We start from the raw sequence: 72,089 nt of genomic DNA, 5'->3' as shown, positions 1-72,089 counted from the left end.
CAAGGAGTATCTATAAAAAACTTATGTAGGTTACATTGGAAATGTGAAGAAGGGACTTCTACCATCTCTTGCACAGGCAGTACAGTGGTCTAGATAGCAGTCTGGGATCCCACTCAGGACTCTAGCAGCAAAAGCAGTTATGAGGCCACTGTAGTATTTGCTTCCCATTCAGGATGGGATGTGGGAATGGAGTCAGATATGGATACTGATTATTTCTGTGGGGGTTTCAGGGATCCACATAGGTTTATAAGTAAGAAGATTTGGTAGAAGAGACATAACTACAAGTCATAGACTTGTATTCTAAAAGGTTCCACTCAAATAGATAATCTCATACAAAGATTTTCTGAACTGAAAAGGCTGCCAACTCAGAAAAGTTGGTAGAATGATAACAGGATTTTATACATCTTGAAGTTTAGTAGATTTTTTTAACTTCTTTTTAAGACCTTTGAGACAATCATAGATTATCCAAGTTTGAAGGAAAGTTGAAGGTGATTTAGTCCAAATTGCTGTATTTAAAGTGAATAAACAAAGCCAGGAGAAGTCATATGATTGAACCAAAGTCATAGATCTATTTACGCTCTTTCGAATGTCTCCCTTTAGTGACTGAGATGTTTCTGTTATGAAATCTGATTATAATTTATCAAATATTTTATTTTATGGCTGTCAAGGCATAATATAAATTAGCCTGTTAATTAATGTAATATACAGTGTGATTAAATAAAATTCAAAGATGACAATAAAGTATCAAGCATGACTTCTGGTCTAAGACTATATCTCCTATATCTATTCCTTCTCTTCAATATGCATTCTCTAATCTTGCTTATAGTTCTATCTAATACATAACTGGACCCACCTTTAACACTTTTAAGATTTTCAGCTTACAAGTTTTATGCATTGTTTGGTTATTCATGGATTTTTCATGCTACTGATTCTATAAAAAAAAAAAAAAAACCTCTCATGTTATGTTATATATATCCTGATTACCATGTGTTTTGTCTTTGAGCTTCATGTTTTGAAGGCCTTTCTCAGAGTTTTGCTTGATAATTTAACTGTAATAGAACATAAGCACAAGTGGTCTAATGTCTGGGAACAGGCCAGACTGACAGAGTAATGAGTAAGCCATTTACTTTCCAAAAATAAGGGCACAATTTTGGGAAATAATTATGCAAGCTCTGAGTCTTTGGAATGTGCGCCTCATAAACACACTACATTTCAAATACACCATTTGTTCCACACACTTTAAAATAAATGCAGGTGCCATCTAAAGGTAGCTATACAAAGTAGCATTACCTTTAGAATGGATTAATTGGAATATAATATGCAGAAAATAATGATATAGCAAACCCACTGTAATTTGCATAAGTTAGACCCCATCTACTGTGACCACTTCTCTAAGTAAAAGTATGGAAAAATTTCTAGGATAATTAAAAGAAGTAGGATAATTTTTCATCTTAAAACATAAAAAACAACTCATTGAAGGACTTAGTAGCTCTTTCCACAGATTTGAAAGAACATCACAGAAAATGGAGATTAGACTTACCTATCAGAGTACAAAATCTAGAAGTAGAACTAATGGGTACAAGTTATAGTCAATGCAACATTGAATTTTCTTACACATTGTTTAATGATATAGAGAGGTTTGATATAAGGTGATAAACTCTTTGTGACTGAAAGTGTACAGTGGGGATTGACTTTTTTTGCTACAACTGTTTTCATTAAAAGGATTTCTATGATAGGAGGATTATTTGTAGACAGATCCCTTATAACTCTAGAGTAGTCAGTTTAATATAAGGTAATACTGTGTACAATTTTTATGTGTACAGACTACTATATTTAAATTAACTTTTAAACCCCATTGTATTTCATTAATAAACCAAATGATTTATATCTTCAGGCATGTTGAAAGTTCCAGATATCATGTTTAGAGAGAGGCCTATATTTTTACAAATTTTGTTAACTGTCCAAAGAGTAGAAATTAGCTGGTATTTAAATTTTTAATGTTTGCATTGTGGTAAAACACACACAACATAAAATTTACCATCTTAACCATTTTTAAGTGTATGGTTTAGTGTTCTGCATATGCATACTTTGGAACAAGCTTTACACATTTCAGTATTGAGTAAGAGATCTAGGGGAGATCTAAGTTATATGAAATATCAAAAAAAACAAAAAAGCCCAGGATTTTATTTATATATGGAATATATTTTATATTAGAACACATGAAAAAACTACATGTTAAATAAAGTTTTAAAGCAGCTTCAAGAGTTGCTCCAAAATATAAGAAATACACAGAGAAACTGAAGATTTTAAAGTAAATACACTAACATTTGCCCTATCTTCAGGATAAGTACAAACTAAGAGGAAAGTATATTTACAAATAAATATAGGCAAGTCCAAAAGCAGAAGGCACACAAATATAAATGATCTAACTCACTTCATTTCAAAGCACATGCTAAAATACAATTATTTTTATTTTACCATATTTATCAAAAGAACATATATGCTAATACATATTGTTTATCACCAGAAAACAAATTGCTTAATCATTAAATCTACTGGTAGTAACATAGCAGTTGACTTACATTAAGTGCTTATTATATGACAGAAACAATTTTTTATACACATTTTCACATCATAACAATTCTAGGAAGGTAATATCAACCCCTTTGTTTGGATGAGGAAACCCATTACTACAGATGTTACACATTAACTCATTCAACTGCAAAAAATTAGCAGCTGAATTCAAATCAAATGTGTTTACTACAGGGCAAGCTGATAAACACTGAATATGCTATTTCCTATATCCCAGTTAGGGCCATGCATTTTGGTTTTCCTAGGACAGTCCACTTTACACCTGCTGTACAGTGTAATCATAAATAGAGCCAAAATTATATGGCCATCCTATTTATACTCCACATTGCCAAAATAGAACTACTTCTACCTCAAAGTCCAAAAGAGTATGTAGATGTGTGTGTGCACAGCTCCATGTGTGTATTGTGTCTGTGTGTAGTTTGCTAACCACAGTAAGGGATCATAACATGGCAATTCATTTATAGATCTGATGCTGTATTCCTCATTTTCAGGAAATCTAGTTAATAAAACATGAAATAGAAAGTATATAATTAATATTAAATAAATCTTTCAAAATGAAAAAAAAGGAAGTATATAATTATGTGGTCAGTCTGGAGTTTAAGTACAATGAACTTGAATAATTACAACAAAAATTTAGTCATTTGTCTATAAATGAGACCCCTAATGGAATTTATAAATACTCTCACAAAAGGTAGATTAAATTAATGTCCATACACCAATCAAGTGTATTTCATACTCACTAATATTAGGCCTCCTGAATATTCCTCAATCAGGAAATAATAATTTTTATTCTTAAAATTTTGATACCCCCAATGTCAGATGACTTCCTATAAAATATTTTTTTAATTTCATAAATAGAATGATAAAAACATAAGTTGAAAATGACTTAATACACTATATAGAATAAACTTTATAAAATGCCTCAATCTAAGTATTTGTTCAAAAATGTTAAATAAGAATATACAAAACTTACTTCATACATGTGCTTAACATGTATTGCTGCAGTATACATCATTTTAATGATATCTATTACATATATAATTACAATAAGCATATGTATTTTTTTATTTAAGAATATTATGGGGGTATAAACATTTTGGTCTCATGTAATGCCTTTGCCTTGCCCAAGCTAGGGCTAGAAGCATGCCCTTCCCCCACAAAGTGAGCTTTGTCTCCATTAGTTGTGAGTTTACCCACCCCCACCACCTCCACCTGACTGGCACCCAATTAATTTGTATTTTATATCAGCCTTTCACATATTCCTCGTATAACACATAATGACACAAACTAACATTTATTGAGCATTTAAGTGCAGGGCACTCTTCTAAGCACATTTAGTTTATGATATCTTATAATCCTAATAATGACCCTACAGTTGTGAGGTACAGTTAGAGTCATTATCTCAGATGATGAGGAAACTGTATCATTCTCTAAGATTATACTACTATTAAGAAGTAGGGCCAGAAATCAAATCTGAGCAATTTTTCCACACTAAACTGCCTTCATGATCACACATGCAAAACTGACATTCATACACATAACTTCTATTTTTAAAACTAATAGTAACTTCTAATTTCCTGATACTATTCCAGAGAAAAATAATTTTTCTGATCTTTCTCTCTGGCTTGCTGCCTGTTCCATATTATCCTCTGGTCTGTATAGTGTGTTAATACTCCTCAGTATAATCACTATCAATTCAGGACTGACAGAGTAATTGAAGAGGATTTTTAGTTTAGATAGTTTGTTTTTCTGTGCAATTTACTTAAAGTTTATGTAAATTTCATCATCAATATTTATTTGGTCTTGTCTTTTGGTTTTCTAATATTTTATAGTCACATATCCTTGCAAATATTAGGTTTAAGGCAGTTTGGGACATTTAAACCTGTGTTATACAAATATTTTTCATGCACCTATTTGGGAAAAGATGTGTCTCTTTTCTATGTGAGAAGACTATAGATGGGACATGGTTTATAGACTTCCTTGCTAGAATGCTGTCATATTTTGAGAACCATCCTTAAAATTATCTTGCTCCATTACCCAGAAATAAATTATTTACCATGACTTACTGCAACATGCTATTAAGCATTGCTGATGGTAACTATTAGCCGGGCTTTTATAATTTACACACAATTTTAGACACTGTGTGTGTGTGTGTGTGTGTGTGTGTGTGTGTGCGTGCGTGCGTGCACATTAAAAGCAGTTACAATATCTATTTAATTATTTATAACAATGAGAATCCTTTTGGGACATTAAATATTTCCTGAAATCATATGATTGCTTAGATCTTAGGTTTTATGCGTGAAGAGAAGAAATTGGAAATAAGTAAAATTCTGCCAATTTTCTAACCAAGTAACTAAATGGACATATTTTCCAGTTCAAGCATTTAAGATAATAGAATTTTATTCTGTACTTAATAAAAATGCTATTTGTGTTAACTTCCATTAAATTTAAAAATATCTATATAATGTTAATGATTGTCTAGCTAACATTTCATGGAGCATTAAGAATCCCAGATTTATAACTTAACTGTTGTCTCACTCCCCTGCAAACTTGCCTTTTTTTCCCTAAATGGGTTTTCCATGGTTACTTATGACTACACAATTATATCAGACCTACTAAGGAATGCAGCATTTACCCAAAGTGTATATGAACTTTAACAGCCAGAGATGGTTGTGACCATATATTTGAAGCCATATCTGATTTCCTACTAATTTGCATTACTAACTCACTGACATAAAAAATGAACATTAAAATTTTGTTTCTCTTCCCAAATTTTTTAGTAACACTTGAGTATCAGTAAATCAGATAAAATTAGAGAAAATTAATTTGGACTACGGTACCTGATATGAAATGTATCTAAAGTTTGTCAAGGAGGAGAGTTCTTTCTTGACATAGAAATAGAAATAATAATTACTATTTTCCCTGACCATCATTTACATCACATCCATTCAAAATATATTCTAATCTTGAAACTTATTTTATATTTTTAAGAGACAAGGGTCTTGCTATGTTGCCCAGGGTGCTCTAGAACTCTAGGCTCACGCAGTCCTCCAGTCTAAGCCACCCAAGTAGCTGGGACTACAGGCGCATGCCAGCTGAATCTTATTTTAAAACGAATAATTAAAACATTATCCAACATGACAGAAGAATCCCAGAATCATCCTATTCTCTTGCTATTATACACAAATAACAAAAATTATCCTTTATAAAGGGATACTGACTTTTGGTTTTAGCTTCAATGTGTAAAGAGTTTAGAAATTGTCACTCCCATTCTTAAAGCCAAAAACCTCTGGACAAAATGAAAATCTATGACTTTTCTTGGACGTATGAGAGAATTGAGGTTGCACAATAAACTATCACCCTGAAAACTGGAGAGACAGACATAACTAGAGAAATACTGGGTAGATCTGATTACCTGAGGGCAGAAGCCTCTGGAAGTGTAAGTTGGTAGGAACATTTACACAATAATTGTGAAGAAATGATATACGTTGTGTGTCGACTGGCAGGGGAAGGAGAAGAATAATCATTGTGAAATACACTCAAAAGCTTCTCTATATCAAAGGCCTACATCAGGGGAAAAGACTTTGCTAGACGTTTGTCCCAGTTGGGGAAAGAAAATTTCTCCCACTCCAGCCGTCTCCAGGTTTCCTATATTACTTAAGGGAAAAAATGGTTAACAGAGATCAGGAATTTAAGAAATTAGATTGAAATAGATTAAAAGTAGATTCCCTGCAATGAAAGAATGGAGAAGGGTTGAGGAAGAACACACGTGAAACCCACAGACTTGAGAAATAGGCTCTCTAAAAGACATACTTAATCAGAAGACTGAAGAATGCTTCCTCTTCACCTCACTCAACCACCAAACCAAAAGGTATCCAAGTATTGTAACAGTGAATTATAGTTAATAAAGTTGGAAGACAGACTTTGAGGAGGATCACTTATGGAAGCCCCAAATCATGAGGAGACAATAACAAATATGATAGATGATTTTAAAGTCTTTGAAGCCTCTAGTCACAGTAAAAATTTAAAATAGTCCATTTCCTAATCAAAATAAGTCCTCATGCTAAAAGCCTACTTACTCCAGTTCATATTACTCAATAGATATCCATCTTTCCACAAAATATTATAAAGTATGCCAAAGACAAGAAAAAAAAAAAGCATAGTCTGAAGAGACAAACAATCATCAGAAGCTTACTTGATGTGATACAGATGTCAGACAGGGAATATACTACATAACTATGATTACTATGCTAAGAGCTCCAATGAAAAAAGCACATGTAAGAACACTTGGCTAATATATGCAGAATATCTCTAAAAAGAATAAGAAGAAATGCTAGAAATAACAAAAATAAACTAACAAAAATAAAGAATGCCTTCTATAGGTTAATCAATAAACTTAAAATGGCTAGGGAAACAATCAGTGATCTCAAAGATAGAGCAATAGAGAATCCTCAATCTGAAATACAAAGAGAAAAAAGAATAAAAGTAAAGTAAACTATAAAGAATGGTGGGACAATATAAAACTGTAACATATATGTGCACTTGGAATACCAGTAGAAGAAGAAAAAAAAAGAATAGAAGAAAGCAAATATTAGAATTAATAATGACAAAACATTTTCAAAAGGTAATTATGGCCACCAAGCCATATATTCAGGAAGCTCAAAGAAAAGCAAGCAGAATAAATAGCAATAAATCTCTCTCTATATATATAATCTGTATATAAATCTATATATAATATATATGTATCTATTGTATAGACATATAAAATATATATAGATATATATATTTTTGGCTGTCATGAATATACTGCAATAGTACTGCAATGACCATAGGAGTGAGTCCAGACATTTTTACAAAGTGGTGATTTCTTTTCTTTTGGGCGCACACAGAGAAGAGAGATTGCTGGATCAGGAATTCTATTTTTAATTTCAATAGCGTCCTCCATATTGTTTTCCATAATGGTTGCACCAGTTGATTTTGAAGGAAGCTGAAAGAGAAACTTTTATCTACATAAGAAAAGTAAATGTGTTAGAGAAGGAATAGCAGTAAGATATTTTGTTATTTTTTATATTCACAGATATACATATTTATGGTATATAACATGATCTTTTGAAATATATATACATTGTGAAACGGCTAAAGCAAGCTAATTAGCAGATATATCACCTTATATAGTTGTCATTTTTTGAACTTATTCCTCCCATATACATGAAACTTTGTAACCATTAACCAACATCTCCCCAAACCCCTCCAATGCGACCACCCCAAACCCTGGTAACCACCATTCTACTCTCTACTTATATCAGATCAACTTTTTTAGATTCCATATATGAGTGAGATCATGTAGTGTTTGTTTAATTAATCTAAAAGTTAAGTGTTTCTGAAAAACAACAATATGAAAAATGTATTAGGCGATTATAGCATGTGGGTACTTGAAATGAATGACAAATATTTTAAAAAGAGAGGGAATGGATTTGGAACATTTAGGTATAAACCTAACAAAGTATGTATATGTGGAAGACTATAAAACACTCATGAAAGACATCAAAGAGTACTTAAATCAATTGATATATATAGTCCACATTTCTGGATTGAAACATAATATTGTTAAGATATTAATTCTTTAGAAGTTGATCTATAGATTCAACATACCAAATCAAACTCTTAGCAAGCAATTTTGTAGATATTAACAAACTGATTAAAAAATTTATATGGAAAGACCAAAGGATTAGAATAGTCAACACAAACTGAAGAAGACTACAGTTTGAAGACTCACACTACTTAATTTCAAGCCTTAGTATAAATCTACAATTATAATTATAATAACTATGGTATCAATGAGATAACAGACACATAGAATACTGGGATTGAATAGAGATCCCAGAAATGGACCTAAACAAATACAGCAAAAACTGATATTTAACAAAGCCACTAAGATAATACAATTGACAAGGAAAAGTATTCTCAACAGTTGATGCTAAAACAATTGGACATCCATATGCAAAAAATAAACAACAAACAAACTTCTGCTTTGTTGAAAGAATAAAACAAGCAAGTTATAGATTGGGAGAAATATTTTCAAAACATGTATCTGATAAAGGATATTTACAGACATACAAGTAAGTCATAAAACTCAACAATAAGAACAACAAAGAACCTACTAAAAAATGAGCAAAATTTTGAACAAATATTGCACCAAAAATATACAAATGGAAAATAAATCTTAAAACACACTCTACTTCATTTGTCATTGGAAGAATGCAAATTTTAAAAATGAGATTCTACTGCACACATGTTATAATGCATAAAATCTAGAAACTAACAATACAAATTGCTGGTGAAGATGCAGAGCAACAGGAAATCTCATTCATTAGTGGTGAAAATGCCAAATGGGATAGCCACTTTGAAATACAGTTTGGCAGCTTCTCATAAAGCTAAATAAAGCCTTACCATATGACACAGAAATAACATTCCTAAGTACTTCCCACTCGTTTGAGAACTTATGTCCACACTAACATGTGCATGCAAAGATTTGTAGCAGTTCTATTCATAATCACTAAAATCTGGAAGCAATCAAAATGTCCTTTGATAAGTGAAGCAAACTGAAGAACATCCACAGAATGAAACACTATTCAGTGATAAAAAGGAATAAACTATCAAGACATGCAAAAACATGGTTGAATCTTAAGTATATTTTGCTAGGACAAAGAAGTCAAAACAATGCTACATATGATAGCATTCCATTTATATAAAATTTTGTAAAGGCAAAATCACAAAGATAATAAACACATCAGTGCTACTAGGTATTTGGGAGGGCAGTGGAAGGGTTGACTAAATAATTCACAGGCTTTTTTATTTATTTTAGCATATTATGGGTGCACAAATGTTTAGGTTACATATATTGTCTTTGCCCCACTAGAGTCAGAGCTTCAAGCATGCCCATCCCCCAGATGGTGTGCACTGCACCCATTACGTGTATATATATACTCACCTCCTTCTCCCCTCTTCCATCTGCCCGACACCCAATGAATGTTACTACTACTGTATGTTTAGTCCTTACTGTTTTATTCTATAATGCTAGATATATTCTACTATGTATTTGTCAAAACTCACAGAATTCACCACACAAAGAGTGAACCTTAATGTATGCAAATTAAACAAAAATAATTTGGAAAGTCCAGGAATTTCAGGATGGAATGGGACCCATGACAAAATCATTTAACTGTATTACAAGTGTATGAAACAACATCATTGAAGAATGAAGTATAAGGAAATATAGTGACTTAAGTAACTCTGAGAATGAGTGGGGATTTTATGACTAAAGGCAAAAGGAATTGCACATAATAAACACCGAATTCTAGTTGATAAAGTTGTTTTCTACAAGAGTAGAGGTTAACATTCTAAAACCACAACACATGTATAGTGATACAGAATAATTAATTCAATGATAAGCAGCAGAGACCAGGTTTCTAACTTTTAAAGTGGGAGATTACAGATAAGCAAGAGGAGAAGGTTAGAATGATCTTATTTTCTAATACCATTCTCCAATCAAAGAAACCAGGAATCCTTGGAGGAATGGTGATTCTAGAACTGAGGAAGGAAATGTACAACATGATCCTGGAGCATCCAGTAGTGCCAGAAGTTAAGGAAGTGCTCTAAAACAAAACAAATCAAAACAAAGCAATGCTGGGAGTATACAAAATGAGATACAAGGGACAACTAAAAGTCCAGTGGTCAAGTCTGGAACAATTTGAGCAACAAACAAATATAATATTGATTTATAATCCAAAGTATAAAGTAAATGTTCATCAGCCTATACTAATATAAACATATTATTAAATAAATAATCAGCAGAGGTAGGCAAATATCCCATGTGGAAAAAAAAATGCCAAATGATGTATTTAGATTCTTTGCTTTCAAAACAGTGGAGTCTAACTCTCCACTCCTTATTTGTGTGCTACACATAGTGAAATATTTCCAAAGAGTATGGAAAGGGGGAAAACAGTTACTATGACAGTGGAAAAATATGACAAATTCTACCACAGCCAAGTGATCAAGGTTAATATCAACAGTGATAATTTATGCTGACAGTGTGTGCCCTAGATGTGATGTATTGAGAATGGCACTTTACCTCTATGGTCTTCCTCATAAAAAACAATAATTCCAGTCCAATCATGAGACAAATATCAGACAAATCCCAACTGAGGGACATTATTCTACAAAATACCTGACCAATATTCTTCAAAACTGTCAAAGTCATCAAAAACAAGGAAAGCCTAAGAAACTGTCAGAGTCAATAAGAGGCTAAAGAAATATGATTACTCAATGAATTATCATAGAACAGAAAAAAGACATAATTAAACAGTGAGGAAATCTGAAAACAGTATGGGCTTTAGTTCATAAAAATGTACCAATATTGCTTCATTTATTGTGATGGACCATACTGTTGTAAGATTTCAATAACAAGTGAAATGGTGAGAGATATAGGGAAACTCTGTACTAACTTCTCCATTGTTCCCTAAATCTAAATCTATTCTAAAATAAAAAATTCACTGTAATTAAAAAAAAACAAAAACACACCCAATATGGCTGACTCTGAAGAAGCTGGTTCAAGCAACAAGCATTTAAAAATTCACATATAAATTAGTAGAAAAATTATTTTAGACAATCAGAACTATTATCTGAATTACAGTATGATATATATGGAACAGACCTCATTATTTAATCCTATATCCCTTTTCATATAGGTTTATGAGGAAACTAATACCATGAGAAGCGAATGGGTTTAGCTGAGGTGATACTTCTATATTATTTCCGGAATTTGCAAAGAAATTGAATTTTTGAAGATGAGATAGCCATTCTTCCCTTTTTCTGAAACTGGCTAGTCTAAGAATTGTAAAAATTTGGACATGAGGTTTTTATTTTTCTTTTTAAAATTTTCTTACTGAAATAAATGCTTTAATAACTTTATTAAACCTAAAATAATAGTAATAAATTATTACTAATTTCTTAAAAACTGGATACTATTTCTATTCTTTTGTTAACATGTATTTTTCATGTGTCAAATTGTATATTTGCATAAGGAAGATTATTGGAGTAAATAATTACTTTCTTATATGTTTAGGACTGTTAAAGTTTTGGATTAACACTTATTCACTGTTACTCACAAGATTTAGTATCAATAAATAAAGGAAGTGCTTTTATAAAAATTTTAAAACCAACAAATATCAACAGGAGTCATACAGCTTTATGGAGCTTCTAAAATATTCTGGATTAACAGAATTTTATTAAATTTCTCCAAATCACATTTACAGTCCAAGAATACTTTGAATCTAATAGAAGGTAAAGGCAAAGAGAAAGTGTATTATCTTTTCCCTTTCCCTCAGCTAAAGCCTAAAATCTTCATAACTGCTGCTTCATTTGGTTGAATGATTTAACAGTGCAGATACTCTTTCCTAGATACATAATTGGGATTGTCACAGGGAAAAGATAATAATCTTTTGTTAAACAGTTCATTACTGTGATACTTGCATATGTATGAGCATAGAGTAACATTTTTTTTTTAGATGTTACTACATTCTTCTAAGTCTAAGATAAACAATTGACACTGAGAGCTGGAAGAATCCTTCAAGAGACTTAAGAGCAGTTGCTCTGCTTTTCTATGTTCTCTTAGTATTTGCACATATCACCAAAAGACTCCAATTACAGCAGTTTGCTACCATTTAATATGGAGTTCTCGCACTTGGCAGAGTTGTGCATGAAGTCATCTGTGAAATGATTGATCTTCTCTTACTATAGTCACTTCTTATATATAGTTACCTTCACCTCACACACTAAGCATTCACTAATATAATAAACTAGTCAGAAACAAATTTGGCTTCCTTCCTACTCACAGTATGGGACACTTGAGATTAAATACAGAAAAGAACCACATGGAGTTGCAGGTTCTTTGCGTTTCCATGTTATTTCTGTGGTGATAAGTGGGCATGTAATGAAATATAATTTATCTTTCATATAAGACAAATGCATATATATATCAGTCTAATATTAACCCATAATTACACACTATATATTGTAGATAAAATGATTGCCACATGTAAAAAGAACAAGAAAGAATGTATTTTAGAGGAGTTTTCAGTTTTATAATGTTATTTAAAGCAGAGCCAAAAAGAGCAGGATATATATATGTCATCCACAGATCATGTAAATGGCTTTTATAGGCAAATGATTCTGGGTGATGTCATGGACTGCACGGTATTTCACCTGTATTCAGTTACTTAACTCTGTCACTGTTCTTACAATTTCTAGATGAAGAAAGCCATTGCATATTCCAAGCAGGTCTGCTCACCGATATGATATTAATAAATAGTGGCACCACATCAAGTCTGGAGGAGAACTGGCCACAAGGAAGTTATTTATGTAACTTATTATTCTGGGCTGCAAACCAAGAAGCAATGGCTCTTTAACAGCCAGAGCCAAGAATTAGCAGAGCAAGGAATGTCTTATTCCTGACAAATCAATATAGTGAAGTGTTTCGCTTCATTCCACTGGAGTAATTAAAACATTTGTATCCAGGGGAATCCATAGGACATGATGCATAACAAATTTTAGTCACCACCCACAAACATCTCTAAACAGTACTATAGCTAAACATTTCCAAAAATCACAGCCAAAAGGGACAAGTGGAACATAAAGCAGCGTTTTTCATTAATTCATGCAGAGGAACTCTATAGTGATAGCATATGTTTTGGTGGTATATTTTCTAATTGAAGTGAAGTAATCCATAAAGTGTCCATGGGAGCAAGATACCTAAGGTTTATCATATGCTCACAGAGAATTGTTTTAGATGTTATGGATTATAAGACCCACAATTTTGTCTAATAGGTTAAATAAGTCTTTACTTGCTGTTTAACTCTGTTGTAATTATTAAAAGTGATACTGTACATAACTTAAAAATAAAATAACACAGAAGATATTTTAATTGAAAGATGTTTTGCACCACCCTCCAGTCTCTCCCTTTAGATTAAATCATATTTAATGGTTTATGCTTCACGTTTTCCAGTTATTATTTTGATCTCTCAATCACATGTGTATACAGTTTAGTAAGTTACTGATTTATGAATTTTTTATTGGATTCCTACTGGGGTAAATAAGAATTTAGCTTAATTATACTTTCCCTTTCTTTCTTACCCTCCTTTTCTCTCATAAACCATATATGCCCAAATACATGGGACTGTTCTCTAAAATCTTACTTCAGAAATGTCACCTTATATATATATGAGGCTTAAAAAGGTTGGCTTATTATAGGCTATTTTCCCATTAAGTTGTTTCAAACAAAGTAAAATATTTTGAGGAAATTACAATATGACCTGTTGTCTGAGACACTTAACGTAGTCTCATGGTAGCATTAAAAACAAGAGGCAAAGAGATACAGCAAAGATTTAGTCACTATCCCTGTATATCACATCAAAGTCTTAGATGTCTTTATAAATGTCTTTAAAAACTAATTTTTAAAAGCAATAGAAACATTGTTATATTTTTATTATGAAGAAAATCCTTCTTTATAATAACAGATTTTAAAAAAGCATTATGTTTATAATGATGCTAGAACTTGATATCCAGTATTGATAAATGGTACTTGGAAATTGGGCTAACTTTTCTAGTGACAGGATTATATTTGAATTTAAAAGTTGCTACATTTCAAATAGTATGGATGGAACTGAGGATAATGGGCTTTGAATACCCACCCAAGATATTCTGAAGTGGTTCTAAAGACGACAAAGACAATAATGCAGAATATGCAAGAGAAAAATTTGAAAAAAATTATTTTATAACATTTGAGGATAAAGAAAAGTAAATTTGTACTTGTTTTTACACAAATAATTTTAAATATGCAACTAAATTAAAAAATTAGACATTATGAGAGAGATAATTTGACATAGTCATCTAAATTTTTTAATTTATTTGTGGTAAATCTAGTCCAGAATTTTTTTAAGAATTTCTCATTCACAAAAATGGAGGATTACCTTGTACTTCAGTTCTGTGTGTGTGTGTGTGTATATACATACCTACATATACATATATATTATAAATTATTACTCCTTTATTTGTTACCTGTGTACTTTATTTATAGATTTATAATATATTCAGTTGATATACATTTAATTTACAAACAATAATAATTAACTTACATAATTATTCTCAAACATTTGGTGACTTTTCCTAAAGAAGGATTAAACTCCCAATCTCGTTAAAATCGCATATGTGAGAACAATATGTCATTTCTGGGATAAGTTTTAAGAGCCAGTTTATAAGTCATGCTCTCTCCTTTCCCTTCCACAACAACCAGCACTGATGCGTGTAGAGGCTACTTCATCCACTTGGGCACCAGACTGCAGGAAACACGGGGCACAGCTGACCCACAGAGGACAAGTGACAGGAGTCAATTCAAACCTTTATTGGTATAAGCTGCTCAAGTTTTACCATCCTTTTTTTTTCATCATAATGAAGTTCATCCAGATGAACTGCATATGCTAACCTTCACTTCATGAGGTAAAGATTTTATCTGAGGACCTTTTAGAGAGATATGATGGCTCCAGCTATTCTCTATCTCTCTTCGCTGCATTTCATCTTCCAGTTTGTATCACCAGTGTTTCATTTTTACATTGTCAAGACTGACAACATTTTATTTTGGGTTACCATATGCAGTAGGCTGAATAATGGCCCCCACAGATGTTAGGTCCTAACTCCTGGAACCTGTACATGTTACAGATGGAAGGTGGTGGTCTGAGTTCTTTGCAGATGTGATTACATTGAGGATCTTGAGATGGGGAGATTATCCTGAATTATCCACTGGGCCCTAAATGTAATTATACATGTCATTATTAGAAAGAAGCAGAGGGGATGGGATAGACATACTAAAGAAGGCGAGGTGAGAACAAAGCAGAGAGAGATTTGAAGATTCTGGCCTTGAAAACTGGAGTGATGAAGCCACAAACCAAGGAATGCCAACAGCCATGAGAAGCTGGGAGTAGTAAGAAATGCATTCTCTTCTAGAGCCTCCAGAGGGCGTGCAGGTCTGCTGAGACTGAATTCATCCCAATAAAAATGATTTCAGACACTTGGCCTCCAGTATTGTGAAAGAATAAAATTTCTGTTGTTTTAAGCCATCAAGTTTGTGCAATTTGTTACAACAGCCACAGGTAACTAATACACCATGTTTAATTCATCAGTGCTTCAGCTATATATTGTTTCCAAAGTTGCAAATTAACCATGAGAATAGTGGTTATAAAAAACAAACAAAAAAACAAAATAAACTCAATTTTATAACTTTTTTTTCTGGTTAGTAATGCAATTAGTCAGCACTTTTTAGTATATGTTATTTTTTAGATCTAATAAAATGGCATGTTCTATCTAAATGTATTTTATATACTCCACTGAAGCTTCTTATAATAACTACAGGCAAAGTCTCTTGCCCTTTTCTAAAGTCTCATAGCATCTTAAATACTTAATATGTTTTAACACTGAATATGTTATATTGCTATCAGAAGATGCACTGTAGTGATAAAGGAGGTATAAGTTTTGGGGTCTGAAAGAATTGGGTTACAATCATGGCTTTTCTATTCAGCAGCTGAGTGATCTCAGAAATGTTTCTCAAGCCTCAAACTCCTCAAGAATAATATCTAATTCACAATGTGATTTAGGTGTTAAATCTGCACAGGGCACATGGCATAGAGCTAAATAATATTATTTAATATTATTACTATCTTTTTAGATCTGTGGGTCCACTAATTCGTCAGTCTTCGAGGACAGGAACCTCAGATTGCTTATTTTTTCTACCTTCAGAATAATCAAGTAGATCACACTTACTAGGTAGTAGACAAGTACTTACGAATGGGACAAATGAATGGGTGAATGAATGAATAACTTACTGGACAAGGTGGGCTCTGAAATTTTGCTCATCCTACATTCTTGAAAATGAAAATTAAGAAAAAACTTCAAGTTCCATTAACTATGCACAGTCATTTCTTGCCTTCAGGGTTCCAACTCTGACATTTTCTTTATTCACTTTGTAGAAAAATGGCTTTCAAAATAAAAGACACAATGAGAAGGGGGATGAGAAATATTGGGATAGAAAGGGAGAAAGAGAGAGCGCAGGAGAGGAAAAGGAGGAAAGGAAGAAATAGAAAAAGGAGGATGAGGAGGTGGAGGAGAAGAAAGAGAAGAGCTCTTGAGAGATAAGAGAAACTCATCTCTTCCCTTGGGTTTCTCCCAAATTAGAGTCTCTCCTTTCTCAGCACATTGCACTTCTGTGGAAGAGACCACAGCTTTCGCCCTGCTGGTCTCTAATATTTATGCAAAGCAACTAATCTCCAGTTGCTGGGAAAGATTAATCTCCATCGTCTGATGAAGGTTAAGACCTATTATATGATCACCTCTGCCTGTAGTTCTGTTAATTCTATTTCCTCTCACCAAGTTCCAGATATCCAATCTGAATCCTGCTTACTTTGCTTGGAAACCTCAGCTTGATAACAAATGAGATGTCCTATAAATATCTGAGTACCAAACAACTTCTATTCTTGTCTACCATTACAGTCTTTGTCCTTCCTTAGTGAAGGTTTCTTTAATAAATTTATAAACCTCTTTGAGTATCCAGGTTATCATTTTTAAATAACAATCAACATGGGTATTACATTAGGTTATTATGAAAATTCCATGATGATTCCAAACATAGCACCAGGCACAAACATAGAATCTTTGACAAGTGTTAGATCTTTCAAGTTTAAACTTACATATTTTTATTTAGAAGCTGTATAGTATATCCACTAAAAGTGAAGCTCTATATAGATGACATAAACAAATGAAAATAAATTCTAAGCAAAAACAACAATCCTAAGCAAAAACAAGTCAGGCATTACATTACCTGACATCAAATTATGCCACAAGGCAATAGTAACCAAAACAGCATGGCACTAATATAAAAGTAGATACGATGGAATAAAAGACCAATGGAATAAAATAGAAAACCCTGAAATAAAGCCAAATACCTACAACCAACTGTTCTTCAACAAATCAGACAAAGCACACACTGGCAAAAGCCCTATTCAATAAATGGTGCTGGGAAAATCGAATAACCACATGCAGAAGAATGAAACTGGATACCTATCTCTCATCATATGTCAAAATTAACTCAAGATGGACTAAACACTTAAATGTAAGTCTTGAAACCTTAAAAATATTAGAAGAAAAACTAGGAAAAACTATCTTTGACATTGGTCTATGTAAAGAATTAATGGCTAAGACCTCAAAAACAAATACAACAAAAACAAAAATAAATAAATGGGGCTTACTTAAACTAAAAACTTCTGTACAGCAAAGGATATAATCAACAGAATAAATAGATAATCTATGGAATGGGAGAAAATATTCAAAAGTTATCCATCTGACAAAGGATTAATATCCATAATCTCTAAGGAACTCAAACAAATTAGCAAGAAAAAAATAATCCCATTAAAAAGTAGGCAAAAGCCATAAACAGACTTTTTTTCAAAAAAAGACAAATGGCCAACAAGCATATGAAAAAAATGCTCACCATCACTAATATTAAGGGAAATGCAAATTAAAACCCCTATGAGATACCACCTTACCCTTGTCAAAATGGCCTTTTTTACTAAGTCAAAAACCAATATATGCTGATGTGAATGTGTTGAAAAGGGAATTCATATATACTGTTGAAGAGAATGCAAATTAGTACAAACACTATGGAAAGCAGTATGGTGATTTCTGAGACTTAAAAGTAGATCTACCATTTGATTCAGCAAACCCACTACTGGGGATCTACCCAAAGAAAAAATCATTATATGTAAAAAAACATGCATGCACTTGTATGCTTATTACAGCACAGTTCACAATTGCATAGATGTGGAACCAACCTAATTCCCTACCTGAACTGATGAGTGAATAAAGAAAATGTGGTATGTATACATACAAACACACACACACACACACACACACACACACACACCATGCAGTAGTATTCAGCGATAAAATAGAATGAAATGACATCTTTTTCAGTAACTTGGTTGGAACTGGAGGCCTTCCTTTATTCTAAGTCACTCAGGAACAAAACACCAAATACCACATGACTTTACTTATAAGCAGGAACTAAGCAATGAGTATGCATAGTACTACAGAACAACTTAATTGACATTAGAGACTCAGGAGGGGTGCATGGACTGGGGATATGGGATGAAAATTACCTATTGGGTACCATGTACACTAATCAGGTGACATGTATATTAAAAGCCTAGGTTTCTCTGCTACGCAATTCAGCCGTGTGACAAAAAGCCACTTGTATCCCCTAAATCTATTCAAATTTTTAAAAAAGAAAAAAAATACAGGTTTCATTTGGAATCCTGGTTTTACATTTTATTAACTATATAATATGCCATAAGTTACATCAGGGAGATACAAGTGTCAATATGAAGTAAAAAGTTTGATATACAAATATAGAGTTCAGAAGACATTTAAACTGAAAGATGAAAAGGGATTGGCATCCATCAGCATATAGGTAGTATTATAAAGCATGAGACTGAATGAGATTACCTGCAAAGAGTGTTTAGTTATAGAGAAGTGCTTTAAGGATAGATGCCTGAAGTACTTCTGTGTTTGAGGTCAAGCATAAGAAAAGTAGTCAGCCAAAAAGAATCTAATGTATTAATAGCAACAAGAGAAATAAAAAGAACAATGAAAGAATGTTATAGAACCTGTGTCTGTCAGAATTCAGTTGCAGATAAGAGAAATTAATCTATCAGCTTTAAGCAGAACTGGATTAAAAATAGGAAATTAGATGCTTACAAATTTGATGGTTGGACTGGTTCTATAAAATTTACACTCAGAACAAGGTACCTGAAGTTTCCTATCAAGGGAAGAGTTTCACATGTTATAATCAGAAATCTGGTGAAACATACAGGCATCGTCTCAACCACTAGCTGCAGGATCATACTTCTTCAGCTAAAATATAGAAATAAGGACTTGCCATCAGATCAATTGGCTTTATAATCATGCTGCACAAGCAAAAATAATGCTTCATGCTCTATACTCTACCCCCTCCCCCAATTTCAAATTCTGGAGCCACTATGGGATTTCATTGGCATCACTTAAATCCCTGCATCTATAAACTGATATGTGTATATATACACACATATGTGTATATATACATACATTTACACACACACATACAAATATATATATAATTTTCATATCTGGGAAATATGTTTTAACTTTCTAGCTACTGTAGTACAGGAAGATAAAATACAGAATGTTCAGAACATATATTAAATGAGTCAGTTTACCATATCTACCAAAAGAGATTCAAGGGGAGGGAGTTATTTCAAGAACAAAGGAGTAGCTAGATGTTTGCAATGGTGCAGATAAGGCATGTAAGATGAAAACAGAGAAATGGTAATTGACTTTGGCACCATGAGACATCTTTGCTGATCTCAACAGTAGCAGTGGAGAGGTAAAAAGTTTAAGGAGATACAGTAAGTTGAAGAGTGAATAAGAAGTGAGGAAATGAAGACAAGAAAGAGAAATAACTCATTCTTGGAGTGTTTTGTGAAAAGAAGTAGAGAAATGGAACAATGGTTTGATTTGGATGGAGAGGTCAAGAGAAAATTCTTATTTTGCTGGTGTTAAATAAGGTATGTCAATAAACTGATAATAATTCAGTAGGAATAGAGAATAATGTTTCAAGAGAAATAAAGGATAGCTACAAGATAAAACCCTTAAGACAATTACAACCAAAATTAGGGCTTTCTCAGAAAAAGTGGAGGGAGAGCAAAATATAGGGAGTCTAGAAAAATGCTTGCAAAAGAACAAAACTGAAGAAATAATGGATTGTGAGCCTAATTTTGTTTCAGGTTAGGATAAAAAAGAAATTTATAAAAGGTTACTCATTTGAATTGGATCATGTTTTAGTGAAGAGCTTCTTGGGGAAAATAAAATGACACTTATCCCTCTCAAAGGAAACAAAAAAAATAGCCAAAATTTTCAATGACTCATGAAGAAGCAAATGAAAAGAATGAATACTTGAAATAAGTTCAAAGTGATTATTTTTCTGCCCATCTAAGTAATGAACTAAGTCAATATTAACATGATCTAGAGAGAGTGATGTCAGCAAGAAAGGTAACTAGAAGCCCCTGATGCTGGTCCCTTCCAGCCAAAACAATGAATAAATAACTATATTAACTATAATTTGATGAAAATAAGGAGAGCAGTGAAGTATCTGAAAGGAGTAGCAGAAACCTTGTTGAGCACAAAACTTAGGACAGCCACATACAGAACAGAAAGAAACACCTGGCCTCCACCATCCATCCTCCAGCCAGGATCAGCTAGGAACCAGGAGAAACCTCTTCCTGCAGGGAAAAAGTAAGCAAGAGGATCCCAGCAGCCCTCAACACCTTGGACACTTACAGTCTTCACACTGGTATTCTCTCTGGTCCTCACAGCCCAGCATGAAAGCTGCCTGGAGTACACACATCTGTGCTCCCTTCTGAACTGCCCCCTGTGGTTTGTGTGGCTACTGCACTATGCCATCATGGAAATGGAACCTGCTAGAGGGCGTCTTTCTTCAGGGGTGAGTGGCTTAGCTGTATCTGAACCACCCTTGCCCAATGGCCCAGCATCCCTGAGGCAAGCTGCAAGCTGCTCTTACAACTTACCTGATGGGGCCCAAAGGCAGTGGCACTGCCCCATCTACTGCTCCCAGTCACAGCTGCACTCTACCTCCTCAGATCCAAGCTAAAGCTGCATATTCCCTACTGGGAAATAGTGCCTTGGCAGAACCATTCCATGTACCCCATCTAGTTGCTGCGGCACCCTGTCCCACTGCGCAGAGCTGAAGTGGTACCTTTCCTCCTGGCAAAACAGTACCTTGCCCTCACAGAGCAGTCACACACATGCCCCCACCTCAGTGCTTGAGTTGAAACAGCAACTTGCCTTCTGGAAAAAAATGATTTGGTTGCTCAGAGCAGCCAGGAACCCATGTACATAAGCTGCAGTGAAGCTCAGCTCCTAGGGAATTAGTGTCAAGGCCACTCAAAGAAGTCATGCCCTCCCAAGCCTGAGTTGAAGCAGTGTACTGTCTCCTGGGGAATTGGTACCTTGGCCAAGCTGAGTGGCTGTGCATCCCAAGACTACGTTGACATGGTACCTCATATTCCAGGAAAACAGAGCAGTGGTAGAGTTGAGCCACCTCACCCTATAAGCCAAACAAGTCTAGTGCCTTGCTTCCCTGGAACTGGACTAGTCTCCTAGAGCATAAGTTTCTGAGATACCTCCCATATCTCAGTGAGTGAAGTCATTACTGTGCTGTTCCCTGCTACCCAAGGCTGAAATGATAGCTTTGCTCTACCATTCTGGGATCCTTGCTGCTACTGCACCTGACCTCACAGAGTCTGGGATACTGCCATGTCCCACCATCCCAGGGTCCACTACACGGTGCCTCAACCGGGTAGACCTGAGTTGCCACTAAAGCTGCTTATAGACCATGTCAGAATCAACACCAGAGGGATCCCTTCAGCTAAGTCTACATTGTAGGGAAAAGGAGAATAGGAGGACCCCCAAAGCCCTTGCCACTGAGCACCCTAACAATCTACACCACCACTGTGGCCCCAAGCTTCTACAGCCTAGGTCATGGAAGCACCCACAGTTATTGCTGGAGTTGATTGCCACTGAAGAAGCTGCATGATGGAGGCAACACCACTGCATCTACTCAGAACAAGAGTCACCACACCCTTACTAACTGACACGCTAAGATTCATCTGCAAGTGAAAGTCTTTCTCTATGAAATCCACTCTGTAAAGTTTAATATACCAATTAATGAGTGTGTACACTGTTCTAATTTTCACTATTTCAATACTGCAATGAAAATCCCTGTACATGCCTTTTCACATGTGTGAATTTTCTAGGATATACCCATATATAGCCGTTTCAACTCAGATGTACAATAAACATGAAACAGTTGTATTTTCCTGTAGTTACTCTCTCCAGCAATATTTTGCTGAATTTCCCTTTCCAATTCCTTAATAATATCTTGTTTAAGTTCCATAAATTCATGTTAGCTAATAAACTCTTTATTTTAAGGCACTAATTGCAAACCCCATTTACTCATTTAAATTTTGTCTCAGCCCAGGCTAAAGCTGGGACACTGACTGCTAGGAGAAGAGAACCTAGGTGGCAATGCCTGCCTCTGAGACATCTCACCCTGTGTTCTTCCTTTCTAGGGATTTGAGACGAGCAGGGAGAAGTCAAGTCAAAGTGTTTTGTTGATGTTTGTTTTTGTTTTTAATTTAATCACCTATTTTTGGTTTGTTTGTTCTCTCCTTTGCTTGTTGCTATTCTCTGGCTAACACTGAGTGTCCTTCAATTCCTCTCTGTGGCAGCTCTACAAACCCTGAATCTTTTAAAAAGGCTCGATGGTGTCTTTTAGGGAATCATTTTACAATTTCTTGACTTGTGAAATCTAGATCAAACTCATATTCCACTCATCTTTATCTACAGCCACAGTCAAGAAACATCACCCAGGGAGTTCTCATACTCCTGGGGGCAGAAAACATTTACAGGGAATACTGCAAGATGTTCAGACACAACTTCCTATGTTCTCCCTTTTATCCACAAATATCCTGTACCTCACCACACAGAACATGGGAGGGTAGTGGGCTCCACTCTCATCTTCTACGTCTGCCCTATCTCTCTACATTTGTGAATTTCTCTAAATTCACCTAGCCACAATGCTGATAAGCCAGTTTTGTCTCCTGAACCATCACCCAACTGAAGAATTAAAGTGGCTGTCTTTCTTTCTTAAAGTAGTTTCCAGTGTAACGAGTGGCTATTAAGACCTTTTCTTTTCCCAGTTCTCTTTCCAAAACCGCCACTCATGAGGTGACTCTAAAAACCTCTATTCTCTCTATGACTCATTTTCTGGAGAACTAGGGAAGAATAATGGAGAATGGAGTGGTTGTGGGATGATGACTGTGTTGAGTAAACTAGGCTCACCCATGTCTTAGGAAGCACTAATCTCCCTATTATTGATGACTGCCTTTAGAATGTGGGGTATCTAACACTCTTTCGTACTGATGACTAGACCCTGATTACCACTTTTGGGGCCAGAGTAAGAATCTGATTCAGCATTCTATTACACAGAGAAGTAAATGCTGGACTGGAGGCTTTGCACATTTTCAAAGTTATACAATAATAATGACAAATTGCTCTCTCTTATATGGTAGCACCAATTTGTGATTTCATCACCAGTATCTAGCAGTTTTATATTTCCCTACATTTTCACTGAAACCCTGTATTAACAGACTTCTTAAAATTCTCCAGTCTTAAGGGAGTAAAATAATATCTCCTTGCCTTGATCTGCACAACCTTGATTACTACTGACATAAAGCACATTAGCATATGTTTATTGGCATTAATGACTCCTCTTTTCAATGGTCTTTTTATGTACTTTGGTTTTTCTTTTCTTTCTTGTTTCTTTTTCTACTGATCTGTAGGAAACTTTATATATTCTAAGCATTAATCTTTTATTTCTCTTATATATTATAAATATCTCTAATATTTCATAAATATATTGTATTTTATATAATTTTTAAATTTTAATGTAGTCAAATGTATCAATCTTTTTCTTTACAGTTTATATTTTTCATTTGCTACTTTAAGTCATACATTTTTCTCTTATGAATCTGGTATATCTCTCCATAATTTTAGGTCTTTTTATGACCTTCAGTAAATATTATTGCTTCCTCTATAAAACTTCTGAACAACTTTGATAGATTTACTCCAGGAAGATTATAATTTTTTGCTTTCATGGGTGATATATTTTAATTTCATTGTCTAATTTATATTTGGATTACAGGAATGTTATTGATTTGAGAGTAGTAATCTTGCATCCAGGAACCTTCCTAACCCTTATGAATCCTAATAGTTTATAGTCTTATATTTTAGGAGCAGAGTATTGGTTCAACTGAAAATAATTACAACTGGTCCTTGATTTTAGCCCTAATTACTTTTCTATCTCTTCTATTTTATTGCTATGATATAATAACTTTATAGTAGTTATTTTATTAAAAATAATGAAATATTTTTATTTCATTATGGTAGTAAAATTTATTCCACTATTATAAAGTTTAATAGTTGTGCTGGCAGTCATCCTTGTCTTCTAACAGAAAGGGGGCACTATCACTTCACAAGTCAGTGCCATGTTTTCTCTAAATATTTGGAAGATTCCTCTAATCATGTTGGGAAGAATCATTGTTTCTAAATTTTCAAAGAGTTATGATAATGATGGTGATGATGAAGAAAAACTTTTATTTAAAAAATATTTATCTGCATCTATGTTAAGGGGATACATGGCTATCGCCTTTAATTTGTTAATGTGTTGAATTACATTAATAGCTATCTAATAGTAAACCTATCTTGCATTTCTGCAATAAGTTCTACTAGGTCATGATGAATTGTTTGTACACATTAATAGATTACATGCATTATCATTTTATTTACTCATAAATTTAATTTCTTATACTATTCTAACCTAATTTATTATAAAATTATATTAGATGTATAAAATAAAATAAAATGTAGGTGTAATTTTAAAATTATATATTTTTAATAGCATCAAAACATATTTTTTAAATTTCTGCACATTATGGGGGTACAAATATTTAGGTTACATATATTGCCTTTGCCCGTCCTGAGGCAAAACTTCAAGTGTGTCCATCCCCCAGACAGTGTGCACTGCACCCATTAGGTGTGAATACACTCATCCCGTCCTCCCCCCGCATCTGCCTGACACCCAGTGAATGTTAGTACTATATGTGCACCTAAGTGTTGGTCAGTTAATACCAATTTGATGGTGATTACATGTGGTGCTTGTTTTTCCATTCTTGTGATACTTCACTTAGTAGAATGGGTTCCAGCTCTATCCAGGATAATAAAGAGGTGCTAGATCACCATTGTTTGTTGTGGTTGAGTAGAACTCCATGGTATACATATATCACATTTTGTATTAATGGGCACTTGGGTTGTTTCCACATCTTTGCACTGAAACATTTTAAAAATTATTAAATTTTTTACAGTTTTTAACAAAAATACAACATTCTACTTATTACATTGTAATAGAATCATCAAATAAAGGTTTTCCATTTCCCCGTAAAAAGTAAATCTGAGGTACAATAAAATTTTAAAGAGTTTATTTGAACAACTGGCAATTCATGAATCAGACAGCTCCAAACCTGAAGTGGTCTGGGGTCTCCACCAATGGGACACAAGGGTAAAGCTTTTATAGGATGAACATAGAAGAAAAGAAAAGAAAATACTCAATTAGTTATATAGTTGACTTATTTATTCTGTCTCAATAGAAAAGTTCTAGTTATAAATTAGTAGCTTCTTTAATATAATAGTTTCCAAGAAATAGCCGGAGTTTCAATTCACCTATATTTGCAAACAAAGTAAGATCAAAGTCATTTATGAGCCCTCACTGGCTTTGTCTGCTCAGGGGTTCGTCAGGCTTAGTCTCCATTTTAATTTACTTTGACAACGGTTTAAATTCATTGGCATAAAGAAATTTAAAACATCCCTTTATGATTTTTTTATATTTGTAAAGACTCCATTTTCATTATTATCATTTGTTGTTTTTATCATCTTGGTTTACTATTCACTATCTCTAGAGGTTTGTCTATATTCTTAGCCTTTTTTCTCTTCTATATTGTTTCTTAGCTTGCATTTTAAATATTTACTTTTATTTATAATTACTTATTTGTACTTTCTTTGATGTTAGTATTTACATATCTTTCTAATTTCCTGGGTTTTCATTAACTTTTAATTGTCTTCTTTCTAACATATTCTTTTAGGGCTATTTATCATACTTTAGTATCTCGTATTTGTTATGAGCTGTACACTGCAAATGTTTAGTGTTGTTATTGTCATTTGGTTCTAAATATTTTTCTCTAGTTTCCATATTTTTTGTCCAACAAATATACACTAGTGAAAATATTTCATTAATTAATTTTTGCACCTTAAAGTAAATGTATGTGTCTTATGTTACCGCAAACTATCCTTATTTAGGCCTTATTATAATAGAAATGTCAAATTTCTATGATATGTCAAAGAAAGAGATCACCTTTCTTTGTTTCAAACATCTAAACCAAAGAAAACCTAAATTTATTGCTTTCTAAGCAAGAGAGTTGTATTAGCAAAACGAGTCTCTGCAAACAATGCAAGTAGTGATCTTAGAGCTGGAAGTAGGAAAAAGTTCAGGCATTAGTGTAGTTCGAGAAGCAAATGTCCTAAACCTAATGACTTTCACTTCTGGAAACCTTGTTACTGGAGTGAGTTTGTTGCTGATTGATGTCGAAAGTGCAGGATCTGTCTCTTATTGATTGGGATAAATTTAAAACTATTTCTAGTAGTTTTTTATTCATGGCCTAGGACTATGTCCAGGAAACTTTTTCCTTCTGGAGAATAGGAATTTTTTTTGTTTTTGAGGAGTACTATCTGTCCGTGTTCGATTAGAGAATCTTGACAAAAGTCATACTCACACGGATGTGTTTTAAGGTATAACTATAACAATACATGAAATAATTCTGGAATTTGGAAATTTGTGAAAACGAGAAATAGTTGGGTAAGACTTGCTGAGATCATATTAGGAATAAACTAGATACAGTCTGCTAAGTGGTTAGGACATAAGCACAGAAATACTGAGAGATTATAGATACGCATTGGAAAATTGTAGATATAGTAATACACGGCTAATTAAAATGTAAATATTTATATGTTTAATTAACTTCCCACTCTTGTAAAGAATTGGTAGAAACACTCTAAAACAGCTATGGTGAATGAACATGTATTGACTTGGTTCTAGGAAAACTGTTTTCTCTCCTGGTTTGCCAGTTAATGCTACCTCTTCTCTAGGTCGGTCTGCTTCAACCTTTGTCATCATGGATAATTAGTATATTCATGGGTAATTTAACAATCCAGTGGATTTTCAGTTTCTCTGAAATTGCTCAATAGCTGGAATTCAAATGCTGTCTATGTTAGTTATGGTAATAGCTGTTGGCTTCATGGACCATACAGTGAGCCAGTAAGTCCTTCTCCTTCATACAAAGCCTAGAGTCTCAGCAAGCTCAGGTAAGTTTCCTGGCCTCCCCAGGCTCTGCTTTGCTTGTGCAGGGCAAGTTGATAGAATAATTTTCAGAAAACTAAAAGAATGGGGAATCAATGACTCTTTTAATACTTCTTCCAAATCAACAAACTTGGAAAAGGAAAAAGATAAATTGGTTTGTATGGAAGAACATGATTCAGATCTATGAACTATTCATTAACGTATCAGAATGATGGACTTGAGACTGGGAGCATGATTTCTCTCAAGATATACAATAATAATACAATTAATTCACTGATGACAGGTTACCTCATGAACATCATTCTCCAAAAATTTCACCCATTTACATTTCCACTAGCAATGCACAAGCATACCTATTCCACTGTACTTTTGCAATTTGGGAATTTGTGAAGACAAGAGACCTAATTAGATAAGACTCACTGAAAAAATATTAGGAGTAAAATAGATACAGTTTGCTAAGTGGTTAGGATATATGCAGAGAAATACTGATACATTATAGATATATATTAGAAAATTCTACATATAGTAATACACAGCTAATTAAAACTTAACTATTTATATGTTTAACTTCTCACTCTTATAAAGAATTGGTAGAAATAATGTCCATCTCTCTAATCTGTATATGTGTATACATAAATATGTATATATCTCATTAATTTGAATACCACTATGGCCTGATGAAATGACATACAGCTTGCTCTTTTATCAGCAAGTATTCTGAATTTTCACACATTACTTATTAGATATATTGAAACTTTTAAAAGCAATGTTTTATAAACAAATGCACTCTTCTTGCTATTGTTAAAATGACTTAAATGAACATGATAAAACATTGAAATAACACAAAAGTGAGTCTCTCCTTTTTTTCAAACAGAAAAAAAATAATAAATCTCTGTACTTTTCCAGACTGTCAGACTCATCTCTAGAGGTAACCATCAATAATAATTTCTTATACTTTTCTCTTCTTTTATGGCTGAGTAGTACTCCATGGTATGTATGTATGTATGTGTGTATATATATATATATATATATATATATATATATATATATATATATATATATATATTACATTTTCTTTATTCATTTATCTGTTGATAGGCACTTAGGTTGTTGATTCCCTATCTTTGCAATTGTGAATTGTGATACAATAAACATTCAGATGGAGGTGTCTTTTTTATAAAATGACTTTTTTCTTTGAGTAGATTCCCAGTAGTGAGCTTGCTGGATCAAATGGTAAATCTGCTTTTAGTTCTTTGAGGAATCTCTACAGTTTTTTCCACAGAGGATGTACTAATTTACACTCCTACAAATGGTGTATAAGCATTCCCTTTTCACCACATCTATGCCAATATCTTTTTTTTAATGTTTTAATGATGGCCATTCTGACAGGGGTAAGATGGTATCTCCTCATGGTTTTAATTTGCATTTCCCTGATGATTAGTGTTGTTGCAAGCATATTTTCATGTTTGTTGGCCATTGGTCTCTCTTCTTTTGAAAAAAATCTGTTCATGTCTTTTGTCTACTTTTTGATGGGGTTGACTTTTTTCTTGCTGCTCTGTTTGAATTTTTAATATATTCTGATATTTGTACTTTGTCAGATATATAGTTTGGAAATATTTTCTCCCATTCTATAGATTGCATATTTACTCTGTTAATTATTTCCTTTGCTGTACAGAAACTTTTTAGTTTAATTAAGTCTCATTTATTTATTTTTTGTTGCTGTATTTGCCGTTGGGGTCTTTGTCATAGATTCTTTGCCTAGGCTGTTGTCCAGAAGAATATTTTCTATTTTTTCTTCTAGAATGTTTACAGTTTCAGGTCTTAAGTATTTAATCCATCTTGAGTTAATTTTTGTCTATGGTGAGAGATAGGGATCCAATTTCATTCTTCTGTATGTGGCTCTCTAATTTTCTCACAACCATTTTTTATTATGATAGGGTTTTCTTTCCCTAGCGTATGCTTTTGTCTACTTTGTCAAAAATCACTTGGTTGTAGATATTTATTTCTTATTTAAAAAACGTGTTTAAGCCCACATATGTATACAAATAAATATTTTATACTTTATATTGTTGTGAGTAAAATCTCATCAAATGCATTTTTCAGTAGCTATTGGTAGGCAGTATTGCACATGATTGTTAAGTACTGACTCAGGCCAATACAGACGGCTTGGATAGAAATCCAAACTCTGCCACTTGTTAGTTATGTGACCATGAGAGAATTATATAATTTCTCTGTGCTTAAACAGTTTCCCTATTTGTAAAAAAAATGTGGATGATAATTATAATACCTATTATACTTCAGGGAGCAGCTGTGAAGATGAAAGTTGTGTAAATTCATATGAAGTGTGCCAGTGCCACATAGTTTAAAAAACACTCAGGGAAAGTTAGCTACTATTATGATATTATCCTGCTTTTCTGAGTTACTAATTTATTTTAGAGATCTTCTCCTATCTACAATCTTATATATCAATCTTATTCTTTTTATTGGCTGCATGGTGTTTTTTCACTCCCATGTTGATGGACAGTGTAAATGATCAATGTAACAGCCACATTCATTATCATCTTTATATGAATGTGCAAACATGTACTGAGGATATATTCTTAAAGGCGGAATTACTAATCAAAAGAACAAAACATGTACCATATATACAAATAATGACCTCACAGCAGATACATAGAGACAAAAATCAATACAAATAATACCAGAATGTTTAAGATCTATTAGCAAAAGAGTTGTAGAAAACACTATAAAGAACAAAAGAATTTTTACAATAATATTTGAGGCACAGATGACAAAAGGATGGACCTAGGGCTATGGTTGGTCAGTGGTATCAAGCAGAAAAAATAATAAGAATGGATTACCTAATCTCTATTTTTACTTTTAGTTTTTTCAGGGATATGGTCTTCAGATGAAAAACCTAAAAACCTAACATTCAGTATCAGTAAAAACACTGTTTACTATTTGTACCTTCCTAGATTCTTTAGAAACTTGTAAATAAGGCCATGTAATTACCATTAAGAGCTATCTTGAGGTGAAAAATTCCCAGAATTTGGGATCAGAGAACAAAGTGAAGGTTTTTGATGAGCCTGACTTATTTGCTGCATGTCCTTTTCCAAGCTGATTTTCTGAGCTTATTTCCTCAATTATAAAATAAAATATGAAGAAGACGAAAAGATGATGGCCTATTGCAAAGGATGATTTTGAATATTGAATTAAAAACAGTATAATATTTATAAATAATAATTATTACTACTAATAAACTTCAAGAATAGGAGAAATGCCAAAATAATGGCTGTCAAAGGTAATACTGATTTTTTAGAAGCAAAGGGAAGTGATATTAATGTGCCTTCCTCATAGATGTATAAAACACAACTCCAAAAGAAAGATAATGGGGACTTTAGGCAGTGAAATAGTGGTAAGTGTGAGCCAGCATGAATTCACCAAAGCAAGTCATAACAGATTACTTCATTTCCTCTTTTAACAAGAGCACAAGAATAAGAAATCAAGAAGTATAGTGAACGTAGAAAACCTAAAATTCAGGAAGTCATTTAAAAAGAAAAGCTCTCGGATTATTCTCATAGAGAAGATTAAAAGCTTAACTAGTTTACTCAGATGAGATCAGGGTCATGTACACAAGACAACAGTCACTTAATCAGTAGAGCAAGATAATGATTCTACAGTGCATTGCTTTTATTCCTTGCTATCAAAAGATGTATCTGTTACTTATTTGAATATAGAGAACACATACTTACTAAATGGGAAGCTGATATGAAGACTTAAATGCATAGGAGGCAACTTTCTTGAAAACAGAATGGGAGCCACAAAAATTCTCACATGCAGAACAGAAGATCAAATTAATAAAAAGGGAGTTTATGGTCTTCACAAAAATAAAGCATGGAGATACATAATTAACTGCTACAAAGTGAAAAAAGATTTATAGATGCTAGATAACGGGAAAGATACTATAAGTAAATTCATGTCATGTAGTTGTCCAAAATGCCAACAGGCTCCAAGACTACAGTATAATAAAAATGTAATATCAAGACTGAGAGAAGTTTAGCTTCTTTCAACTTAAGTTGATAAAATCATGACTGGATTTTTTTTTCCCAGAGTAAGAAACTACATTTTCACAAAGACTTTGATAAACCAGAGAAGAATCAAATGAAAAAGGACAAAGAAGTGAGCACCTCAAAAGCATATAGGAGAACTACTTAAATGAGCTGGAAATTTTTTAAACAAAAAGTAAGAGATAAATACTGGCTTAACTTAAATATCCAGAGAACTACAGGGTGAAAAAAAAAATTGGATACATTCTATGTAATATTCTACTGGAGAACAAGAACCTATGAGTAGAGTTTACAAAATGTTTGACATCACAGAAAATAAAATGAAGAACTCATGAAAGAGGTAGAACCATTCATATATGGAAAGAGCTGCCTTTGAGTGGTAAGATACATGTCACTGGAGTTATTCATGAAAAGGTAGAACAGATCTTTATAGGGGATTGTGTAGAAAAAAAATTCCAGAAGGGTTTGAACTCTCTTACATTTAAGATTCTATAATTGTCTGTCAACTGCTTTCTTCTTTCTTTTTTCTTCCTGTGACAATTTTTTTTTGTTTTCACTTGGTTCTCTTTTTCTCTTTTTAATGCATTATATTGCAGTAGACTGATTTAAAACATAATATGCCAGTCTCACCTTTTATGGTTTTTCTCCCTCAGCTCTTTTCTATTACTCTCTTTTAAGTCTTCATAAGGATTTATGTATTTGGCTTAACTTTGCTACCTACAGGCATATGCTTGTTTCCTTCAATGATCTGTTGTTTTATTGCTAATAAACTACATTTTAAAAATGCCAGACTCAACATACTCTTATGTTATTTTCTAACATTCCCATTGATTCTCCTAAGCACAATTCAATAGCTGTTTTTAAAGTTAGTTTTATGACATATATATGTCCTGGTGAACTAGACAAAAAACACCTATGATTAGATCATTGGGATAATGTGTAAATGTTTTCTCTGTACTTTGTTTAGCTGATAACCCATTATGTGATTAAGATAAAAGGGTGAAAAATTTTCAATTCATAGTGTACATATTAATATAAATTTCTTACATATTTTTATAAATATTTTCCTAATTATAAGATATTATACTCATCATAGAAAATGTGAAAATTCTCCTAACTATATACTACAAAGACTTACTTCAGCTTTAAGAATCCACATAGACTAAAAGTGAAAGGATGGAAAAGGTATTCCATGCATATGGAAACCAGAAGAAAGCAAGGATAGCTATATTTATATCAGATAAAATAGACTTTAAGGCAAAAACTATAAGAAGAGAAACAACAGGTCATTATATATAGTTAAAAAGGTCAATTCATCAAGAGGCTATAACAATTGTAAATATACCCATGTACCAAATATAGAGTCTATTAAATATATAAAGAGAATATTAACAGATCTAAAGGGAGAAATAGCAATATAATAATGGTAGGGATTTTAATATCCCACTTTCAACAGCGGATAGATCAGTCAGACAGAAAATCAATAAGGAAACATTCAGCTTAAAATACACTTTAGACCAAATGGACTTTACAGACATATACAAAATGTTCCATCCAATAGCAGCAGAATACACATTCTTCTCAAGCATTCAGGGAACATTCTCCAAAATAGATCATATGTTGGGCCACAAAATAAGGCTAAATAAATTTAAGAAAATTAAAATCATATTAAGCATCCATCTCTTCTGAACACAATGATATGAAACTAAAAATCAGTAACAGGAGGAAAACCAGAAAATTCACAAGTATGTGGAAACTTAAACAACACATTTCTGAACAACCAATGAGTCAAACAGAGAGTCAAAAATGTAAATCAAAAAATATCTTGAGACAAACAGAAATGGAAACACCAAAGCTTATTGGTTGTAGCAAAAGAAGTTCTAAGAGGGAAGTATATAGTAATAAACATCTATATGACAAAAAATAAATGTCTCAAGTAAAAAACTTCACTTAACACCTCAAAGAACTAGTAAAAGAAGAAACTAAGTCCATGGTTAGTAAAAGTAAGGAAATCACAATGTTCAGAACAGAAATAAATAAAAGAAATAATAGAAAACAAGAGAAAAAATCAACAAACTAACAGGTAGGTTTTTGAAAAGATAAACAAAATTGACAAAACTTTAAGCTAACTACAAAAAAAGTTACAAGACTGTGTAATAACTAAACAAAAGAGAAGACATTACGTGTTATACCACATAAATACAAAGGATCGTAAGAGACTACTGTAAACAATGATAAACCAACAAATTGGACAGTCTACAAAAAATGTATAAATTCTTAGATACATTCAAACTATCAAGAGTGAATCATGAAGAAATAAAAGATTTGAACAGACCAATAACAAGTTAAGGAAATTGAATAAGTAATTTAAAATCTCCCATCAAACGAAAGCCCAGGACCTGATGGCTTTACTGGTAAATTCTACCAAACATTAAAAAATATCAATTCTCATTTTTTTAATTTATTTATTTTTATTTTACTGTATTATGGGGGTACAAGTGTTAAGGTTACATATATAGCCCATGCTTCCCTTCCCCCTCGAGTAAGAGCTTCAAGTGTGTCCATCCCCCAAACGTTGCACATCTTACTCGTTTGGTTGTATATACCCATCCCCTCATCCCCCAATTCTTCGTAAACTCTTTCAAAAAACTAAAGAAAACAGAACACTTTCAAACTCATTTTACAAGTCCAGCATTACTCTGATACCAAAGTCACACAAGGACATTGCAACAAAAGACAATAACAGGCCAATTTCTCCAATGAACATAAATGAAAAGATCCTCAACCAGATACTGGTAAACCCAATTCAGCACATTAAAAGAACCATACAGTGGGATTTATTCTTAGAATGCAAGGGTGGATCAACATATAAAAATCAATAAATTTAGTACACCATATTAACAGAATATGATCATCTCAATAGATACAGAGAAAGCACTATATAAAATTAAACATCCTTTCATGATAAAAAAATTCTCAACAAATCACATATATGAGTAATTTACTTCAATGTAATAAAAGCCATATATGAAAAGCCTACAGCTAATCTCATTCTCAATGGTGAAAAGCTAAACACTTTTCCTGCAAGATTAGAAAAAAAGACAAGAATGCCTACTATCACCACTTCTACTCAGCATATTACTGTAAGTTCTAGACAGAGAAAGCAGGCAAATAAAAAAAATAAATAAAAGGCATCAAATTCAGAAAGGAAGAAGTTAAATTGTCTCTGTTTCCAGATAACATGATCTTATATATAGAAAACCCTAAATACTCTACCAAAAATTTGAACTGAATTATAAATTCAGTAAAGTTGCAGGATACAAAATCAATGTCCAAAAATTAGCAACCAATTGTAGTGGATAGTTTATAATTGTATGTTGCCTCAGATTCTATTTTAAATGCAGGTTTAGCCTTCTCATACCAGAGGCAGGTCTCAATCACCCTTGACACAGTTGCCAGTTGCACACCGTACCCAAATGATTCAAGCTGGTGGTCAGAGATAAAAACTTTACCATCTCTCCTGCCTACCAGACTGGGCCCACTGTTTTACTGTTGCTTCCTTTATAGGGACCATTAGGCACTTGCCTATAAATTAAAAGTGACCCAAACCCTATACCCCAAAATGTACGGCTGGTTCTCTCTCACATGTGCTCCTTCAGCTCCATGTGTGAACTCTGAGCATGATGCTATGTAAGCCCTAGGATCTGTAAGTACCAAAAATTCTTAAGCTTTCAACTGTGGCTGGGTCAATGAAGCCCCCAGTCAGACGCCTGAAAATAAGGCTGCCCCAGAGGGACCCATGCAGGTGGTTGCCCTGCTGGTGCTCTTTTATGTGGCCTCTTGTGGCTGCTGGGGACAGTAGCTACCAGCTAAGTTACCAGCTATCAATGAAAGCTTATGACAAACCATTTATTTGAAAACAAATTTACACTATAAGAATATACTGTTTTGTCCTTCAGATGTGAAATTTAATACTGAAAATTGTGTAAATCTGTATCCCTAAAAAGGGTGAAATTCATGCTTCACTAAGATATTGATTCTCATGGTTCTATTCATGAGTTTATTACTTCCTCTCTTTGTTTTCTACTCATCAAATAATTACATAAACTCTAATTCAACAATTCTCAATTTATAATATAACTATAAAGCTACTCTAATATTTTGAAATTAAATTTGATTGTACAAGAGAGATATGCAGGACCTGTTTTAAATGACAATTAGGAGATTCCTCAGGCCCTCTCAGATGAAGGTTCTATCTTCTACTGGTAGACTCAGCTCCACCCATCCTCTAATCTTCCTGTGTACGAAGTTTATAATTAGCTCAGATCAACAGCCTTCTTTTATTTCTACTATGCTGACCAAATTCCTAGGCAAGAAGGCATGAATGGTTGACATACATTAGACTCACAAGAATCAGAGATCTTACCCAGTAATTCTAATTATTTTAAGTATAATTGTGAGGCATGGAAAAGTGGAGAGAGATGCAGGATTGCCAAGGTTGCATTCTCTTCCCATCCTTTCTTGCCACATTAGGATGTTCTTCAATTCACATGTAACATATTAATTTTCTAAGTAATGTATGCAGTCATATCATTTACATGAAAGAGAACTATTTTGGTCTTGAAACAACTCCCTTTTATTTTCCAGTCATTTGATAACTTATGTGAGATATTCCAGGGAGCTATGTCCCATAAATACAGAGATTCCAAGATTGTACAGCAAAACTAGACACAAGTAAATCTTGCTAAAATAATTTCATAGTTACATGTTCTCCCACTAGCAAATTACATTAGTGTCTTTGTCAAGAGATCTATCAGCAAGATGTTTTCAGTAAATTTGACCAGCTAGGGGTTTTTTTTTAGCCATATGCTTTCCCTAGTTAAGGGAGAAAATGAATCGCAGTTCTTCTATTAACCCTTTCCTGCCCACTAGAGCTGAGCTTTGAATTAACATTACTTCAGTTAATACTGATAAAATACATACTCTGTACCAGAAATTATATCAGATAATTATTATATAAGGGTAGCCTTATATAAAGGTGAGAAAGATCTTTCCATCTTCTAAAAGAAGGAAATAGGTAATATGGAAAAAAACTAGACAAGATTATTACAAATTTTGGTACATGCTATGAATTAAATAAAATGTTATGATATTAGAGAAACAGAGTGGGATGGGCCTAATTTTGACTGGGGAGCCATTGAAGGCCTCAGCTAGGAGTTCATTTTGTACCTGAACTTTTGTTTCCCCACTTTATGAATACATTAGAGTCCTCCCTTTAACATTCATATAGACATGTTATTTTTCCACAAAGAGAGCTTGCTTGTATAATATTTATGATAACCCTAGCCATTGACTATGATCCTTCAATATTCAGATTGAAAAAAGTCACTAAGCTGCTAGTCCAACTTACTTCAAGAATTTCTAATATGTCTACTCTCTACTGAATCCCAAACAATAGGATGAAGCTCTTGAGATGAAACTGGAGTTCATAAAGCCCTTTTGCATATCACTTATTGGACTTACGTCCACTCATCCTGGAAAAATAGCTATAGCAGGTTCCCAAATTTTTCCTCAATCTCTACTCAACTGTTCAATGTTTTTAAGGTCACAGTGGGACAACTCTGAGACCGTAAGAATTATCTTTTGAAATTGAAGTTCTGTTATCCTGAATTATAACAAACAAAATGTTTGTTTATTATGTTTATAAACAGTTTGAAATGTTTATAAACAGTTAAGTCAAGTGGTATATAATACCTAATAATGATCAGAGTACTATACATGAACAATGCTAAGGATAGCAGTAGAGCCAGTTTGTATTAAATATTTGAAGGTCATTTTTCTCATTTAAAATTAGGCAATTTCAACTTCACTGAAACAATTTCAGTCTTTAAGCCAGGTTTACCTGTCTATTTATAAATGCTAATTCCTCAAACAATAGGCCTTGGGAAATACTACAGTTCAACAGAAAATATTGTTAAATTAATAAGTTCAGTTTTAAATATCAGATGTTGAGAGAAAATTTAGATATAGAGTCATAATTACTCTATTTCAGTCACTTCCATAGACTTCATTTTCAAATAACATTGGCTTTAACTTTCAAATATATTACAAATTCATTCATTTCTTAGTACTTCCACCACTATTCCCACATGTCAATTCACCATCACCTAGCATCTAAATTCTGTCATCCACTAGCCTCCCTGTAGTCATGCTTAGCTCCTTATACTTAATTTCTCATATAGCTGATGTATCATCCTTTTATAAAAATTGCTTTATTATAGAAATTCAAATGTATACAAAAAAACAGTATAATGAACTCCAAGTATTCATCACCCAGCTTTAACAATTATCAATATTTTACAATCTCCATTCAACCCTTATTCCTTACCTGATAATTATAATAACAAATAAGATTATTACTTCATTTTATAATTAATTTTATGGAGGTAAATATTGTGTATCTATGTTACACCAAAAGCTGGAACTCGACCTTAACCTATTTTCTTCCTATTGCCTTGCCATTGCAAGATGATTCTGCTAAGCTTCTGCTTTCAAAATTATCCGTTAGGAAGCAAACCCACATGGCTGATGAATTCCTGAGAACACATCAATTTTTTAATTTCTCTCAATAGTTCTCCTTCTACTTTACTCTAGTTTCATACAGCACTGAGGCCTCCATTCTGAAGTTAAAGTGAGTGTTATGCTAGTTGCCCCCTTTTTCAGGGGCAATTCCTAACTCTATGAGTCGTTCTCTTAAGGGCTCTCTTAATTCTCTGGAGAATTCCCCTCTTTTTTCCTCCCACCACCCAAGCATGAGAATTGCACTACCCTTTACATCACGAATACAATGGACACAAAAGACAACAGTTCTGGAGTGTACATTATTTTTTAAGAAGCTACCAATGCTTCAGATATTTTGAAATGTTGCTTTTTAGTTCCCAAATCTAAACTTTATAGGATGAAAGTTCCATAGCTATGAAAAAATTCACTAATAAATCATATATTCACACGTCATATATTTCACAAAAGTCATGTCTATCATTTATTGTATTTACTTCGGATTAGGAATATTTGAAGGCATGTTCTAGTTAAGCTTTGCCAGTTCCTTTAAAAAAAATAAAGATTTCCTTATCTTTGTTCAAGGAAAGGAAGCTGGCAAAGTAAAATAACTAGCACTAATAGGATAAAATTAAAGAAAAAGAAATATAGTCCATTACAGGAGAAATAATGCACTGACAAGGAAATCTATCATGTTGTTGAGTAAGTCCCTGTGGACATAATGGGAACAGTATCTTCTAGATAATTAATGGCAGTGCGATCTTGTTGATAGGACATATAAATGGGAACCATGAAAAAAGTTCTACTTTCAATTTTATTGCCTGTCTAGGACCCCACAGAAAAAAAGACTTGAAACATTCATCTGAGAAACATAGTGTGCTTGCCTAAGTATATTTATTTATCCCTGGTTACTCTTTGTAAACATGAAGAAATACTTCTGCATCTTACTTCTCAAACCTAGAAGACAGTGAAAATATTTTTCTTCTTTGTCATTTTTGCAAAGTTTTAAATTTTACTATGCTGCCATTAATATAGGGGAAATAAAAAGAATTAAGCATAGAGGAATTAATATTTTACAATTCTGCAGCATCTGTAATAATTGCCTCACCTAGAAACAAAATATTTCCTCCACCATTAATCAAAACTTTTTATCATCTGAAATACTGTTAGATTATCTAGATTATCTTCTCACGTATTTAAGATATAATTATTTTTACTTATGCATTAGTCAGAGTAGGCTATTTTAACAAAGAATACCTGAATCTTAGTGGCTTCACACAATGAAGATCTACTGCTTCCATAGTGCAGTAGGGTGTACATGAGGGGTGGGAAGAAATGCTTTACTCCATGCAATTACTCAGGACTCAGACTGTGTTCATCTTTTGATAACAAGATTATCAAAAGATAAAGATTATTTTCCCTCAATACCCATAAGTGGCATGTTTTTCTTCTGTTCACATTCCATTGACTTGAACTAGTCACATGGCCCCACATAGATGAAATTGGACTTAGACATGTAGTGGCCAAAAAATATCCTAAAATTATAAAAAAATGGTATAGAGAGAAATTCTCTCACTAGCAAGACATTATACTAATGACAAAGAAAACAAATTTTTGTAAATAAAATGTAAATCTGTGATTTTCAAAGCTAGAACCCATTTCTCTAGTTTACTCAGGAGATCATGGGCTAATTTTAATTAAATGCACATAGTAAGTACTTAAAACTTTAGCAATATTTACATAAATCACAAAATATAGAGAGCATGCTCTTATTAAAATACTCTAAAAGTTACTAAATATGTAATATGTCATGTACTTTCTTGACTTAGTGAATAAAAAGATGATTCAAAATGGTTCAAGATGTCCACAATCCAACATGTAAAACCAAAAATTAGAACTAATTCTAGTATAACACAGTAAGTATCCTACTAGAAATAGAAATAACACTATGGACACCTAGAGATAAGTTAATGCTATCAATGGTGACAGTAGTACTTAGAAGTTGCCGGGTATATCTACACACTGGCCTTCCCTTTGAAGATGAGTAATATTTCATCAGGATTTAATGATAGAGAGGGTATTTTGGATAAAGAAGAAGTTGAAATTATGTGATGTTTCATATTCAGTAAGGTCTTGGAATTTTAAGTAAATATGGGGATCCAGAAATGAGTTTCAGTATATTATTAGTATGCTTTCAATCTTGATATTTTGAGTATATGATTTTTGACCTCTGTGGTCTATGATATTTGCCTAGAAGTATAGTATGAATATTAAACTATGAATTCAGAAAGAAACATTTAGATAATATTGGGTTTATAATATTTAAAAATAGGGTTTTCTAACAAGAAAATTATCTTTTGATTCCAGCTTTGTCTTAAAAAATAAATTAATAAGCTACTTTTTACATTATGATAGACTCTCAAGGTGACCCCATGGCCCCTGCCTCCTACCATTCTGCGCTTGTGTAAGCCCCTCTGAGTGTTATCATCACCTGTGACTTGCTTCTGGAAAACAGAATATGGTGAAAGTAGTTGAGCTGTATGTTATCATATGCATATAAATATTTAATTACATTACAAGGGCTACAGCCCCCAACTTGCTGGAGTCTGTCTCTCTCCTTACTGGCTTTGAGGAAGTAATTGGCCATGTTGGGGAACTCCACATCAAAACAAACTGGGGTTGTCCTTTAGGAGCTGAAAGCACTCTGGCCAACAGCCAGCAAGAAACTAAAGACCTGAGTCTTACAGCTATAATGAACTGAATTTTGTCAACAACCTGAGTTTTGAACTAGATCGTTCTTTATTCAACCCTAGATGAGATCATAGCTTAGCTGACACCTTCACTGTGGCCTTACAGAGGACTCAGAAAAGCTGTTCCTGAAATCCCAACTCACAGAAACTATGAGATAAGTGTGTATTGTTTTAAGCTGCTAAGTTTACGAAAATAGTATTATATATCAATAGATTATTAATACATGCATCTAAGAGAGACTAAGAATTGTACATAAATGAGGACCAAATACTCTGAGTAAGGGGGGAACCTGGCCCCATTCTCACTCCAAAGGATTGTGGGAAGGAAAGAAAAGAGATTAAAAATAAAATATTTACATTTGTGTCTAATTTTTCCCTTGAGTCAATAAAAGGGGCTATCCCTAATTAAATAGGGTATTACCTGAGAACACAAGAGTGTGCTGCTTTCCTGTTTAAAATGCTGTAAAGACATCACCTTTTACTGTGCTTCTGCACTGGCCTAGGACAAGGGACTTGATAGAACAGTAAAATAAGGCATGAAAATCTTTTGAAATTAAATGTTCCTCAGGTGTGCCCATTTAGTCATGAGGCATAGACACTGAAGTGAGAGACGGAAAGCCTGCCATAGAATCTGCCAAGGCAGAGGAAGTGTACCTCACAGAAGCTAGGTTGCACAGCCTGGACACAGAGCTACATGGAAGATGTCACAGACTCAAAGGCCTACAACTAGCTAGAGCAGAGGTGAGGTTTGGACACATAAGGGCAAACACTAGTTTCTGATCAAGCCAAGAGATCTCATACTCTAAGCTGCTCTCACCACAAACTTCAGAGGCAAATGCAGGCAGGACAATAAGCAATCAGGCAAAAAACAAAACATCAACAACAAGAAAGACATTGCTCAGGAGACCAGAATACATTTCACAGTCTTCAAGTCATTCTTTGATTTAGGAATCACATGAGCCCCTCATCTCTGTCTCCATATATTCTTCTGACATCTTAGAAAGAGAACCAAGCAAGTCAAGGAGACAATCAAAGAGAATACTTTTCCAAGACAATATGAACATCACCTATACATAACCTGGGTTGAAATATCAACCAGAACTAATAGTATTGAAAACAATTTTCAAGGGAAAACACACATTTATCATATGACTCAGCCATCCTATTCCTGAAACTTTACTACCATATAAGTACCATGTGCTAATTGATTATGCGACTGGAGCTCCATTATACTAGAGAAATAATAAATTATGTTCATAAACTGTATACAAGTGTGCATCACAGCTCTACTCATAACCAATATCTGGAAACAACTTCAGTGTTCTTCACTGGATTAGTGGATAAACAAATAGTTACATCCTTACAATGAATACTATTTAACAATAAAAATGAACAAACTATTGATACATACAATACATGGATGAATCTCAAAGGCATTATGCTGAGTGAAAGAAGCAATTCCCAAATTGTTCCATACTGCATGATTCCATTTATATAACATTCCAGAAAGGCCAAACTTTAGGGGTAGAAAACGATCAGTGGTTACAGGGTCAATCTGACTATAAACACGTAGCACATGGGAGTTGTTCTATTTTTTTATTGTGTTGGTGGTTACATGTATCTGCAGACTGTTAAAACTCATAGAATTGTACATTTTAGAAACTTTAAATATTACAAGAATATTTTTAAATAATTTTTTAAAATTTAATAGTCTACCTAAATGGGTTTTTTCAAGTTACTTAACCTCTCTAAGTAACAGCTTCCTCTATAATAACAATAACAAAAATAACTAAAACACTTGTAGCAGTTACTATGTACCCAGTGGTCTCCAATCTTTTTGGCACCAGGGACCAGTTCCATGGGAGACAATTTTTCCATGGACTGGGGATAGGGAGTGGGTGGGGATGGAGGTGGAGCTCAGGTGGTGATGTGATCCATGGGAAGTGGCTGTAAAAAATGAGGAAGCTTCTCTTACTTGCCAACTGCTCGCCTCCTGCTATGAATACCACCCCCTTAAGTTTCATGGAAGACAATTTTTTCACTGATAGAGGGGCTGGCAAGCTCTGAAGCCAGGTCCCAAATAGGCTGTGGACCCGCTGTGGTTTAGGGACCACAGTGTAACTAGGCATTTTCCAAGCAAACCCACATTGAGTACTCATTAACTCCTCACGACATTTACTTGAGGTAGGTTCTGTTATTATTTCTACTTTTCAGATAAAGTAGAGATGAGAAGAGATTGTCTCCCAAAAATCATTCCTTTATCTCTTAGTAATTTTTCTGAGGTTTTTGTTTGTTTTCATTTCTTCCCTAAACTGGTCATATGCTAACAAAGAAGTTGCTCTACCCCTGGTTCTCAGAAAGGGGACAGAGCTGGGGAAGTGTTCAATTAGTTTAATTCAATTCTTTGATCAAAATTATTGTTTCCCGTAAGAGAACATGACCAAATTTGAGCCAATAAGTTTCAAGGAGAGGTTTGGAAAATTTCAAGGAGAAAGCTTTCTCACCTTTTAATTAAGACTTCTGGAAGTAAGTCTCTTTTCTACTTTGGATGTGAAAGAAAAAGCACAAAGTGTGAATAGTTGTTGGCAATCACCCTGCTACCATGAGAGGGAGCCCAACTCAGATATTAAAAAGAAAAAAAAAACCCAGGGACTTAATGCAATTGTTGGGCCACTATATCTGAATCATCCTAAAGTGCTCTTTCCCTCTGGATTTTCCAATTTCATAAACCAGTGAATACTTTTTTCATGTCTTAACAATTTTAAATTCATTTTTTTATTCAATTGAAAATAGGATCAGAAGTTATACAAAGAGATCAAGGAATAAATGTATTATGTCTGTTTTTCTTATATGTGAACAATAAATCAATCACTTTTATTGAATATTTCTCCCTGCCCCTGCTGTGGTAATGACCAGTTTCTGCAAACTTGATCAGATCAATCAGAATAGTAATTTGATTTGGTCATTGAACTTGTCCTGAATTAAGTAATTTCATGTTGTTCATTTTACGAACAAAAATAATGCCTATCTAGTGCTTCTTAAAAATGTGGTCTGTTTACTTCTTGTAACAAAATTATCAGTAGTGCTTGCTCGAAAGATTATAGTGTTTTTTCCCTATATTGTTAAATCAGAATCCTGGAGGGGTTGAAAGAGTAACAAATTCCCCATGTGATTCTTATGACAGCCACTGATGTCCTCCTGATTGCTGGTGCAAAAGCATACTCTATCTTCATCCTACCACAATGGACTAAAGTATTCAACACTGCGGACTCCTTCTTTTTGAAACTCTCTTTCTGATTCCATGAGTACTGAAGTCCCCTCCTTCCTCTGACTTCTTGTCTGTCTTCCTTTGTTATACTTCTCCTCTTTCTCTGGCTCTCATAATGAAGATACATAGATTGACATTTCCACTGAGATTGTATCCAAAAAAGAAAGAGTAGCTCCAACATAAAATCAAGACATTTATCAGAACAAGGAAGAAAAAGTGCTGGATAGGTAGAAACAAAATATGTTCCTGCTTTTGTGTTTTATACTTTTTACTTTTAAAATACTATAGATTTACAAGAAGTTGGAAGGTAGTACAGAGTTCCCTTGTAACTTTTAAAAATGATTTTATCTATACATCAAATCAACAGCTGCCATCAAACTTAATGGTGAGACACTAGCTTCGCTACAATTAAAGATAGATCAAAAAATTGCTATCAAGATTTATGATATTTATGATGATTTATAAGTATATGACTACTAATACTAGATACTGAAATAATATGCACTAATATATTGAAACAAAAACAAAATTATTATTTGATAGATTTTATTATTATCGATCTTGAAACCTAAGAAAACCTATTGTGACTCTCTTAGTGAAAAAGTACCCATCAATGGATTAATTGAAAAAGAAAATGTATTATATATACATAATAGAATATTATACAACCACAAAAAGAATCCAATTCTTTCATTTTCAGCAACATGAATGGAACTGGAGACTATTATGTTAAGTGAAACATAAGTTTCTGTGCTTCTAGCCAAGCACAGAAAGACAAATATCACATGTTCTCACACATGGGAGTTAAAACAGTGGATTTCATGAAGCTAGAGAGTAAACTGGTGATTATCAGAGGCTGGGAAAGGTAGTGGGGTGAAGAGGGATAAAAAAATGGATTAAAGGGTACAAATACACGGTTTAATAAAAGAAATAAGACCTAGTGTTAGGTATATCAGTAGGATGACTATAGCTTACAAGATCTATTGTACCTTTCTATTGTACCTTAAGAGAATAAGTTGAATGTTTCTAGTATGAAGAAAACACAAACATGTAAGGTGACGGATATCCCAAGTACTCTGATTTGATCTTTACAAATTATGTGAATATATTAAATTATCAAATGCACCCCGCAAGTATATACTTCTACTATCCATCAATAGAATTTTTATATTTTATAATATGATACTATTAAGAGTGCTCAGTAAATTTTCCAGTTATAAAATGCTTATAAAAATCAATAACTCTCTTATATGCCAACAGTAACCAAAGGGGGAAAATATGGAAAGGAAAGATTTCATTAAAAATAGAATTAAAATATATGAAACAAAGAAAAAACTTGCTAAGAAATCTGATGTATTTATAGAAAAAAGCAAATTACAAATATTTTCTAAGGGTTGTAACTGAAGTCTTGAATAACTGGAGGAGAACAATGTACCTAGATGACAAAACTCAATATTATAATCTTCTTTAGAAATTAATATGTAAGTGTAAGATAATTTTTTTTAATTTGAAGAAATTATCTTAAATATAACCTAGAACTATAAAAGAAATTATATAGCCTGAGACATTTCATAAAAAGAACAGTAAGTGGAATAAGGATGAATTTGGAAGTTTAAAATAGGTTTATGATAATAGCTATTGGAATATACTGAAAAGATACAATTAAAACAGTGTGATACAGTCTTAGCATTTCATAGATTCATGATACAGAATAAAAAATCTAGGGAAAGCAAAAGTAAAATTCTAATATATTAGAAAATTTAGTGACATTTTAAATCATTGATTAAAAGATCAAAATAAATGGTGGTTAAGCAACTGGCTATTTTGAAAGGAGTATTGCATCTATATATTATACTTATAATACAAACCAGATAGATGAAATATTTACATGTAAAAATAAATAATCATAAAAATATTTGATGCATACAGGGTATATATCTAGTAGTACAATAGATTTTATATTCATAAATCGGTAGAAAGAAATGATATAGGAAAAGGTAATTAAAGCTATTTTTAATTATTTCTGAAATATTAGAGCCATCAAAAATATGTTATGTATTAACATAAATAATTAAAAAAGCAAATGTCAACTTGAGAAAACTGTATCCAGCCTATATGATAGAACATTAATGTATTTGTTATATAAAAGCTTTTCAAATCAATATTACTAAAGAAAAAAGATGAAAAATATATATATATAAAATGCAATTACTCAATCTTAGCATTAATCATTCCTTCTAATTTAATGGAAACATCATTTTATTCATATATATTTACAAAAACAATTTTATTACAATACCTAGTGTGTTTGTATAAATTACATATTGTCTTATATAATAGTGGTACTATTAATTTACTATTAATATAAATTTGAAAAAAAATGGTTTCTGGGTATTCGTTTTACAATCTGCATCAAGATTTAAAGTGGTCATATCATTTACCCATCTCATTTTATTTCTAGTATAAATTCTAGAAATTTATACCCAATTTAATTCAGTCAAGTAAGCTTTATATTTAATGATTATCACTATAGCATTTCTACCTCTAATAATGGATAAATGCAAGTCAAAGCACTTTTCAAGTAGCAAGACTTAGCATGGTAGTTTCTGTTTGGGTGTTTGTGAAGCTTGAGTGCTAAGTAGTGTGACCTTGGGGAGCTTCTGAATTGTTGCCAAGTTTCATTTAGGCAGAAGGTTCAGTGGCAGCAGTGACAACAAAGGGCTAAGCAGTAGCGCCTTTCCCTTATGCCCTGGCCCACACAGGACCTAGGGTATAAAATTAGAGAAAGAGAGAAAACCATCCAAAAATAACATATATTAGATATCTAGTCTTAGTGAGTTTTTCCTTGGCCAGATCTGTTCTAATTTACAAAAATAAGGAAAAGTGACATTTCTAATGTTATTATTTTAGAATAATTTATGCTGGTTATTTGTATTAGGCCCTTCATTATTGTAACTTCCTCAATGGCAGGGAACATATGTTATTCAATTTTGCATTTCCTTACCTTGATCTCTAGGAAAACATACAGTGCATAATTAAGGTGATCAACCACCTCAACTGGCCTGGCACTGACAGGCTTTCCAGCATGTGAAACTTTCCATGCTAAAATCTGGAAAGTTCCAGGCAAACTGGGACAAATTTTTCATCTTTCATTCTTTTTAGAGTTTTTTTAATTGAATAATAAAAGTTCTGAGGTACCACTATTAATAATGATTAGAAGAGATTATATGACTGAAAAGAGAAAGAAATGAGGCAAAGTGAATAGTAAAACAGACAGCATTGTTTTGTGCACAGCAGCCTTTGCAAAGATGGAAGCACTTTACTCTCGGAAAGGGGAGACAGAGCAGAGAGAGCAAGAGAGAATATGCTGCCAGAGTGCGTATGGCAGTATCCTGAGTAACAATAAGGCTGAGAAGCATAAATATTACAGGAAAGGAGTTCAGACTAATATGTTGGCATATGCCCTCAGCTTTGTGGAATTAATCTGTTAAAAAAAAAGTCACCCAAAATATTTATTATAGCCGTCAAAAAATTGCTTTGCCTGATCTATGATTAAATGCAGAGGAAGGAGGCAATAATTTCAAGTAAGATAAAAACTGTAAGTGAACAGTTTTATGATGGGAAACTAATAGTATGAGATATCATATAATAACATAAAGATTGCAAGCTTCTTAAAGATGGGGGCCATGTCCATTTCTTTTATCACTGAATCCTCAATATCTTATATAATATGATCATAAGCAATAAAGAAAACAGAAAATATACATTTAAAGTGAATAAAGTGCAGAAATAATATTTTATCCCCTGCCTATGTTTGGAATTGGATGACTATAAAAATCTTAACAGGAAAACAAGGAGCTAAATCTCCCTGATTTTGAAAATAAACAGGAAGTAAGAAGAAAATGATTCTTATTTTCAAAACAAAATGCCTGTGTGTTTAATATTAAAACAAGGATATAGAAAGCTTTATAGATGTTCCTGGGAATTAAGGAAAAGATTCTTACCCCTAATGGAGGATTTCTGTTGATCTATATTCAGCAGTAGAAAATGAAAACTTCTTTTTAATGTGTAGTTACTAAATGAAGTGTGAAGCTTCCCTTTCAGATTAATGCAAAAACAGTTCTTAAGGCTTAATGCCAAAAGGAAGAAAATTAATGAAATGGCTCACATATAACTTCTCTTTAGAAAAATCGATGAAACAATGAAGTTTCAAACAATACTGGGAAAATAAATAAAAGCATGTATTTTATAAACCGGTTAAAAATATGAAATAAGTACTGTGAAATGAGAGTAGTTCTTAATCTAAGATTATCAAGCTTCAAAAGAGAAAAGAAAAAGTCTTGAACAAAAGGGCTTCAGGAAATAACATTGAATTTGAAAGAATATTCAAGTGACTTTCACAAAACATTAGTAAAGAGAATATGTGTTAGGGAAAATGTGAAGAAAAGAAGGCACTCATTTGTTTGCTCTGGACCTTTTTTCTCTCCTCCTACCTTTGTTGTCGACTGGGTCTTGAGCTGATTACTTTTCTTTCACCAGCTGCCACTTTATGTTTCATCCTTATGATTGTGAAATCTCCAAGTCTGCTTGTATAGTGAAATGCAGTCTTCCAAGTGTGTCCTTCTTTCCTGCTTTCAAATATAGACACTAAGGTCACTAAGGGTTTTTGTTTATACTTTTTTTCTTTACCTGGGGTTTAAACTACTTGATTATGGAAAGACTCAGGCTAATGCAAACTACAAATCTAATAACCTGATTATAGCACATAATTCCAACCATGTTATAGTTACAGAAGCCTGATGAGATAGCATATAAAATTCAAGGTAAATTTAGGATTTGCGGAACTTTCCCCAATTCCTTAGGAACTTCTCTTTAGTTAATCCACAATGAACTTCCTTGTTCACATACTCAATCTCTAAGAGTAAAACAATTTTTTTAAGGAGAATTCTTGGCAATCCTCTGTTCTGAAAGTAATTTCATTTGTTTTTTCTCTCTCTCCCTCTCTCTATGTGTGCCTGTGTGTGTAATGTTTTGTGTGAATGGCTTAGGGTATCAAGAAATGAAATTCAGTTAGAAAGACATTTATTTTCCCGTTGTGTTTTTATAAGGTACCTTTCTCTAATTTATGCCAAATCTCTCTACATAGAGAGAAAAATCACTGCTCAGTGCATCCAAAACCAGATAGCCTTCCACTCCCATTTTCTTTCTTTTTTTTTTCTTCTTTGGAGATGCTGTCTCTGGAATCATTTGTCCTCCCATTCTAGCATTACTGTTTGTTCTCTAGGTCTCTCTCTAGTTCATTTACCATTTTCATATTAATTATAAAATGCTATTTTATTACAAATTTTATAAATTATAAATATGATATAGACAGTGTTCCATATCTATGGATATTATTTTTCTCCAGCACCATTCCTAGTGATGAAATACTGTTGCATATTGCAGTTGTGTGATGGATTTTTTTCAGTTGTTCCTTCATTATCATTTCCATGATTTAATCATTATCCATCCTACTCAGTTCCCTGGAATCTGACTGCATCCACTGGACTCTTGCCTTTTGGCTTCCAGTTGAGGTTAGCCAGTTGGAGACCCAGCAGATCAAAGTGTACAGAAAGAGTAAAATCTGATCCATGTCCCCTTCTCTCCTGGGTCTGAGTATTGGCTGAGCCCCTCAAACCTAAGGCCAGAGGCCATATTGCTTGGCCTTCTCCCTGTGCCACAGCCACTCTCTCTGGATTCCAGTAACTGCTTCCTCCCTTTACCCATTCCAGCCTAGGAGTGGTAATGGTTCTCCACTTTTTGCTAGCCTGGGGGTGATACTTCATTTATTTTGGATTCACCTTAACCTGACCATGCCAGTTAAATTATCCCTATATATATATATTCCAAAAATCTTCCAATTTATAATTTACAAAATGGGTTTGTGCTTTGTTTCTTGCTGAGAACCCAACAGATGCAATACGTGGTACCAGGAGCCTCTTAACAGAGGGCAAATTCTGAAAAAATCCACCTTCTTAGGGGAATAGGGAATATTAGTGACCTGTGACACCAAATGGCACCATAATTACCAGTTATTACTGCTAGTGACATGGGATAAATTACAGGTGGAGACCAAGGTATTGAGAGATCAAGTGGCTATGTGACTTAATTACTATGGTAATAATAGTAATTACAAAGTTTGTGAGGTCATCTGTTAGCTTCAGATAGCACTAGAGATTATATGCAGTGAAAAAAAAAAAAGTACAAGAGAAGGAAGGAGGGAAGAGGGAAATGAGGGAAAGAGAAGGAAAGAAAAAAAGAGAGTGAAATAAATCCCCAGCTGAGAATGCAGGTGGCAGTTCAGAAAGCTTCTATGGAAACTTTAGGAAATTCACTTATTTCCTGTAGTCTCAGAGAAGATGTGGTTAAATATAATGTAGTATAATGTGGATGTGGATTACTGGTAGGAGTATAAATTAATTCAAAACGTTGGAAATTCACATTCTCTCACAAAGCTGACCATTTTGATATTCTAAGACTGACAATTCCACACAGACATATATAATTGAAAAGTAGCATGTGCAGACTGTTCATTACATCATGGTTCATAAAAGTAAAGAAAGGGTGGAAATAACCTAAGTGCACATTTATGAGAAACAAAAGACAAATATGAATAAGTATGACAAGTGAATCCTTTTCACAGATGAAGAAAAGACTGTAATGTCCTATCAGTCAGGTGTCAGATTTGGCCTGAAAGCCAGATTATCTAAGAATATCCTGGTAAAATAACACCACCACCACCACCACCAACAACAACAATAATAAAGAAAAAAATATTTCTTAAGTCAAAGGGGAAATTTACTTATCCAAAGATCTTACCCTGGGTATATCCTTTTTTCACTGCCGTCTGCCCTATACAAAAAGAATGAGGTTTAAAGTATTTCTTTTCAAACATTAAGAATAAATTGGGATGATAATTGTAACATTAGAGTATAAAATTTGGTCTTTTCATTGGAAAAATAAAGCAGTTTAATGATCAGTGGAAAAATAAGTGCTACACATTCATAACATGTGTTCTTGAAGGGAAGGATGGATACAAAACCTAAGTTGTTTACTATTAGAGGGAGTCCTAAAGCTTCTGACCTCCAAATAGAAGACTAAAACCAGACTATACTTGTTACTGTGGGAAAACCAATTGTTTTGGCTATACAATATTATCCATTTACTCCTCTTCTGTCACATAATGCTTCTTCTTGATGTTTCATGGTATGAGTGATGCAATGCATACTATAGGCAGAGAATGATGAGCTTTATTTATTTCAACATTTTTGTTTCATGCCCTTCCATGGTGGTTAGATTGAGTTTGTTGCATTCAGGTGAACAATAACCCTGTTAGGATTCCCTAATGGGATCCCTATTCAGGACTTACACACACACAGGCACATCCCTAACAGCCAAAAGTTAGTATAGTGTGCTATGATTGAAAAGTCCCTAGATGAAGGATAGCTTAATTTTGGCCTGATTCTATGATTAATAAATTGACCTTATGCTAGTTTCCTCATCTCATTGGCTCCATAGAGAAAATAAGAAAACTGTGTTATATGATTAAGATGCTCCAGTTCTAAATTATTTCCTATAATTTTTAACCAATAACACAGTTACAGCCTCAAAATTGTAGCCTCAAAATTCATATGTTGAAATCGTAACCCCCAATAGCTCAGAATGTGACTTTGGAAATAGGTTTATTGCAGATGTGATTAGGAAAGTAAATATGACATCTAATGGGGATAGAGTGGGCCTTTAATCTAATGATTGGTGTCCTTATTTAAAAAAAAAATGTCTTGTGAAGAGACAGACATGTACTGAGGGAAGATAACATGAAGAGACAAAGGGAGAATAGGCCTTCCACATACCAGGGAACACCTGCAGCTACAAGGAGCTTTGGGAAAGGCCTGAAAAAGTTACTTCCCTAATACCTTCAGGGTGAATATGATCTAGCCAACAACTTCATTTTGGATTTCTGACCTCCAGAATTGTAATACAATAGATTTTTATTTTTCTATGTGATATAGTTTATATATTTGTCCTCTCCAAATGTCATGTTGAAATTTAATCACCAATATTGAAGGTTGGGCCTAATAGGAGGTGTTTGGGTCATAGAGGCAGATCCCTCATGAATGGCATTGTGCCCTCCTCACAGTAGTGAATGAATTCTCAATTTATTAGTTCATGCAAGAGCTGGTTGCTTTAAAAGAGCATGGGCACCCCTCCTCTCTTTCTTGCTCCCTCTCTCACCATGTGACATGCCTGCTCCTCCTCCACCTTCTGCTATGAGTAGAAGCTTCCTGAGGCCCTCAGCAGAAGCAGATGCCATGCCATGCTTCTCAAACAGCCTGAAGAACCGTGAGCCAAATGAGTCTCTTTTCTTATAAATTACCCAGTCTCGGGTATTCCTTTATAGCAATGAAAAACAGCTTCATACACTGTATTACCCAGTTTGTAGGACTTTGTTATGGCTGCCCTAGGATATTAATACATTCACCTTTGAATTTCCTCTTCCTGACTTGTATCATTTATCCAAGAAATGAAGACTCTCCCCTCCACCAGCACAGCACTCTTTACCATCCCCTCCCCAGGCATTCAGAAGGGGGTGAAACAAAACAGAATTCCATCTGAAGTTAGTTTCTGTGCACATGAACTGGGCTAAATCACACACTTCTTATGTTACATACCTAATTAAATAAAACATATTTATTAGCTACAGCACCATAAATCATGAAATTATTAATCAAATCCTTCAGAAACAAATGCTTAATGAGCACCTAGTATGCATCAGGCTACCCCTACAGGTAATTCATTTCAAGAGTATTTACATAACATACCTGTACCTGAAATGCCTAAGGATGTTTGAAAAACTCAACAAACAAGGCAAAAGTTGTTTTTGTTTTTGTTATCGTATTCCTTTAAAGGGCCTTTTCTGAAAGAACATAGAATTATATAATATTTTATATTCTGTCTTCCTGAATTCTCCACAGTTTCACAGTACACTTTTAGTTTGGAGAAAGCTACAAGTTACTTTTTGTTCTACTTTAATTGAAGTATCATTTTTCCTGGAAAATCACTTTCCAGGGGCTGGAAAATCACTTTTCACAACTACTAGATCCTATAGTAGTTAGATTTAGAGATATTTCAAACTTTTTAACTTTATAGTTTATAATAATTAAATACAATTTTAATTTTTTCAACCCAAGTTTATTATTAGTTCCATAATTAGAATACACTGGATTTACACTGGATTTTATCTTTCCTAATATGCTGGGTATCATAGCAAAAAAGAAAAACAGAAAGTTTAAATTTCCTTTTCATTTATATGTAAAGATTTAACTTAACTTCGGTTCTAGCAGCCCAATTAGCATTTTGTTTTTTTCATTTTACAACATGCACAATTTTTACCTGCTCTCTGCCCTTCTTTATAACATTTCTTTTATTTCTCCTTAGGAAACATGCTTGATTTCATTAAAAACTTTAATCATTAAAGGAATACATTTTTCAGGTACTTTCTGTCTAGAAATACAAATTGGTTTATATTCAAAGACTTTAAGAAGCCAAGTTTCAAAGTCTCCTTTTAAACTGATCTGAGACCTGAAGAGTAATATTACAGAGTAGACTTTCTCTTATAAATGTGGTCATCAAAGAAGCCTGTATGCTGTTTGGTTCCTATGTTATTACATTTTATAATGGACTTTGAATGAAGGATAAAAGTGAACATCATTAAAGCAGATGATTCGTGCAGAGTAAGTCTTTAAAGACAGTTATCTATTGATGAAAGATGTCAGTATCATTATGTACTTGTATAACAAGGAGGAATTAAAACTTTAGAACTTAGAAAAATATAAGATTACATAACCTAGAAACCAACCTTAAGAAGAAACAACTAATTACTTATACTAATTACATAAAAGAACTAGAGGGAGGTAGTAGGCATGAATATAGTAATGTCAAATGCCAGAGAGTGGGCTAAGTTATAAATATATGTTTCAATTATTCTATCTTTGGTCATTTATTCATTTTTTCATTCAATTAACTTTTATGGAATAACTATGGAGAAATAAACAATTGTACTAACCAACTATTTGATTTCTATTCCTATAATTCCCAGTCCCCCTTGCAGTTAAGGAGAATCATATGGCTAGTTCTGACTAAATATGAGATGAAGTAAAATGTGTCCTTTCTGGGCTAAGGCAATAAAAAGCCCCTGGGAAATACTCAGTTTCTCATTTCCCCTGCTATATTAGTCAGGGAGAAGAACTCTCATTTGAGGTCATGTGTCTGCAAGACCTAAACAACCTGGATTCCTGAATCACTACATGGATGACTCTTTGTGAATTATGCAAACCATCAATGGAGTCAACGTGAATAAGAAATAGTTTCCATTTTAAGTCAGTGACATTTAAAGACTGTGTGTTACCAGTGTCCAGTCCAATTTTTCATAACAAATACACCTATCATGTTAACTCACATACTGAGTACTTTCTATTTATGAGGCTGTGTGCTAGGTTCTGGAAATGTAATGGCAAAAAAAAAAAAAAAATCCCTAACATATGTATAAAGCTCATAATCCAATGGGATACAGATATTAAATAAATTCCAAAATAACTATTTAATATCCTATTATTTCACTGTTTTTATTAATTTTTTACTATATAATACCTCCAGTATAACATAAGCCACATCCAAAATAGGACTATATCTTATCCAGACTTCATTCTACGAAGCAGCCTATTTAACTCACATGCTCACTACAAAAATCTTGACAAAAATTGTCAACTTTATAATTATTTAGGGTGGGAAAGGAAGTTCAATACCAATTACTTCATTGTGGCCAGAAGTGCAAACATGATTTTTAAAAATCTATTTAGAAGAATCCTTTGAGACATAGTTAAAGTTTGCTTCTGCAGATACTTTAAATTTATTTGCTTCTATCAAGTGCCTGGGGTACGGCTAACATGGACCACTTGAAATTTATTTTGAGGTCACATAGGAAATGTAAATTCTGGACAAAAAATTTATGTGAGGCCGGGCGCTGTGGCTCACGCCTGTAATCCTAGCTCTTGGGAGGCCGAGGCGGGCGGATTGCTCAAGGTCAGGAGTTCGAGACCAGCCTGAGCAAGAGCGAGACCCCGTCTCTACTATAAACAGAAAGAAATTAATTGGCCAACTGATATATATATAAAAAAAAAAAATTAGCCGGGCATAGTGGCGCATGCCTGTAGTCCCAGCTACTCGGGAGGCTGAGGCAGAAGGATCACTCGAGCCCAGGAGTTTGAGGTTGCTGTGAGCTAGGCTGACGCCACGGCACTCACTCTAGCCTGGACAACAAAGTGAAACTCTGTCTCAAAAAAAAAAAAAAAAAAATTTATGTGTGTGCCAGTTTTTGATAAAGAATTTTCACGAGACTTTTTCCCTCTTCTGTGCAGAGCAAAGGCTGCAACAGGAAAGTTTTCATACTGTGTCACTCTGTGCAGGAGCATGTTTTTTCTCACTCACCCTTTCATCAAATATGTTATCTTTCAGACTCTCAGCCTTATGTAAGCAATCTTTTCTGACTTTCCATATTGTGCAGGCTCTGGGCATTGCCAATTCTCCCTCTCATAAGGCCTATTAAAAATCAAAGGCTCAGGACCTTTGGCAGCTTGTCTCAGGGCAGATATTAACATTAGCAATCAGTAAATTTTACAAACTTGTACTTTTTTATTGTTTTTGACCTCTATGGATTTTTGTACCCTTCTTTCTAGTTCAGTTATGCATTTATTTTTTCCTATAAACTTATTTGTATTTTAATTTTTTAAAAAAATATTTATTTAAATTCACACATATAATTGTATGCATTTATCCTGTACAAGATGATGTTTTGAAGAATATATATAGAGAGAAATGATTAAACCTATCCAATTAATATATGCATTACCTCCCAGTTATTTTTGTGGTAAGAACACATCCAATTTCTTAGCATTTTTCAAGAATATATCATTGTTAATTATAGGAACTATGCTATACAAGAGATCTCTTGAACTTATTTTTCCTATCTAATTGTAATTTTGTATCCTTTAACCAACATGTCCCCAATCTCCCTCAATCACCCCAGCCTCTGGTAACCACCATTCTATTCTCTATTTCTATTAGGGCAAATTTTTTTAGATTTCAGATGAGTGAGATCATGTAGTATTTGTCTTTCTGTTCCTGGCTTGTTTCACTTACCATAAGACTATCAGGAAAGCCCAGTAAGAAGTAATGTATAAGCTATAAGGCAGTAAAGTCTAATTTGTGTGAACATTAGGTATGGAGCAAGGCATTCCTTTTACCTGGAATGGAACCAAACATATCTTTATTGGACTGGGGCAGGGAGAGCACAGGTGCAATGCTTAAAGGAGATCCAATGAACTTAACCCATTAATGTTGCAAAATATTTGCTGCAGATAATGGACTTTTCATGTTTTTATTATAAGAGCCTTCCATCTGTCTCTTATTATTATTTTTCAATATGCTTAAGACATTTTGGTGAGGTAAGTTTAGCATATTGTTCAATGTTTTGTTAAGTTGGAAAATTGAATCCAAACTATAAATGTAAGTAGTCAAATGTTCTCTATGTGACAATGATTATGGGTGATGTAACAGCCTGTGATTCACCTCTTTCCACATCAGCCTAGTTATTGCTATTTATTTCAAAATGCCTTGATTTTTAAAACACTCTTTTTATTTTAAATTAGTTTCAAGATTCTTGCTTTTAAGGGTTTTAAGTGATCAAAATAATACATGTCTTTGTTCTTTTTTCAGGGTTTAATATTTTCATTTTCAATAAAAGCATTTCCTTTGTCTTAAAAATAGGTTTCCAAGACAATCTTTCATGAGAAAGATATAAAAGAAGAGATTTACATTAAGTAACACAGAGATCCCCTCCAGCTCTGAAATTCTATGAGAGTGTACAGTCCGTACTGGTTAGAATTACAATGAAACTTTACCAATAAATATTAAATACAAGCTAGCTTATTTTTTCTTTAAATCCTGTCTACCTTAACCTTATTTGTGGTTATGCACAGGTTGGGAAGCTCTTTGCTTGTAAAAGTGTCTGTGTAATTATAATACAGAAGGGAAAAGGAACATTGCTTCTTGGTGTAAGATTATAAATGGGGCAGATGAAGGCAACTGTGCATTGACATCCTACTGAGGAGGGAGTCAGGGAGTTAAAAGCAGGCTGGCGGAGGTATGAAAAAATTAGAATAAGCTGGTGTCTTAGGTTAGGTTTTCAGAAAAACAGACTCTGATACGAAGATTTGTAGTAGGAAGGTTATTTAGGAGCGCTCATGGGAATAGCACCTGTGAGGGAGTGAATAAAGCAGGATGAGGCAAAGGGAGAAGCTGAACCGCAATGCAGTTGCAAACAACAGAGGCATTGTAAGATTACCAGATTTAGCAAATAAAAGTATTAGATTCTAATTAAATTTGAATTTCAAAGAAAAAATGAATAATTTTTAGTATATCTAAGTTACTGATACTTAAGAGTGGTCTTAAGTTGGGCCACTCCCCTTATCCTTTGTTTGTCAGACACACAAGTATTTTGCCCAGTTAGAACACAGCACCACTTAATAGGCATTGCATCCTGGAGGATGGTACATGGTTTTCACAGACTATCATCTCTAAAGGGGTGAATTTGATGTGTCATCAAAAGCCATTCCAAATCATCATTAGACCAGAAGCAATTCTGTCTGGTGTGATATTACGTACAGCCATATATGAGATATGGTCATATGGTAACAGTCATACCCCCTTAGAAGCTGATTACATTGGTCTGATGCAAAGTTATGTATGATATCATGCAAATGGGTCACACTCTTTGTAAGCCCTTGGAAAGTTGTAGTGACTAAGACCCTGCAGGCAAGAAAGGAAAACCAATACCTAGACTGTCTATAAAATATAATCACGATGAATTACTTCTGCTTCCAGGATGGAACAAATACAATGCAATCAATTTGCCTCAAAGTGGCTCTGCCTCTCTGAAAGAAATATGGTGCTATAGTGGGACTCAGCATTGGTCTCTACTAACAACAGCTGGGTATTCAGCATCAGCAGTAGCCATATCAGACTTGGTGAGCAGGAACCCATGCTGCTGTACCCATGCCTAACCTCCAAGATTCATGGACCATTGTACCAGCTCTGTGATGGCTGATGACAGCCTCTGGCTGATATCAAATGGTTAAATAATACTCTCAACTGGGTTTTTAGTGCCTCTTATGTGATAGAGTTTCTCTGATGGGTGTAAATGTGATTTTAAAAAGATTTCTCCCACTTTGCTTTCCACTCCTGTGGGTGGATCTCCATGATTTTCCCCCAGACATCTTTCTCAGCATTGCTCCAATCTTTCTCTTACATGTCCCTGGCCAATCAGCCAAATTATTTACCACTTCACATGAAACAATTACTTCAGGAAACTAGTTCTATAAAGGCCTACTCTCAGCCCTTGCCTATAGAATATAGTCATTCTGAGTTTCTGATTGATGCTAGTGCTCTACTAACCAGTATATCCTTTCATGATTTGGCCAATAGAGTGCCCTACATCAGTCCCATTGAATGTAATTAACTGGTGGGTCTTCCAGCTTTTCATAGTATATTTGCTTTAGCATATTTACTTAAGGTTCCCTTTCTCTGCCATTTGTCAGATCTAAGGAAGTATTTCTACTTTGTTTAATGTAAGTCGTCACTTTTTCTACACTTCCACTAGCCACCCTAGCAGAGTTTAACAGCATTTCCTAGGGCTTATGTCAGCATGCTAAACCCCAAATCATCTTAAGGAGCCCTGTCCACCTTCTCCTTAATCTAGCACCCTTATGATTCTATCCCATGCATAGTTTCAGCCTGTGGGCCCCTATGGGTACATATTGGCAACACCAGTAGTCCTTTCTTCTAAGCAGATCCAGTACTTCCCCAGCCATATTATGTTGTAACTTGATCCCATTTATTGGTCTAGTGATCAGGTCAGGGGATGGAAAGAGACCTTGGAGTAAGTGGCCCTGTTAGCTCTAAAGGCAAAAGTTCCCACCTCCTTGGCAAGTGAGGAAAGAATGCTAGCCTTTTATAGTGAGGATTGGGACACATCTGTAGGCCCAGATAGCTCAGAAGAATCTGTAGTTTTATGGTTCTCAATTATGTTGTCATAGCTCTTCTTTACTGTTCCCACTTTCAAGCTCCCATGTCTTCCCAATCAGGGCCTTTTCTCTGGTATAGCAGACCTGCTGAACTGAAAATTTACCTTCTTACTTTGTTTGAAACTCTCCTAGTCTTATAATTAACTCCCTGGGCTGATCCAAAAATTTTTCTGCCCTCCAGCTGCAGGAGATGCATTTTTAATGCTTCTATGAATGCTTTAATGCTTCTAATTAAAGAAATTTAATTCTTTAATTTCTACTTTTTGTGAACTCCTCAAACACCTAAGATAGTGCATGCAAGGCAGTCTCTTCCACTGGTATTGCATTCCAGTTCATTACCAGTGAAAAAGACTTTCGCTGCTTTAGAATTCCAGGTGCTATCCAAACTCTACCTACCACTATCTTTATTAACAGCTAGCAGGCAGTTAATCCACCCCAAATCCCAACTGGAAATCAAATTTCATGAGCCCCTCTGTTGCCAATTGCCATAGCTCAGGTTACCCAGGAAATAGATGCTAAGATGGACATTTATGTGCAAAAAGGTAAGTGGGACATGGTTGTGGAAATGACATCCAAGGGTTGGTCCTAGAAAGAGGACTAAGCTTTGAGTCATCAACAGCTAACATTATGACAGGTGAAGGATTAAATGCCTTACACCAAACAGTGGATATGCATGAGACTCCACACAGTTTAGTTGGCCAATAAATGCTAAAAGAAAAATAAAATAGCCTTGTAATTAGGCTTATTAAGTAATTTTTGAAAAATGACATTTCATCTCAATAAATTTTTAAGGAAAAAACCCTTCATATTTTCTATGCTGAAGCTATAGGTCACTCCATACAATACCACCACAATTAATTTATATAGTTTCCAAAATATTCACTGATTAAGTTCATGGATTCTTTCATATGAGTTCAGTTTTGAAAAGACTCATTAACATTTGTATCTGATAATGCAAAAAACCACTTTAAGACATTCACAATAAAAGGTCATGTAAACACTATTGACACATATCCAATGGTAGGGAACTCAGTACATCAGGAGATGCTCATTTCCATTTTGATACATTCTATTATATGTAACCAAAGAAAGGAGCCAGGTGTCTGTGTTATAAAGTCATTACTTTGTAAGGCATTTATGGACAAACATAAAATAATGAAGTGAGTGACCAATAATCAGCAAAAATGGCATGAAATTGTTCTAATTGAGAAATAATCATTTCTCAAGGAATATAGTGAAATTCTCAACAGTATTCATAAGACCATTACAAATGCATCAAGAATATTTTTTCCGGAAAAAAAATTTATATATTATTTCTCTCTGTATTTCTATTTGTTTTGTATTTTCCTATAATGAAGCCACAATACACTCAGTTGAATCCTTATTCTCTTAATTAGAATGAATATACTAGATAGCATTGCATATCTTCTTTTCAAATCTTCTGAACTCTGATATAAATGCCCTCTGATTTATGAAAATTCATGTTCATTTCATAATTCTATTCACTAAGATATTATAAAAATTAATAGCCTATGTGGTAATTACCACAAACTGTCATAGTACTTCCCACATTGATCTAAATGTTAAAAACTTAATCAGATGGTTTTGTAATAATTGATTATGCTGATCAACTATTATTATGATAATGCTGCATAAAAAATCATGCTCAACCTCTGGCATATAATAAGCATTGATTTCTGGTTTACACATCTATGTGCCAGCTAATACAGCTGGGTCATCTAGCTTGAATATACCACATAGGTTGGGGTCAGGACTGCTCTATGCATCATCCAAGCTATGTTCTTTTCATGGCAAGAGCAGAAGCACGACAGAGCAAATACAACCGTATAAGCATGTCCCAAAGGCTCTTCTTTCCTCATGTCTGCTAACATCACATTGGCTAAGTTAAGCCAAACGATCAAAGCTAAAAAGATATGGATATATAACAGTACTACAGAGGAGTAAAAACTTAGAGCCAGTAATAAAATCTTACTATGTCTTTCTCCATTGGTTATACTTTCTCACATTTCTGCAAGAGGCAAAATATATTCTCCCTCATCCTAACATCCTGGAAAGTCTCACTCAATCTTTGCATCATGTTCCAAGTCTAGGATCTTGCAATGTTTATCAGGTCTCGAGATAGATCCTCTTGATCAAGAGATCAGGAAACGAAAAAGGCAAGTACTTTCCAAGATACATCCAACATACAATGGTGTAACCAAAACAGAAAACAATACAATTAACCCTCCCATTCAAAAAGGGGAGGAGCACATAGCAATCTGTGGTTCATAACAACTCTGAAATCTCTTGGGACATAAGCTTCCAGATCCCTCTGCTCTGAGAGAGGAATAGCCTTTCTCCTCAGTTTATTGCCCTCCACGGATATGGCTTTGTACTCTGCCATGTCCTTCTTTTTCCATCATCCTCCTGTAGGATCCCACCCCTAAGTATTCTAAGAGTTCCTTTTTTTATCCTGGCTAAATGGGTTACAACCTAAATTGTTCTTTATCCAGAGGCCATGTCTTCCTGGCAGTTTCCTAATGCAATGATCACCTTTAATTTGTTGAGATTTTCTTTTCCCTATCTTAGAAGTCCCAGAATCTGGGGGCTTTCTACCTTCCCTCTCATTTTTGCTGGTATCTCAGCCAGTTCATTCCTGATTTCACCTGTCTTTGAGAGCATCAGCTCACATTTTTAGTTTTTTCCCCTAAAGTTTCCTCACTCACACAGTTTAATGTACACATTTTATCTGCTGTCCAAGATATTTACAAATACCAAGTTACTAAATATTTTTCCATTTGTATAGTTTCTTGTAAAGATTCATCCCCATTTTTCCATGACTTATAATAATCTGCCTCCTGCCTACCACCTGGTTTCCAAACTTCTGCCACATATTTTAGAATTCCTTTATGGTAGCAGCCCAATCCTAGGTACAAATTTGTTTCAGTCAGCCATTGCCATAATAATTCTGCATAAAAAACCACCCTGAAAGTCAATGACATACAACAAGAAACATTTATTCTCATATACACAGACCTGTGGACTGAGATAGTTCTAGTCTAGCCAGTTCTGTAAGTCTGCTAGGGTGGCTCTGTTTTAGGCTGCAGTTCTATGGGTTTTGGGGGCCATTCTGTTACACATCTCATTCTGGGACTTAGGTGGGAGCAGAAGCGGCTATCTGTGGCATATTCCTCTTATAACAAAAGTCAGATGTCCAGAGAAGAACAAGTAAAAAGATATGCTGTCTCTTAATACCCACATTTCATTGGCCCAGGAAAGGAAGATGGCCACACACAACATTAAAGGACACGGACGTATACATCTCCCATGAAAGTTATCTGCTGAACCATAATCTAATCTCTCATATCTACTCACCAGACAACACTAATGGGGAACATAAAGATATACAGCTCACATACTTTTTATTAAATTTCACAAATAAGATTATAAATGGGTTGCTTCCTCTTAGGTAATATGTATAATAATAGACACTATTACATATATGTATTTATATATAATATGTAGCTTCTATTACATGTAATTCATTAATTTTGGTTATACCATTATTTTCTTCTCTTTGAACAGAATGAATTGCAAAAAGAAAATTCTAAGTTTGTGATTATATGTTGCTTATTTTCCAATGGAAGGTGGCAAATGAAAAAACAGTCAAAAGGCTCAAAGTTATCTAAAATAATAGGAATTTTAGTCTTTCAGCTTGGGAATGCTTTCAGTAATGAAAAGACAAATACAAATGGCATCTGTGAATGTTACGTATTTAAACTCATAAAAGAAAGCTCTAGAATGTCCTCCTCCTTTCCCCCATCTTCACTATTTCTCCTTAATATGTTCCATTGTCTTTTAATGAGGAATAAACACTAATGTGTTGATATATTGTAAGATCTCTCCCTTATCTCTCTTTTTTTTTGTTTGTTTGTTTTTCCCCAGAGTCTCGCTCTGTCACCGGCATAGGGTAGAGTGCAGTGGAATCATCACAGTTCACTGCAACATTAAACTCCTGGGCTCAGGTGATTTCTCCTGCCTCAGCCTCCAGAGTAGCTGGGATTACAGGGGTGCCACCATGCCTAGCTAATGTTTTCTATTTTTAGTAGAGATGGGGTCTCACTGGTACTCAGGCTAGTCTCCAACTCCTGAGCTCAAGTGATCCTCCCGCCTCAGTCTCCCAGAGCGCTAGATTACAAGGATTACAGGCGTGAGCCACCACACCCAGCCTCTCCTTTATCTCTCCCTCTACATAGCCACACCCTTTCTGTATTTTCAAATTTCTATCACATTAGACACTTTTTAAAATGTCAGTATTTGTTACCTGGTATTGCTTGGAGAAACAAAAGCAAAAAGAGAAAAGCTGCTTTTCACGATTTATTTGCCTAAAACATAATGATTCACTTTATAATTTGGGGGAGATGAGTCATCTGAGTTAGTTCACGGGTAGAATTTGTATTTTGACAAAATCTACCAACTGGAATGAAAACATCTCAATTTGTGGCAATGTTTATCTGAAAACAAGATGTGGCTAAACCATAAAACAATAACTATGTGATCATATCTCTAGATTCAGTAGAGCATATCTCATTATTTAAAGCAGTTTGAGACAGACCAGAAAGTCCTAGAACCTGGTCCTGGGATGATCCTTTGTAGACGGACAATTACTTGGGAGACATACCTTTGCAGGTTCTGATGAAGGTTTTGATTGTTTAAAAAACCTATTGGTTCAATAAGTGGGTAGAATAAGAATTTCCAGTCATAGCTAGGGATGAAAGTATGAACTTGTTAAGATTTATTTTGTACATTGGATTGTTATAATCCAACAGTATTTTGTTCTGTTGATGACATTGTTCCAGCTTTAGTCATTGTTCTCTCTTTTATGTGGTTCCTATGTCCCTTTGACACACTCCATTGTGCTGGGATTTTTTTGTTGTAATGTCGTCATTATTTATCTCCTTCTCTCTCTCTTCTCTTCTCTTCTCTTCTCTTCTCTTCTCTTCTCTTCTCTTCTCTTCTCTTCTCTTCTCTTCTCTTCTCTTCTCTTCTCTTCTCTTCTCTTCTCTTCTCTTCTCTTCTCTCTCTCTCTCTCTCTCTCTCTCTCTCTCTCTCTCTCTCTCTCTCTCTCTCTCAACATAGCATTTCCTACTTTCTAGCACTGCAAGATAGTCTAGGATTATTTTATATATTCCCTTCCCTATTCCTGAATCAGTCATTTCTCCAAAGAACCCTAATTCCTTTTACTGAAAAATGGTATTAGAAATCGAAATGTGAGAGACAGATGTTCCCATCACTACTGGGGTATCATTGCTGTTAGATCCTCTTAGCTGACACACTGAGGATCTATATGTATGTGCACTAATTTATATATTTGCACAGAACTATAAATATTGCTATATGTTCTATCTGTATCTATATTAAGCTAAATATGAGTTCATACTGATGTCTTCAATTCTAATCGATTACCATAAAGATCATTCCAGCTTTCTTCCCTTGCTTGTTTGTAACTTCCCATACAAAGAGTAAGAAACCTGGTTCCTACAGTCCACCATCCATTTACTCAGTTTGTCATTTCCAGCATTCATGTAAAGAGGTTTCAATATGTTTAACCCATGGAACATAATGTTACCAACTAAACTACAATACTCACTTGCAGTTCCTTTTACATGTGGTCTACACTCATTTCCAAAATTACTTCAGTCAACACATTTTTCCCCACCCCCTTCAAAGAGAATGTTTCATACATTTATAATAAAGTTAGATTTTTGTTACAATTTACATTCCATCTGGGATTTCCTGACCTCCTAAATGAGTTTTCAAATTTGCAAATATTAAGATTCACCATTTGCACACTAAAGATCCATGGGTTTGGACAAATCCATGGAGTCATGTATCTACCATTAGTTTAGCATACAGAATATTTTACCACCATAAAAAATATTCTCTGTCCTTCACCGATTCAACTCTTCTTTTCAGAATACTTGGAAGTTATCAATATGCTTACTGTCTCTATAGTTTATCCATTTCAGAATGTCATATAACTGAAATAATACATTATACAGTATTTTCAGACTAACTTTTCTTACGTAGCAATAGGTACTTAAAATTCATCAACATTTTTGTGTAACTTGGTAAACTCATTCCTTTTTATCACTGAATAGAATTGCATTGTATGAATGTACACTATTTATTCATTCACCTATTGAATAACACCTTTGTTGCCTCCAGTTTTTGCAAATTGTGAATATAATTGTTATAAACTCTCACATGCAGGTTTTCATATCAGTTGGGTAAATGTCCAGAAGCACTAGAGCAGCCTACCATGGTAAGACTATGTTTAGCTTGGTAAGAAACTGTCAAACTATCTTACAAAATGGCTTTACCATTTTGGTTTCCCACTAGCATAAATAAGAGTTCCTGTTGTTTCACATCATCATCGGCAATTGATAGTGTCAACTTTTTAAATTTTAACCATTCGAATTAGAGCATATTATTAAACTTATCAATTCCAAATTATCTAGATTTTTATCCTAATTTTTTCTTGTTATTATAGTTGAAGTTTTATACTTTTGCATTTTACATTTAAATCTATGATCCACCTCCAGCCAATTTTTGTGTAAGATCTGCGTCTAAGTCTTCTTTATGCATATTGGTCTCCAATTGTTCCAGCACCAATTGTTTAAAGACTATCATTTTTCTATTGAACTACCTTTGTGCATTCATCAAAAATCAGTCTATTTGTTCAGTGTGGCTCTATTTCTAGGGTACCTATTCTATTGCACAGATCTGTGTTTCTTTTATTTCAACAATACTAAAATGTCTTAATTACTATGACTTTTAGTAAGCCTTGAAATCAGGTATTATGAATACATCAACTTTGGTTCTTTAGAACCCAGTAGTCTATTTTGTTTTTCCATCTAAATGTTAGAATCAGTCTGTCCATAAAAATAAAATAGCTTGCTAAAATTTTGATTGAGATTGTGTTGAATCTATTGATCAAGTTGGAAAAATTATTATATAAACAATATTAAATCTTTCAATCTCTGACCTTGGACTATCTCTGTTTACTTATTTCTTATTTGATTTTTTTCATAATTGTTTTGCCATTTCTACATACAGATTCTACGCAGATTTACTTGACATATACATAAGTATTTTATTTTTGATGCTATTATAAATTTTTTAAAATTGCAATTTCTCATTCATCATTGCTGGGTTTTAAGAAAGCAATGAAGCTTTGTATATTGATATTGTATCCTGAAACCTTGCTATACTTACTAATTAGTTCCAGAAGTATTTTTGTAATCTTTTGTGTTTTTTAATCTGTGTAATTATTATTACTTTTTGTTATATTATTGCACTGGTTAGTTATTCCAGTACAACACTGAATAGAAGTGGTAGAAGTGGATATCCTCTCCTTCCTCATAATTGTGGGGGTAGGTGGTTATTATTTTACAATTAAGTATGATGTTAGGTATAGATTTTTTTACATTACCTTTACTAGGATGGGGAAGATTTCATATTTCTAGTTTTTGATGACTTTATTATGAATGGTGTTCAGTTTAGCTGAATACTTTTCTTGCATCTATTGATATATATTTTTCTTATTCATTCTGTTAATAAGACGAATTACATAGATTTATGATTTTCCAAGCATCCTGGCATTTTTACAATAAACTCCACTTAATCATTGTATAGTATCCTTTTTCTATATTGCTGGATTCAATTTGCTAATATTTGTAAGAATTTTTGCTTCTATGCTTAGAAGCAAATATAGAGAGATATTGGATGATAGTTTTCTTTTTTTATAATGTTTTTATCTGTATTTGGTATTAGGATACTTCTGGCCTAATTAAATGAAGAGATAATTTCTCTGTTTCTATTTTGTGGAAAAGATTATGGAGAATTCATGATTTCTTCCCATATGAAGGATTTATCAGCAAACACATCTGTACCTCATGTTTTCTTTTTTGTTCTAGTTTTGATTAGTTCTTTCATCTGCTTGCATCATCTTAATTTTTTCTCTTTCTTTAGTTTCCTAATTTAAAAGCTTAGCTTATTTATACAAATCTTTCCTTTTTATAATATAGGTACTTAATTACATAAATTGCCCTCTAAGTACTGCTTTATATACAATGCACAAATTTTGATGTTGTATTTTTTAGCTTTTTTTATTTCACTTGAAGTTCCTTCTTTCACCCTTGAGTTATTTAGAAATGTGTTATATATTTTCTAAATATTTTAGTACTTTCTATCTTTCTTTATGCAATTGATTTCTAGATTGAGTCTATTGCAGTATCAGAGTATACTATAGGGTGTCCCAAATGTCTCCATACACAGGAAAATTTTGTAAATTTTGAATATTTAGTAAATAAAGGTACATTTAGCTACAATTTTCCATTTTCCCTATGCATGGTGACTTTTGGGGCACCCTGTATATATAATTTCTATTCTTTGAATGTGTCAAAATGTGTTTAATGGTGCAGAGATGTGACATATCCTAGGGAAATATTCAGGGACGCTTAAAAAGAATGTGTATTCTGTTGTTGGATAGAATATTTTATAAATCAATTAAATAAAGATGATTGATTGTGCTGTTCAGGTTATCTACATCTTTATTAAATTTTTTTCTGCTTGATATATCAATTACTGACAGAGGGGTGCTGAAGTCTTCAAATATATTAATAATAGAAAGTTTAGTCTCTTTCTCCTGGCAGTTTTATTACTTTTGCCTCACAAATTTTCACACACTGGTATTGGATGAAAAAAACTTTAGGACTGTTGCATTGTCTTCAAGAAAAGAATCCTTGAAGAATATTACTACCGTGTAACATGCCTCAAATCATGGTTTGAGTGTGGCAAAGTCATAACATGTAACCAAACTGTTTTGTACCTCCATAATATCCTGAAATAAATAAATAAAAAGAATCCTTTATTATCATGTAAATCCCTTCTTTATCCATGAAAATTTTGCTTGTTTTCCTTTTGCCCTTAAAAGCTTCACTGAAAAATCAACTAACCAAAGGCAGATTAAGGGAAAAAATGAGGGTATCTTTCTGAGATCTACACTGTGAGAATATGGAAAATGGCATGAGTTTGGGGTGAGGGTAGGCAATGCAGGAGATCCCTGAGAGTAACACTGCAATCCCCAGAGTTTCTCATATTCAAGCTAGTTTATACCCAGTCTCCAGCAATTCATCAAAATTTTTTTAAAAGTGCTCCTACCAGTTTATGGCTCAATGGCTTCCTCTTCAGATAAGTGGATCATAGGTGTGATTTTCTGTATTCACCTCTCTATATTTTGGGATACTTTTCCCTTGAACTCAGTTCCTTTACAGGTCCAAAGAAAGTCATTAATTGTCCATTTGTAATACTTTTTTTGTTGTAAAGACAGAGTGATGTTTTCCAAGCTTTCTATATGTCAAAACCGACTTTTAAAAAAAAGTCAGTCAAAATACATATATTTTATTTAATAGGATAGTCCCTATAAAGGTACATTGAAATGAATTATAGAGATTGGTTCCTAAAGACACCAGGCTGTCTGTAGAAGGCAATGACTAATTTACCTCAATCTCCAACTTCATTTTACATAGATTTTATATCATTATACAAAATTAGATAACTTTGTTATTTAATTTAAAAGTTGATTGAATTATGGTGAGTTAAATCAAGATGAAATGTTCACTCATTGCTTTGCTTACACGTTTCTAAGTTATTCAGCACCAAAAAGGGAGAGATTACAATCTTCCATTATGTAATTCTTCAAAGACTCATATGCCAATTTTTCTTCAATAAACTTAATACTAATACTCTTCTTTCTGAATGGCTGATTATTCAACCAGAGGGAAAGAATAGATAAACAGTCTAGCACTTAGAATTGGAAATTAGTACAGAATTAGAAATAATAAGAGCTGTAATTTTGAAAAATCAGGTCTCACGTTGTTGGTCCCAGTATTTTCATTGGCATTAAGGAATCTTAATAAACTGTGAATCTCATTAGCTAAGATTGCCTTAAGAGCACTCCTGAATTATGCTTCATAATTGTTCAAGCAGCACAAAGATCAAAGGGGAAGTAGCCACCTTTATTTTAAAGGATGTTCTAAATTAAAATTGTTCAAACTTTATATCTGTACATGTTCAAGTTTTCTAATTAACATGAATGTTCTCTTTCTCCAGGGAACATTTCAGTAATACTGGATGATTGCATTTTTCACATTCTGCATTTTTAAAATTTTACCTAAGCTTATTACCCATTTGTTAATTTATCTCAGTGAAGAAATTTTCCTACATACTCCTACAGAAACATTAAATCATTAGAGCTTTTGTGTGCTTTGGTTAGGCATTTCCTTCTCCATCTATTTTTTTTTATTTCAGTTATTTCAAGATTCTGACCTAAGAAAGACAACAGAGAAGATGCTGTAGTCTATATTAAGGTATGAAACTTCTACATTGGACTCTTATTTTCTTTCCTACCTTAGATAAATTAGATAAATAAGCTTTTCAATCTTTCTAGATAGACATTGAAGTCTCCCAAATCTAGGAAACCTGAAAAGACATTTGTTCTTTTCTCCTTGGCAAGTAAGTTCATTTTTAAAATAAGAAAATATCAATTATCCATTAAGTAATAACTGCCTCAACTGGCAATCAGTTGGGTAAGCACTGCTATTCAAGGTGTCCCAACTTCCCTTAGCCACAACATGAACCTATGACCAAACTAGTTTAAATGAATCTGTTTTTAAATATGAAGCTTAAGCAAAGCAGAGTAAGGAAGATGGTAAATAGAGTTCAAAGAAGGTCCCCAAGAGTCCTTAAGTCCTGGTGTACACACATCTTTTCCTAGTTACTCAATAGAACACTGACCTGGTGCTTCTAAGAAAGGACTTTGCAGATGTAATTAAGATCCTAAGGCAGTTGAATTAAGAAAGGAAGAGATTATCCTTGGTGGGCCTGTCCTAATTAGATGTACCCTTAAAAGGCATTGAGCTTTTCCTTAAGAGAGATATTCAAAGCATGAAAGGGATTTGACACATGAGAGTTCTGCTGTTGCTAGTTTGAAGTAGGAGGTCATGTGGCAAAGAAGGTGGTTAGTCTCTAGGAGCTAAGAGCAGTCCCCAACTGACAGCCTAGTAAGGAAACAGGGACTTCAACAGCATGAATAAGCATGGAAGTAAATTCTTTCCCAGAGTTTCCAGATGTTAATTCAACCTGTCAATCAAAGTTGACATCTTGATTTCAACCTCTGAGACCCTAAGCAGAGAATTCAGTCACACCATGCCCAGATTTTGACCTAGAGAACTGTGAGAGAGTAAATGAATACTATTTTAAGATGCTAAAGTTGACATAATCTTGTAAACACCATCAGCCAACTGTTAAAGAAGGGAAATGGTTGGAGCTTAATTCAGTCCAAAGGCAGCAATGTGAACAGATGATATCAATATAATGTGAGCAGAGCTTTGAAAATAGAAATAGGTAGACGTTATGATGGCAAAACAGGAAACCTGGCCCAGTACATGAGTTAGGGGAATGCCTAAAGAGCTTGTTTATTGGTTCTTGTTACCCAAAGTCCCTGAAGTCTTTTGACAACAATCCTTCTTGAGGCTCTCTCCTGAATTACTCAAAATCCTTCCAATAAATTTCCCCTTTGCTTAAGTTAGCCAGATTGTTTTTATGACTTGCAATCAAATCCACTAAGCGATGTGTGCCATGAGACCAAACGTACTCGAAAACACTTCCTCCCCAAAGGTTTACTAACTAAAGCACCTTCTAAGAAGTGATTCTGGGACATTCCCTCCCAGGTTTGAAAAGCCTTTATTCCTCCATCAAAATGTCCCACCGCAGCCCAATGCGTGATATTAAAGATGGTGAGCAGGGGAATGAATGACATTGTATTATGACTATAGTACTGTCGTCCTAGGTTTTTTGGCTTGCTTTTTTATTTGGATTATACATTTGCTTAGGAAACTTCCAATGATCTCTTCTTGAAAATGTAAAAGTTGAAGTCAAGCCTAGATTTGTAGTGTCACACTAAGCTGAAGATCAAACTGAAAATTTCAACATGCTTAAGAATGTGCACGTTCTCCTAAAATACACGCTGTTTATATTTTTGTTTGTTTGGGTGGATGGCTAGATGTTTGGTTGTTTTTTGTTATAGGGGAAAAATCTAGCACAGCAGTGCTATTTCCCATACTAAGTTCTGATTTCATACTATATGTAATGTATCAGCATTTCTTGGTTGGAGCACATTTGAAAGTGCATCATATTCTACATCTATTTGAAAGAAAATAGAATTAGACAATATACTTAACAATTTTTTAAATATCTTCATTCCAATATAAATATTTATGTAGATTTGATTGACCAGAGCATGGAGTATACTTTAGTTGTTGATAGTCTTTTGATATGTCAACTTGGCTAGACTACAGTCCTCAGTTACTCAAACAGTAACCTAGGTGTTGCTATGGAGGTATTGTATAAATGTGTTTTAATGTCCAT

This window comes from Microcebus murinus, chromosome 12 (assembly GCF_040939455.1).
Source record: "Microcebus murinus isolate Inina chromosome 12, M.murinus_Inina_mat1.0, whole genome shotgun sequence".
NCBI lineage: Eukaryota > Metazoa > Chordata > Mammalia > Primates > Cheirogaleidae > Microcebus > Microcebus murinus.
Note: the sequence above shows the minus strand (reverse complement) of the source record.